Source organism: Chenopodium quinoa, unplaced genomic scaffold (genome assembly GCF_001683475.1).
Source record: "Chenopodium quinoa cultivar QQ74 unplaced genomic scaffold, ASM168347v1, whole genome shotgun sequence".
NCBI classification, from domain to species: domain Eukaryota; kingdom Viridiplantae; phylum Streptophyta; class Magnoliopsida; order Caryophyllales; family Amaranthaceae; genus Chenopodium; species Chenopodium quinoa.
The window spans coordinates 1,072-73,160 of NW_018745026.1; the positions used below are offsets into that span (position 1 = coordinate 1,072).

Here is a 72,089-nt window from a genome sequence, read left to right on the forward strand (position 1 = left end):
CTACCGGAATCCTTTCAAGCATCATAAGACCACCAGTCACGGCTCAGCACTTCGAGCTCAAGCCACATTCATACAGTTCATCTCCAATGATTCATTCGCAGGGCTACCACATGATTGCCCCGTAAGTCATATAGATAATTTTTGGAGAAATGTGACACTATGAAGTTGAATGGTGTTACAGATGATGCAATCAGACTACGCCTTTTCCCCTTCTCACTTCGAGACAGGGCAAAGGAGTGGTTAAGAGATGAAGGCACTGGCTCGTTCGATACATGGGACAAGTTAGTGAAGGCCTTCCTAGTGAAGTTTTTGGGAATGAGAAGACTGCAAGATTGAGGAATGAGCTACAAACTTTTAAGCAGTCAGATGTTGAGTCTCTCTATGAGGCTTGGAGGAGATTTAAAAGATTGCAGAGACAATGTCCTCACCATGGCATTCCAGATTGGATTTTGATGCAGACCTTTTACAATGGCATGACTCATGAGTTCCGTATTTACATAGATGCTGCGTCAGGAGGTTTTCTCTTGACAAAGAACCCCACTGAAGCTAGGGAGCTCATAGAGAAGATGGCGGCCAATGATAACTATCATCCTGGAGGCCGAAACACTGTGAAAAAGGGAGGTAAACTTGATGTTGATGCTTTAACTATGCTAACTAGTTCTGTGCAGGCACTAACAAGCAGGTTTGATAAGTTCCAAGCAGGAACTTCTAACACCCCACAGGAGTTGTGTCAGTTATGTCATGTGCAGGGTCATGTTGCTCCAGATTGCCCACAGATTTCGCAGAATGCGGAAGAGATGTCAATCGAGCAAGCCAATGCTTTATACTCCTCTAACCCAAAGAGGCCTTATGACCCTTATTCCAACACCTACAATGAAGGATGGAAACCATCCCAACTTTTCCTACAAAAACTCCCAAGCGCAACAAAACCCTCCACCACCACCTCAACCCAATACCTACAACCAACCACCACCAGGCTTCCAACAGAAACCACCCAATGCCCAACAACCTATGCAACCAAAACCTCAAAAATCAAGCCTAGAGGTGACCTTAGAGAGCTTCATAACCGCAACAAACAGTGCCATCCAACATCAAAATAGCTCTATCCAACAGTTGCAGCCCAGAGTAAAACTTATGGAGAATCAGATAAGCAATTGGCCAACCAATTTAACCAAGCTCTAAAGACTCCAGGAACCTTCCCAGGCCAGACAGAACAACCTCAAAGAGCCCAAATGAATTTTGTAGCCCTGAGGAGTGGAAGGCAGTTGGACGATCCTCCTACCATGGAGCCATCAAGGGAGGTCAATGAAGAAGCAGGCAAGTGAGAAGGAAGTAGAAGATGCTAGGGTTGAGGAGGCATCAAAGGAAACACCACTAAAGCCACTTGCTCCATATGTGCCCAAGATTCCTTTTCCTCAAAGGTTAGCACAAGCTAAACTTGAGAAAAAGTTCTGTAAGTTCCTCGATATTCTTAAAAAGCTTCATATTAATATTCCATTCCTAGATGCCATATCTGAGATACCTTCTTATGCAAAATTTTTAAAAGATATGTTATCTAACAAGAGGAAATTAGAAGACAATACTACTGTTGCTTTGAATGCAGAGTGTAGTGCTATTTTGCAGAACACTCTCCCTAAGAAATTAGGAGATCCAGGTAGCTATTCAATTCCAGTGAATCTTGGAGATATTTAGATCAATAGGGCACTATGCAATCTAGGTGCAAGTGTGAGTCTTATGCCGTTGTCCATATGCAAGAAGCTACAGCTGGGTGAGCTTAAACCCACACGAATATCTCTACAACTTGCAGACAGGTCAGTGAAGTTTCCTTTGGGTGTACTTGAGGATGTACCCCTCAGATTAGGTAAGTTTTTCATTCCATGTGATTTTGTTGTGATGGAGATGGAAGAAGATGTGAATGTTCCGATCATACTTGGTAGACCTTTCCTAGCTACTGCAGGTGCAATCATAGACATGAAGAAAGGTAAGATCACTTTTTGAAGTAGGTGATGAAAAGTTGGAATACTCACTTTTGAATGTCATGGGTGCTCCCTCTACGGGAGACACTATTTATCAGATAAGCCAACTTTCGCAACAGGTGAACCGCCTATCGACTCTTCAAGATCAAGCGAAGGTTCAGAAAGAACAATGCAATGCTATCTTCCTGAGAAGAGATGAACTATTCCCGAAGCAAATTGTTGAGAAGGTGTGCATCAAGGAGCCTAGAAAGGACGTCAAGAGCAAGGATGTTCAAGGCTCCAAATATGTAGCTCCACCGGCCAATGATGAACCGATGCCTTTCTCGCAACGGTTGTCAAAAGCCGTGCTTGTGGGCATAACTCTACGTTCGATGGTGGTACCTGTTTGAGAATCGATGCTACTAACCCCCCGTTTGATAGGTATGTGTTTGACAGGAATTTCGTGAAAGGAAAGGATAAAGTTCCACCCGATGGCATGTTTGGCTATATGAAGGTGAATTCGATTATAAGGCAAGTGAATAAGCCGATGAAAGAGTCGCTTGGAGGAATTCATGAACCACATCGCGGTCCTCCTCCTCCGTATAATGATCCCGGTTGAGCCAACAAGGGGAGGTCGAGCTAAAGACCTTTTAAACAAGCGCTAAATGGGAGGCAACCCATTCTCGAGTTCTTACTCTTATTTTGTTAATTTTTCTTCTTTAATTTCATTATTTTTCTTGATTTTTTTTGTTTTGATTCTTGTGTCTAGCTTTTGTTTTGTTTGTGGTCTTTTTATATAGGTGAAAAGTAAGCAAAAAGAAGAAGAAACAAGGAGGAAAAGCGCCAGAAGGAAGGAAAAAGGAGAAAAATCAATTTCTGTAGAGGCACGTCCGTGCCCTGAGGCAGAAAGTTTGGGGGTTGAACTTTTAGAGAGGCACGTCCGTGCCTCAGGTTTTCCGTATTATTTATTTATTTATTTAATTTATTTATTTTCAAAAAAAAAAAATCATCCCCAAACCTTCGAAGCTTTCTCTCTCCTAACCCAAAACCTTCGAAGCCATCGGGGGCATGATGCGACAGCACTTCCAGGGCGGTCCTAGCACCGACCCAAGGTATGGATTTCCCCCCACCCATCCTGATCAGTAGTTTGCTTTCCCTTCCCCTTGTTTATATGCTTTGTTTTATGCATACATTGAGGACAATGTATGGTTTAGCTTGGGGGAGGATTTGCTTTTCACTTTGTATATATTAGATTTATTTCAGTTTTTGGGTAGTTTATTTCTTTCTAGTGTCGAATAATATGCCATTGCATGAATATGCTTCTATGATTATAATCACATATGTGTGCTTTTTGAAAAAAAAAAAAAGAGTTTTTGAAAACCCATTCATTGATGTGCTTGGATTTGAGTTGGTTTGTGGCCAGGATGGTCTCCCGCTCTACTTATGTGAATAGTTTGTGTACCCGGTGAGAGTCTTGAGCCTTATTTGACTGATTTCACTCTACCTCAGTCATGTTTCTTCTTGTGTGATTAGATTGCTCTTCATATAATCGAATTCTTGGTCTTGCTTTTTGACTATTTGAGACTTTATGATGCATGTCACGAAAAGATGATTGAAATTTCCTTGTAGAAATTAGAGCCTCCACATTTTAGGCCTTCATGTTTATTTTTTTCTTTTTGTTTTTATTTATTTTTATTTTACATTCACCCGTAGGTTGAACCAATTTGAGTCATATTAACCCCTTCTTGATACCCTACATTAAAAGCTTTAGAGCTATATTACTAGGTTTATTTTGAAGGTTTATACACTTGTTAAGCCCTATGAGTGATGTAAAAAAAAAAGAGAAAGAAGGGAATTTATCTATTAAAAGGAAGGAAGGAAGAAGAGAAAAGAAAGAAAGAAAAAAAAAAAGTTTTAAAAAGTCTTCCTAATCCTTTTTGCTATGAATCCCTTTCTTTCTTCAAAAAAAAAAGAAAAAAGAAACGAAAAAAAGGAAGGAAAGAATAAAGGGCTATGTTTATATTGTATGAAGTTGGAGGAAATAAGGTTGGCTTGAACCCGACATTTGAATGTGTAGTGGGATTAGGATTTGTTATATTTTGAGCACCACATTCCCAAATTACGTCGTCCAACCCTTATTTACCGAGCTTACCCTTTATGGATTTCATGATTTTCGTAATTGCATCAGTCACTAAAAGTGGAGAAAAGTCACATTGCAAGCCTAAAGAGGCCGGTTGTGTGAAGTTGATATGCATGCTATGCTTAGGTTGAGTGGCTTCATATTTCACCCCGAAAACACATGAGCGTTATTGTTTTTATTTTTCACAACTAAAGTGAGAACTATTCATGTTTGTGTGAGAAGGTATGGGGAGATGTGTGGTAAGATTGGTTGTCAAGTCCAAGTATATGAGATGAATGGTGGTTTTTGTGCATGTTGACTCTTGATTTCGTTTTTTATCGTGGTTTTGAACTTGATGGCACATTGTGATTGTTTGAGGAGTTGTCATTCTCCTCCTTTGTGATTCATGGTTAAATGCTTGAGGACAAGCATTAGTTTAGCTTGGGGAGTTTGATATGTCGTGTTTTGTGTATATTATTTGGCTTATTTTTAGTTAGTTTTGTTAGTTTAGTTGAGTATTTGAGTCCGTTTTGGTGTAACTTGGTTTAGCTTCGATGATTCTATGCTTTTATGGGTAGTTTCGTTGTTTTTGATGTATTTCAGGTTAACGGAGCTAATTTGGAGATTTTACGAAGTCACGAAGCTATGCCGAGGCCCACAAATATTAAATCATGTGTTCGAGACGAACTTGAGTGAAAATGAAGCAAAACGTTGATGAAATACTTGAAAAATATGACACCTGTTCACTATTATGCTCATAACTTTTGATATACAAATGATAATGGAGTGTTCAAATTGAATTGGAAAGTAGACTTGAAGACCTTTCAAACGATATATTACACATCTCAAACGAAGCTCCGGATATGAAGTTATGACTGATTTAAGATGACTGATACGCGCAGCAGAGCAGGCACGTCCGTGCCCATCACCAGGCACGTCCGTGCCTGGAAGACAGACTCAGCAGCGTATTTGTTTTTAGAGAGGCACGTCCGTGCCTCACACTAGGCACGTCCGTGCCTCACACTAGCACGTCCGTGCCTCCTGGGATCCTTGTGCGCCAAGCTTTTTGCCGACTTTCTTATCTTTTCTAGGGCTATTTATATACTAAGTGTGTTTTATTATTTCATAAGTTTTATTCTAGCCTTTTATTTTTACGTTATTAAGAACTAGTTCTCCATTATTATTTCTAAGTTTTTGTAATTCAAGATTCAAGATTCAAGCTTTCTACTTTCAATTTTATTCAAGATTTGGTATTTATTTTTCATCCTTTGTTATTCAATTATGTTTTCATTATTTATTATTGTTTTTGTTTCTTTAATCATGTGTGAGTAGATTCTTTAATTCAAGATCTAGTGTAGCCCTATTATTATTGATGCATGAATTAAATCTTTAAATTCTTTAACAACTTTAACAATTGAATTGCTAAATTGATTGTGATTATGCCAATGCTAGGTTAGACGTAACTATAGTATTGCGATTATTCCATTGTTTTTATCACAGCGAGAGTTGGGTATAAACGGATTTGAGTAAATCAATTTAGGGTTTGATTCTCAACACGAGAGTAGTTGTGTTTGATAATTGGGAGTGAGAGTAACGTGTTTAATGTCTTTAATATGCATGATACCATGAGAATAGGATTGATTGTATGTTAGGGAAGCCATTGATACTCGAGAGAGACCCTTGGTAATTATTAGGGTTTACTTTTCCCCGTTCGATTGAAATCGTATGTTAAAGGTAGAATTACAATTGCATCGATAATAATTTTGGTGAAACTAGATCTTGGATGTTTTAAGTACTTGATTTAATCATCTTATTTAGTTTATTTTTGAATTCTTCTCATACTTAGTTCCGTAGATAATTGATTATAATTGATCCTTGCTTAGTAGAAATTCGAGTCTATTTAATTATTTTTGAACCTTAGTCTCTTGGGATCCGACCCTTATTTGCCAGTCTACATTAGTATTGGTCTGTTAGGTTATTTTTGATATGTACGCGACACGCCTACCAGTGCATAAGCGTGCCCGATCGTGTGAGCATCTAGCACGATCGGGCGATGCTGCTGGCAAGGAATTCGAAGAAAAAGGCGCGCCCGATCGGGCGGCCCTTTGCCCGATCAGGCGCGTGTTTCTATAGGACCTGATTAATTAGTTTTAATTTTTGTTTTAGGAAGAGTTTATATACGATTTTGTATGGATTTTTGTGGATCTTCTTTCTTAGATTTTCTCTCTCTAATTAGGATTTTTCCTCTCTCTTAACTTTTCTCTAAAACCTTGTTCTTGATTATTTCCATTAATACAGATTAGTTTGGTAACGATTTCTCTTCTCTTAATCTTAGTTGTTTATTTTATTCCTTTCATCATGACTTGTTTTATTGCTTGATTAGTTTAGTTTTTACTATGTGTATGTAGTTTTCTTTCTAGGGTTATGGGGATCTATAAATAATATGAAGGGGTAATTTATTGTTGTTGATTATCAATGCTAGATTAATTTCCTATTGATTGATTTAATGCTCTGTGACTAGATTTACGCAGATCTTTTATGCATGAGTTTAACAATATTAATTCGAGATTTGACAGATGAGAATTGATGTTTAGGTCTAGTTTCAATAGGCAAGTTAATTTATAAATGGTTAAGTCGAGATTCGAGAGATGAGATTTAATACCGGTAAATTAATTGTGTGATTGTAATACGTAGCGAAAGCCCTTTATGATCTGATTAATGTATGCATTGATGATTGATTAGTATGTTTTATCTTGGAAAATTATTTATTGGTGAACCTATGCCCTAGATCCTTTCACATATTGTTTTCTCCCTATTCTTAACTTTCGTAGTTTAGTTTCATATTCAACTTATATATTGGTTACCTAATAATCTAGATTATATTAGTTAATTAGGAATAGAAAGACTTGTTTCCCTGTGGATATCGACCCTACTTCCCTATCTACTTTAGTTAGAGGACTTAGGTATTTACTTTTGATTTGAGGATATGACTTTACCCTATCACTAGGCATGATACTAATAAGATTAATAACAAACCCTAGCATGTCACTAAGCAATAAAGATCAAATATATAGCCCTAACATGATACTAACATGCTATTATGAAAGAATATAGGAAGTATCACAGAAATCATAATAAGCATATTTGATGTTATAATCTTTTCCCTAAACATAATACTAGGAATCATTGTTGTCATTCAAGACATCAAGCATCCTAACATGATACTAGGAATCATAATAACAACCTAGACATGATTTCTACAACATAATATCAACATAATCAATTAAATCACTTACTTGGATGCCTCGTACCTCTTTCTTATAACAAAATACACGTGTTAGTAACTTCAAGGAAAATAATAAACAAACAATTAAATAAAATAAGTGAACGAGAGATTTGGGAACAAACCCTCAGAAATTAAAACCTTTCACGTCTAGGGCGAAGGCAACTTCAAACTTGGCTAGGTGTTTCTAGATCTTGTGAATACGGAATTTTGTATGCAAAAAACTTGTTTAGAAAGAGAGAGAGAGAAATCAAGAGAATCTTGAAAACTAGAGAGAATAAGAAAATTAATAGTTGTTGATGATTGAAAAAGGAGATTTTAGGAGTCTATTTATATTGAAAATTCAGCCGGATGGATAGAAAAACGAATCAGAGTTTCGAAGAGAATGAAACGACTTAGCGCTTGACGACATACATTAGCGCCAGGCGCTAAGGCTAGCGCTAGACGCCAAGCATTAGCGTCAGGCGCTAATCCTATCGTCAGGCACTAGAAACAGTTTCCACGATTTTTCTTAATTTTGATTAAATTTAGCAGTATAGGAGGGAAAAATCGTATTTTCCTTAAAAACACTTTTTTATTCTGATTAAAACTCTAAAAAGTCAACTAAAGTCAATTTATCAATGCTAATTAAATTAAGAATGAAAACAACCCTCTAGAAGAATCTAGAAGACTATAATCAATTTTACTTGCATTAGGAATGATAAATCAATATTAGGCTCTCCTCTAGATCATTGGGCCGCCTATAAAGATCAAATCGGGCCCAGAATAGTAATTTGGCCATAACTTCCTCGTTATTCATCGAAATTGGGGCTTATAATATATCGTTGGAAAGCTCTTTTAAAACCCAACCTAACTACTCTATTATTTGACCCTTTACATGGACCAAACCAAACTGGATTGACTGTTTTCTTAAAATAGGGAAAACAGAGAGAAAGAAAAGAAATTAAAAACTATCCGCAACATTAGACTTTCCACACTTTCACTTCATTCGATTATGATTCGACGTGAAAGGTACTCATCACCGGGTTTGGTTTTAGGGAGACACAAATGGGTAACTACAGGTATAAATTTGCAAAACCACATCAACAGTTTTACTTAGTTAGTGTGCCAGTTGCAGAATGCCGATGAGAAAAATTCCGGATCAAGAGCAAGCCCTCTTATTATTAGCTTCACTACCGAAGTCTTACAGGCCGATTGTGCAGACATTGCTTGTAAGAAGGGAGAAGATTACTCTAGATGAAGCAATAACAATTGTGAGGGAAAATGAGCGTATGATGACACAAATTGATGGAGGTGCCCCATGATTAAGTACTAGTTGTGGAGGGTTCTGAGAGAGAGAGGAACAAGTCAAGGAGAATGACCAAAGGAGTAGATTGAAAATCTCTTCCAAGAGATTATATCAATGTTGAGTGCTATTATTATCATGAGAAGGGTCATCAACAATATAATTTCCTAAAGGTGAAGGAAGATTTGGAGACCTTGAGACAGTTGCAAGGGAAAATGGGCTAAATGAAAGTGGATGATGTTTTGGGTATTTTTGTCCCTCGAGAGAATTATGTCCCCGAGACTGGTCCGATGTTGTCTATACCTGCAAAAAAACAGAGACTCTGATTAGTAGGAGTTCCACCTCTGACGATCAAGTTATTATTGGTCATAGGAGAGGAAAAAGTGCGAAAAAGGTAAAAGTGAGATCTTCTCGAATTTCGAGATCCAGGTGTTTTCTCTGATGTGGGAGAATGTAGGGTTGTTGTAATAATTGTAGGTGTCCCAAAATGAGGGAATCTCCCTATTTATAGGTGTAGGAACTATTTCAAGCATCCACACTTGAGCCTCACTGTGATCATACACTTAAGCATGGTGGCGTCCAAACGGAAGGAAGCTAGAGCAAAAGAGTCGCTAACAAGTTTTAGGAACTGTAAACCGTTCATAGGGTGAAAGTTACACCCCCTTAACGATCTAGGAGATCGTTAACTATAATAGGTCTGGAAACCATGATTGGAAGTTCGGGGATGAAGGTACAAATCCAACCTAAAAGAGATTGAACTTGCCCTAAAAATAGACCTCTACTTTATTCTTCTCGTATTCATGTGCGCTTTCTGACTAACATGCAACCAAAAGATTGATCCTAAACCTGTTTATATTTGTTAGTTGAATATTAATGCACAAACAAATCTATTTGGCGATCACTTGAATTATAATCATATTAGCCTAAACAAGATTACTAACTATCTTATTAAGCGTGATTACAAGCACAAATTCCCTTTAAACATGCATAAAAGGTGTGATCAAGCAAATAACAATAATAAATATATAATATCAAGCAACACAATAATAATCATAACAATAATCATCAATCTCAAAGCATAATAATATTAACAAGATCCTAGGCATGATACTAACAAGATTAATAACAAACCCTAGCATGTCACTAAGAAATAAAGATCAATTAGCCCTAACAAGACACTAACATGATATTAGGAAAGAAATAGGAAGCATCATAATAATATACAGAATTATTAGTTAACCCTAAACATGATACTAGAAAGCAAATATAACATCCTAACATGATACTAGGAATCAACAAAATAATATAAGCATGATTTTTATATCAAAAAATCAATAAAACAATTAAAGTACTTACATCGATGCCTCGTACCTCTTTTAAATAACATAATACACACGTTAATAACTACAAGTAAAATAATAAATAGTAAATCTAATCAAGAATTGAAATAAGGTTTGGGACCAAACCCTCATAAATTATCAAACCTTTCACGTCTAGGGCGAAGGCAACTTTGAACTTGGCTAGGTGTCTCTAGAACTAATGAATGTGGAATTTTTTGAGTGGGAAGGTTTAGAAAAAGAATAGAGAAAGAGAAAGCTTCTAGCTTTTGAGAGAGAATAGAGAGAGATGATGGTTGTGAATGATTAAAAACAAGGAGATACAACCCCTATTTATAGAAAAAATAGCATGGGATCAAAGCAAGTCATATTCGGAATAAAATATCTCCTGTCGCCAACGATAGGAGTCAGCGCCAGGCGACAGCTGTTAGCGCTAGGCGACATCTCTGTTGTCTCGCGCTGAATCAAAAGTACAACGCGCTTTTGTACGCGGAATCATCTTCTTAAACCGATCAAGCAGGTAATTCCGCGTTAAGCAAATTAAAAACATATTTGTGACGAATCATATATTTTATTCAAAATAAAACATCTTTAAAAATTTAATTATCAATCCTAATCTCATTAGAAGTAAAAAGAACCTTCTAGATATCCTAGAAAATTAAATTCAATCCTAATTACTTTAGGATTAATAATTAATAGGCTCTCCTCTAGAACATTGGGCCAAATTTAATTTAATCCATAGCTTCCTCATTATTCATCGGAATTGGGATTATAATATATCGTTGGAAAGCTCTTTTCGAGCCCAATCCAACAACACTATTATTGGACCCTTATTATGGACCAAACCAAATTTGACTGGCTATTTTCATAAATAGAGTAAAGAAATATTTTTTGAAAACAGAAAGAGAAATATTTTAATAAAAACATACTCATCACTAGACTTTTCACACTTTCACTTCGTCCGATAATCAAATGACATGAAAGGTATTCATCACTGGGTTTGGTTACACATTTGGATGTCTACAATAGGGATCATTGGTAAATATGCCTCTGATTATGTCACTCTAACCTAATCTTGATAGGTTGCGCCGCATTGTGGCTTTCTCGGGATTTGGGCCCCGAAGGCCGTCTTTTCTCCCGAACTCTGGGAGCGCCACGTGACATCTATGACACGTGTCACTCTACCACAGGTTGAATGAATTTAACAGTGAATTTTAACCATTCACATTCTAGGGAAATTACGGGAATGTCCCTAAATTTACCCCTTTATAAATACATCTTTTACCCCTCTCATTTTGGACGTTTCCAAAAAAAATCTAGAGAGAGAGAAAGTCTGAGACCCGCCTGTGTTATGCACAAACAGTCCCCTTTTTTTCTTGCCCGTCTGCCCAGCCGGTTAACATCCGCTTGTGTTGTATACAAGCAGAACACTTTCAGCCCGCTTGCTGTAGCCGGTCAACGCTTGACCCCTTTTAGAGTCTAATCACAAGGTACCATCTCTACCCCTTTCAGCTCATTTTTTCTTATTATGTTTGTGCATTTACATTCAATAATTAGACTCATCACCAACACACATAGAACATCCTAGGTCAGTAGTTAACTGGTCTCTTGGTACAGCTAAGTCTAGGAATGGAGGTGCCGGCTCTAGGTGTATGGAGAAGCCTTGTACATCCCCAAAATCGACCGTCTCTGTGTCTGTGCAGGACACAATGGCTCGAAAAAAACAAATGACACCAAACGACAAAGAAGAGACGATACATTGGAGGTACCGTCTGATGAAGTCAGGCCAGTTAAGGGGAAGACATGTAAGTTGATTCAGGAGAATACTCCCCTTTTGGGATCCCAAAGACACTAAGTGATAGGATCTTATATGAGTATGAGGGTAGAGACAGTAAGGAGGTCATCTCCAATGTTGGATTTAAAGAAATTGATCCTAAAGATGGAGACAGGGAGGAAGCCGCGTCTTCCTTGGGGTTATACGGTGAAGAGTTCTCCCAATAGAGAAATGGGGGAAGCACCGCCTCTGTGTCTAGCTCTGAGGATAGTAGTGATGCCCCCATTTCCCCACTTAAGGATAACAAGGTTGAAGAGAGGAAAAAAATGGAATGAGGGTGGAGATCCATTCAGAATCCATGTCTCTACTAGAGATAGGGAAAGTATGTCGAAGGGTCTTGAAGCCTTTACCCTTAAACGGCCCCTTGGAGGGGTATATAAGATTCGGGTGCCGCCTGAGTTGGGCACCATTGCATGGAAAGAGATGGCTAGCTTAACTGCAATGAGTATTTAGGCTGCTATGAGGCGGCGTTTTTGGCTGATCTCCGTTTCCCCCTGCATGATGTAGTTAAAGCTATCTTGCAGAGGGTATGACCTTGGTGTCTGGCAGTTGTCCCCAAATTCTTGGGTCAACATTTTAGGGTACATCGCCGCATGTGATATGTAGGGGCAGCACCACGGCTGGGAAGCATTTGCCCACATGCACTATCTCAGTGGTAACCTAGGTGGTTGTAGAGCGAGGTACACCTTGACCACCTACCTTAAGTATCACATGACCTTAGACAAACCGTCTAAGTGGGACAACTGGAAGAACCGGTTTTATTTGGTTTCTGGCCCCACACGGTGTGAGAACCATGAGTTCCGCCAATATAATAAAAAGTCTGGCCTTCTAGGTCAAAAATGTAAGTTTCTCGCTATCCCGGATGAAGACTATGAAAAGATCATAACGGCGGGGTTTTTTTAGTTCAAAATGGACACCTTCTCAACTGGGGAATTAATAAGTGTTCCAAAAAACTAAATTCTGAAGCATGAGTGTTTCAGAGACGAGGCGTTCTTATAGGTTTGTGGCCTTAGCACAATGTTTGACAAGTGTAGGTTTACCATGCATTCGGCAATTAGTCGTCTATATTGGAAATTCCATTATTTTGCACAACTCTTGAACTGACCGTCTTCCCTTTGTTTTGCAGCCAATGCTTTGAGGATGCTTTCTGAAGACAAGACACCCAAGAAGCTTGTCCCTCAAATCCGCAAGGATAATACGAAAGACAAACGGGCCCAAATTTAGGCAAAGGTAAGAACAATTCAAACATTATAATTGTTAATAATGCAAACAGTTTCTTCCGGCTATGGGTCTAATGAGCAATTTCATTTGCAGGGTGGAGATGCTCTTAGGTCCTTCCAAAAACGGATCAAACAGACCAAGGACAACGACATCTCCAGCCCTAACAAGTCTCAAAAGGCATCATCCATGCAGACGGCTCTAGATGCTTCATCCGGAAAATGTCGTCTAAACATCAGGGGGAAAAGCATCAGCCTTAAAGGCTTCGGCCTAGGCATTGATATGGGGATTAAGGCGGGTGCCCATTTGATACCGGAGGGTGGTGATAATCCACCCAAGACTACATCCAATTTTGCAGCCACTATAGGCGTTGATAGTCTACAGGTCCTTGAATGTATGGATAACACTTTCGAAACTCCGCCTAAGCTTGGTTCGCCCCTGCGAGTGAAATCATACTCTCAGCAGACGTCTGACGGATCGTCGAGTAGCCGGCTCCAGATAGGTGCCATCTATACAGTTCACTCACCCAATCTTAATTATAGTGCAGATCGCTCCCCCTTGCCCGGACATTCAGCAGCATGCCAAGTCCATGCTTGGGGCCATCTCTAAGAGGGAAAAGGATGCCATCCCTGGCATTGAGATGTTCAACCTGGAACGCATCATGGACCACCTGTCTGAGGTATAACATAGTTCCTTAGATTCCAAGTGTTTCCCTGCTTGTGTCCCTAACACCATTTGCACATTTTAGGCTATGCTGAGGGTTGATGGGCTCAAGAGGCCATACACCCGAAAGAGAGAAGAGGTAAAACAGGCCAATACAACGACTTTTGCAAATGTTGCCCAATATCAAAATACTATGAATGAACTTGAAACTAAAACCTTCGAAATGATGCAAGTGGAAAACATCACTCGTCTAACGGCTGAGTTGGAGACTGCCAAGAAGAAGGTTAGCGACTTCGAGGCTGCCTTAAAAAATGCTCAGTCGGACCTTTGGAGGGTGCTGATAGCGAGAATACTAGACTGAGAGCAGACGTCGCCCGCCTGAAAAACGAGTTGGCAAAAGCTCAGGCTAACATCAAGGTCACCCTAACGGTAGAACAAAACCGTCTCATCGAGGAGAATGAGACCGATTGCAAGAATCGCATAAATAGCTTGGGAGACGTTACATCCGGGGAAGGAGTACAACATCTGGACTTTGGCTTACCAATATGCTGATGAAGTTCAATTAGCACGAGATGAAAAGAAGCCGGAGCCAGAGCCGTCTAACGTCTGGGCCAACAAAGAGGTTGATGAAGGGGAACCAGCTCAGAGGGCTGTCGGCGGAGAAGAGGAGCAAGGGCCATAGGAAAATCACAAGACTCCCTTGTTCCTGCGCCAGAGACTAACGCTAAGGGCTACCTGTCTGCACCTTAGTAGTTTCAGCTTCTGCTTTTTCCTGCGGCAGTACGCCAATTACTTTTCTCCGGCCTGCGTGCCGTGTTGCTAGTGGAAAAATCGTCATTTTTAACGAGCTATTTGTAACGGGCAAAGCTATGCTCGTTACATTAAATATATTCGTAATGGTCAACATAACAGTCCGTTACAAATATATAACATTTGTAACGGACATTATGTTATCCGTTACAAAAACTTAGTTATTTGTAACATGCAAGGTAGTGCCCGTTACAAATACTTATTTATTCGTAACCGTCACAATGGCTTGATATAAATATTTGAATATGGTCCGGCTGATGGGAGGAGCCCATTACTTATTATTAAGGTTTCACACTTCGTTCTCTCTCCTCAAGTCCTTAGCCATCATGCCCTCCTTTCTCCTTTCTCCTCTCTCTTATCTCCTCTCTCATTTTTCTCATTCTCTCCCTCTTCTTCGCACTTTCACTCAATATCTCTCTCTTCTGCTCACTCAATCAACTCCATTTTTGTTTCCTCTCTATGGATATACGAACAAGCATTATGAATACTAAAGAAAGAGAAAAGTTTGTGCCCTAAATGCTCCGACTGAAGATGCTTCGTCGGTGGTTCCGGGTCCTGTTGGTGAATTGCCCGTGATGATTTTATTGGTGGATGCTAGTTCTACATTAGCTGAGCCTGAAAAGGGGAGAAAGAGCATCATCAACTTCTTCTTTTGGATGAGTTTGGATTCGCTGAAACGGATGAAAATATGAAGGATGATAATTTCTCTCCTCTCACTTCCTTTTTTCTACTTGTCTTTTTGTTTTTGCTTATATTTTAGCTGAATTGCGCCTATTTTTATGATAATATCTTTTTTTCGTGTTCTCCTCAGCTTTTTGTGTATTTTTTTGTCTTATATTTTTGAAATTTATTATTTTTTGAGTGTGAAGGAGATTTTGGGGACTTTTGTTTCTGTTTGGATGTATAGTTGATGGTAAAGATCCTAAGGATTTGCAACAGGAGATTGGTGATGATGAGATTCCAGAGAATTAAGGGGTTTAATTTTTTTTCAAAAATTTGGGTAATTTTGATTTTTGATGGAATCCTTGATTTTGGTTTTTAATGAGGAAATTGTTATGATTAAGGTTTGATGGATGAATTTTGCAGAAAAATCATGTTATATTTTGATAATTTCGAGTATGGGTATGTTTTTCTTCGTCATTTCCTTTTTATAATTGCATATGTCATTATGGATTTTGTTAAGATCATTATTCGTTGCTTTATCTTTGATTAATCAACTGTGGATTTGGTTGATTTTGGTTAATTGCTCTGGAATGTTGTTTTTTGGTATGACTGAATTTGTTCAGCAGATTGGATTAAAGTTTCTCTTTTTCTATTTAATTATTTGTTTTTATGTGTGAAATAATCACATTTCATCATTATTTTTTTGGTCTGAAATCTAGGGGTTTTCATTGTGATCTTACTGTCCTAAGCTTTGTTGTTGGATTGATCCATTTCAAGAACACATTATTATATGGTGACTGTTATAAATTTAAACAAAATTTGTTTGATCTTGTATTTATATGGGTTGAGAATTTGAGATTGAATTTTCAGCCGAAGATATCAAGTAAGTAAAAATGGAAGAAGATGGTTCAAGGTCAATGCCATCTACTCAACAACAGGTTCTCTAAGCCCATTTTTTTTTTCATTTTTATTTTATCTTCAATAAGATCAAGTAAATGGGTTTGATTTTTTGAGTTTTAAAATGTTAAACTACACGTACACTAATTTTTTGAACAACAAGTATTAGTGTTTGATATTTTAAAGGAAAAATACATTTTAATAATCTCAATTATAGGCGATTTACCTACAATAATCCCAACTAACATTTATTTTCTAATAATCCTAACTATTAGGTGAATTTTTCTCTACCAGTCCCAAAAACCGGTTACATACTAAAAGGGTAAACTTTTTTTTTAAAAAGAGCGCTACATGTCAGCACATAATTGACTTAATATAAAAAAAGAAAAAAAATCAAATGTCATTACAGCAACGCAGTCACCCCCTTCAGCCTCCACCATTGCCGACCATTCACCTACCCCCTGTCGAACTACCACCAGCGCCACCCACCTGCATCGCCACTGCTGCCTGCCGCTACTGCTCCCCCTCCTCCTTCCTCCTCCAACCCCAAAAACCACTAGTCACCCCTAAAACACCAATCGACAGACCTCCTAAGCCCCAAAACAACCAGCTACCCCCCAAGACCATCAGTCACCCCTAAATCACTAATCGACAGGTCGACCTCATCTTCAACCTCCAGACCCAATCCACGCCTGTGACGACCTTTAAGGTGGTCGAATTTGAGGTTAGGCTCGCTAGAAATCGTAATATTTAAGGTTGTTTTGGGGGTCGGGGAGGGCTAGTTGGGCGATTTCAGGGGTTGAAGGTGGGTGGTAGAGGTCGGCTGACCAGTTTCGCTGGTTGGTCGGCCGATTGCCGGCGTGATTGAGGGTTGTGGTTAGGGTTCCGGTGAGGTTTGGGGGTGGGGGAGAGGGTGGCTGGGATTTTGGATTTTTTATGGTTTTTATTATTTTTTTTAAAAAATTGACCAATCACATGTTGACACGTGTCATGAAACCTGTTATAACAGGTCATTGACTTTGTGTTGACCGGTTGGGATTGCTGGAGGAAAACTCAGGGCATAGTTAGGATTATTATAAAATAAACGTTAGTTGGGATTAGTGTAGGTAAATCGTCCATAGTTGGGATTATTAAAGTGTATTTTTCCTATTTTAAATGACAAATCTTTCTAACACCTTTAATAATCAAGGTACACTCATTTTTGCATTAATGTTTACTACTATATTGGACTTCAAGCGAATTATTGGAAGCAGTATAATGAAAACCTTTTAAAGAAGTTTACAAGGGTCCTAATATATGTCTTTTGAAGATGCTTATTAATATTATATTTCTCTAAAAATGCAGAGTAAATTTGCTACATGTTTCTATTATTCTATACTAGTCTATATTTATCTATATTAAGTTATACTCCGTATAGTTTCTTAATCTATATAATGCGTCAACTGTCATTATCAGGTTTTGATGGAGTGGAGATCCACCGAGCCCATGGCTACCTCATTGACCAATTCCTAAAAGATGGTTGTACAAAATTTAAGCTTCATCAACAAAGCATAATATTCTATAAGATCTTTCAAGTTCTTAGTCTACTATGGAATAGAAAACTTGTTTAAATTTTCATGTTGTATTACGGATTATTATATATGTAGTAGCTTTTGACTCATTTTAGGTAGTTGTTGTAAAGTCAATTCGGACATTTGTAAAAGTTGTATTAATTAAATTTTAGATTTATTATTATTGAATATGAGCAGTACCAGTCAATTCTCCAGATAAACAAATTTTTGTTTATCTAGGGGTATAATTGTCTTTTCAAGTACTAGTGGAACGGTATATGTGTCTTTTTATGTACTAGTTGAGAGGTACATGTGTCATTTCCTCACCAAACAGTAAAAGCAAAAAGCAAACAGTAATTGGATAGCTTACCAAAAGTACTGAATAAATGACCCTGCCTTTTCAATATATTTACAAAAATGCCATCAGATTAACAAAAATTCGTTTATCTGGTTAATTAACTTGTGTTTACCCATTGAATATTTATAATAGTAATTAAAATATGGCATCATAACAGATTATCAGGTTAGCAAGTATCACCTGCTGCATTTTTTTTTTTAATTTGGGTTCCATTGTATTTTTAACGGACGGTTTAAATGCTCGTTACAAATAACTCATTATTTGTAACGGGCAGTCAAACTGTCTGTTACAAATAACGGGTTATTCGTAACGGGCGGTTATTAATAACGGGCAGCTTGACCGCCCGTTATGAATAAACCGTTATTTGTAACGGACAGCGCCCGTTACAAATAACATATCCTATCCGTAATGGCAGCATAAGTAACGCCTGCTGCCCGTTACGAATAGGCCGTTTTTGCCCGTTACAGATAGCTATTTTTCCACTAGTGTGTATTTGAATATTTAAACAATTTTTATTTCTCCCGGATGGTCATCTGGTTAACACTATTTCTCTCGACCGTTTTGGTCCGTTTTTATTAAATTGTCCAATGAGTCGGTTTTGTTTAATTCGCCTTTTTGAATTTTTTGCATTTTCGATTTTAGCGTATGTATGTGAATTTGCCTAACTTATTAAAAGTATGCGGCAGCCGGCTGTACATGCCCCTAGGCGGCTGTGTGGTTGGTTTCAAAACTTGATTGATTGACTTGGGAACTTTTGATATTTTAAAGAGTATGAAATGTTCCTAAATCAATCAATCACAGTATTGATTGCCCCAAACCAAGTACACAACCGTCCAACAAACGAATCAGCTTGTTTTGTACCGTCTGGGGTACCTGCAATCCAATTGTACTCTATATCTGTTTGCCCCACTGAGAGGACTTGTACAGTTTTGAAAAATAAACTAAGTTAAAAATTTGGTCGATCACCAACTAATGTCTTTGGATATCCAATTTCCGTAGACTTGGTTGTTTTTTAGATTACCCAGGTTAGACAGATATAAGTTGACCAATTAGATCGTTCAATCTTTGTCGTCTGTATGCATTTGTAGAACAATGTGTCACTCAAATGGGAGATGCTCTCTGTAATGATTCCATCCGGATGGGCGTCACCGTACGCCCTACTTATATTGGAGCAGACAGATTTATAAATTCAAATATTATCCGGCCATTGGCCTCACGTCTTTGCCATACGTTTATTTAGCTACTAAGGTTTTGTACTTAGGTTTTTTATTCCTACTTAAGACTACGTCGTCTATACATTATACATGCGGTATTTCAAACATTCTGGATATATATATAAAGCAACAAATAAAGCATTCAGAAATAAAAAGCAGCTTTTTATTGATAGGCTTTTCATTTACAAAAATTTATAACTCAGAAGTAGTACTTTTTGAGGTTATGTACATTCCAAGTTCTAGGCAGCCGCCAACCGTCTAGGGTTTCCAGGCCATAGGTGTCGTTCCTAACTTCTTCATAAATCTGGTAGGGACCTTCCCAATTAGGAGTTAACTACTGCTCATTGGCCCTACCGGATGTCTCCATATTTCGTAACACAAAGTCACCCTCTTTCAGGGGCCGTTTGTGTACTTTTTTTGTTGTAGGCACGGGTTATTCTGAGACGGTAAATCTCATGACGCATGGCGGCATTGCCCCTGCGTTCAGAGATTGAGTCTAATGCTAGCCGCATGGCCTCTCAGTTTTCTTCTTCATCGTAGAACATGACTCGTAGAGTCGGCTCATAATGCTCGATGGGCAAGGTGGCTTCAGCACCCTAAACTATTAGAAATGGGGTTTCACCGGTTGCCCCTTTTTCAGTTATCTGGATGGCCCATAGGACGTGGCTTAATTCTTCTGCCCATAAGCCGTGACAGGGTAAAGTCGTATCCCCAAATCAAATGTAATACCTAAATCCTCTAACTAATGTAGATAGGGAAGTAGGGTCGAATCCAAAGTGAAACGAGTCTTTCTATTCCTAATTAATTAAAATAATCTAGATTATTAGGTAACTAATATGTGAATTTGAATGTGAAACTAAAGTACGAAGATTAAAAATAAGAAGAAAATAATATATAAAAGGATCTAGGGCATAGGTTCACCAATAAATAATATTCCAAGGTAGAATATAATAATCATTCATCAATGCATGTATTAATCAGATTATAAAGGGCTTTTGCTACGTATTATAATCACACAATTAATTTATCGGTATTAAATCTCATCTTTCGAATCTCGACCTAACCATTTATAAATTAACTTATGTAGACACCCATTTGTGTCTCCCCAAAACCAAACCCGGTGATGAGTGCCTTTCACGTCGAATCATAATCGAATGAAACGAAGTGTGGAAAGGTCTAGTGTTGCGGAAAGTTTTATTTCTTTTTCTCTTCTCCCTGTTTTTGAAAACTTTATTTTAAAGAAAACAGCCAATCCAGTTTGGTTGGTCCATGATATGGGTCCAATAGTGGTGTAATTGGATGGGGCTTGCAAAGACCTTTCCAACGATATATTATAAGCCCAATTCCGATGAATATTGAGGAAGTTATGGCCAATTTACTAAACTGGGCCCGGTTTGAGCTTTATGTACGGCCCAATGATCTAGGGGAGGGCCTAATATAATTTATCATTCCTAATGCAATTAGGAATGGTTTTAGTCTTCTAGATCATTCTAGAAGGTCTTTATCATTCCTGATTCAGTTAGCACTCTTCAGAGTTTTAATCAAGATCAAATAGCATTTTCGATGGAATTATATTATTTTATCTTCCAGTACAGGAAATTTATCAGATTTTCGAAAACGCGTGGAAAACCGCTTTGGCGTCCAACCCCAGGCCTTGGTGCCTGGAACCGGGCTTGGCGCCAGACGCTAGCCATTGGCGCCTGGCGCTAGACGCTAGCCATTGGCGCCAGGCGCTAGCCACTGGTGCTGGCGCCAACTAGCCAGGGCTGGCGCCAATGTGTTTCTGCGATCTTCAGACTCTGTTTTGTTAAATTATCTTTTTTGGATGATTTTCTCTATAAATATCGTATTAAAAACTCCGTTTTGATTCACCAATTCTCTTTATTCTTAAGTTTTAATCAACTCTCTTCATTCACCAATTATAAATATTCATTCATCAAATTAGCATTCATCTACAGTCAAATAATCCTTTTCACTCATCTCTTTTAATCAACTTTCATTAACATTCATTATTTCTTTTCTAAACTTTTCTTTTTAATACAAAATTCCGCATTCACAAGATCTTGATACACCTAGCCATATTCGAAGTTGCCTTCGCCCTAGACGTGAAAGGTTTTAATTTCTGAGGGTTTGGTCCTAAATCTCTCTTTCAATTATTTAATTTAATTGTTTTGATTATTATTTTCCTTGAAGTTACTAACGTGTGTATTTTGTTATTAGAAAGAGGTACAAGGCATCCAAGTAAGTACTTTAATGGTTTTATTGATATTATGATGTAGACATCATGCTTAGATTGTTATTTTTAATTCTTAGTATCATGTCTAGGGTAACTTTAATATTAAGTATGATTAAAAGTACGATGCTTCCTATATTCTTCCTAATATTTATTCATGTTAGGGCTAAAGATTTGATTTTTATTGCTTAGTGACATGCTAGGGTTTGTTATTAATCTTGTTAGTATCATGCCTAGGATCTCGCTATGCTTTAACATGATTATTATTTGTTATAATTTGATATTATTATTGTTAATGATGTTGATTATTTATTATGTTGCTTGATATGCATATTATTTTATTGTTATTGCTTGATCGCCTTTTATTGAATGTTTAAAGGGAATTTGCTTGCAATCACGCTTAATAAGATATTTAATAATCTTGCTAGATTAATTGTGATTATAATTCAAGTGATCGCCAATAATAGTTTATTTGTGCATTAAATTCAACCAACATAGATTAAACAGGTTTAGGGTTAACCTATTGATTGTATGTTAATCGGAAAGCGCACATGAATACGAGCAGAATAAAGTAGAGGCCTATTATTAGGGCAGGTTTAATCTCTTTTAGGTTGGATTTGTACCATCATCCCCGAACCCTTATTTGGTTCATGACCTTATGGAGTTGACGATCTCTTGGATCGTTAAGGGGTGTAACCCTCACCTCGTGAACGGTTTACAAGTTCCTTAAAAACTTGTTGGCGACTCTTTTGCTCTATCTTATTCCCTTTTGGACACCACCGTACTTTAGTGTATGATCACAGTGGGGTTCAAGGTAGTGGGATTTTTAAAGGCTTGAAATTATTCCCTACAGTTTTTGGCGACTTCACTGGGGAGGATTTCTATTTTAATTCCTGAATTTGTTTCGGCAATGATTTAGAATGAGTGGATGAGACTCGAAAAGTTCTAAGTATTTCATGTGCGTAATTTTGATTAACATTATTGTCATATGCATAAAAAGATTCTCCTTGGAAAGACCATCCGTAATGAGTCAAAAACATAGGATTTTACACGTAGGAAATTTGAGAAATGTCTTTCACAACTAGGACTGAAATAACACCGCGCGAAACTGGATGATTTTATTGAGCACAGAAAGCTGCTGAGGCATGTGGGAAGTAGCGTCAGGGGCCAGAGCTTGGCGCCAAACTTTTAGTCGTAGCGCCAGACGCCAGTATTGGCGCCAGGCACCTCAGTTAAAAGTTGGCGCCAGTCTCCGTTTGCTGGCGCCAATTTCCCCCAATATCGAGCCAGGAATATGCGTTCTAATTTCGACTGGTTTTTCGTATTGTTTGCTCGATCCTACTTCCTGATTGAATTTTTTCTCACTTTTCTGAAACCCATATGTGTTCTACATATGGACATAACCCTCTGGGAATTCATGCTCTATCTACCCGATTGAACGCTCCTGGAAACAAAGGGTACATCTGAGAGGTTGAATTCACCAAACCATGGAAGCGAGTTTTTTTCTAAAAACTCGCGGTGTTCTATCCACACGCGTTAACCCTTCACGGTTAGGCTTCTACGTGGTGCATCTGGACAATTAACCATGGACCCTATTTAACTAAACCATATCCCAAACTTTAGAGAACTAGAGCCATGGTTAGGTTGCGAACTCATTGCATCATGTTGTGCCTACTTGACTAATTGTGCATTATTTGTTGTGCATATATATTCTATACTCCTCTTAACCGTTTGTTGATTTGTGTTGAGATTATAATTAATGACTTAAAGAAATTTGCCTAACTAATTAATTAATTAATTTGAGTCAATAAAGTTTTTTCTTCTTTTAATCGGAATCGACCTAGTACGACTTTAGGCATACCCCAGTTAACTAATAATACCGAAAACAGTCCCAGACCGAGGCTCCAATATTGGTGCCAAAATCTGAGCTGTAGCGCCACTGTATGGTGTGTAGCGCGAGACATTTACTACAAAGTCTGGCGCCAATCACCATATTGTGACGCCAGTTCTGTTGCTTGGCCGACAGTTCGGATTATTTGTCGAGTCATCACCTAATGTCTATTTAGTCAGTTTTCTGTTTAACTCGATTAATAATGCTTAATTAAATTAATGTTCGAGTTTAGGCACTAAGTCCCATGGTATTACACAAGAGTCCAAATATGTCACTTACACTCAATACACACACCAATACACATGTTTTGACCATGATTAAGAGAGTCTTGTGTACGCGTGTTTTTTTTCGTCATTTTTTTAGGGGGGTAAGTCGGATATTAATATTCCAATAAATAATAATACTTAGTTCCCTAAACACATGTACATTATTGCTCCCTAAAAATATGCATACTCTTTTTTAAAAAAAAATATGCATACCTTTTTTTTAAAAAAAAAATAAAAATAAAAACCATAAAGTCAAATTGATTCGAGTCAAGTAATTAAAACGCAAATTGGCTTAATTTACAGCGCGTGGTCAAGAAAGGAAGGACGATTAATCAAAAATAACCTCTTCGTACAAGTTAAACTTTTCGACAAACCCATAGCCCGCAAGAGGAAAGCAAGAGTCATAATGGCAACTCAAGAAGAAGTCAATGATCTCAAGAACCAACTGACTACTGTAACTGAGACACTGAAGCTTCTCGCACTTAAGATCGAGGATCCCGTGAAACAACAACAAATGGACCTCATGCAAGAGAGCCTAAGCAAGTTGTCCAGCGACTACAAGTTTCAAGAACTCACATCCCAAGGGGTCTCGGTGGATAAAGATCTTCTTCCGCAGAAGTTCAGTGCCAATGACATCCCAAAATTTAGGGCAATCGACAACCCCTATTTCCACCTAAGGGAATTTGAAACAATAATGAGTATCAAGGGTATCAATAAGAAAGTCTTCCCTTCTCTGTTCTCACTATCTCTCGAGACCGTTTGCCAACAATGGTTCTTTTCTCTTGAAAAAGAAAAGACCTCTACCTGGGAATCCATAGCAAACGCTTTCGTTGATAGGTACAAGTGCAACATTCAAGTCGAAACTGACCATAGAGAACTTGAAATCCTCAAACAGAAGGAGAATGAAGGCTTCATTGCTTTCTTTAATAAGTGGAGAGAAACCTCAGCTAAGATGATCGAGGTACCAAGTGAAAAAGAGTCCGTGAGACTGTTCATTAAAAACCTCCAAGAAAAATATTCAAAACATCTTAAATATCAAAATAACCTTCATACCTTTAAGGCTGTTTATGATATTGGGATTAATATTGAAGATGACTTGGCTAAATCTAAAGCTGCCAACAATAACTCCAACAGTGGCTGGAAAGGAAAGAAGAGCGACAATCCTTCTTCTTCCAAAACCGCCCACTCAAATAATGTTAGCACCTTTAATCTAGGAGAAGTCCTCGCCATGAACAACCAAGGACAAAAGAAACCATTTAGGAGAAACTTCACTCCTATTGGCATGAGTTATGACACCACATTTGATCGATTAAATGCAAAAGGTCTTATAACTCCCATTGGACCATTTGGAGATCCACCAGTTGAGAAGAGGTCGCCTAACTGGAACCCCAATGCACATTGCAAATATCATCAAGGTAGGGGCCATTCTACTGAAAGCTGTTGGAAGCTTAAGGAAGCTATCCAAGACTTAATTGACAGTAACAAGTTGCCGTTGCCCCCTGCCAGTAAGAAGCCGAGTATTGACAATGCACCTCTAGCTCATACTTTGGCTATTTCCGATGAAGAAAGCGAAGTTGACCCTTCATCTCTCATTAAGCCTGTCAAAGCAACCAATGTCGAAAAAGAAGAAGAAGAGATCTTTTTCGATGTCAAAGATAACCTTCCAGAACCAGTAAATGAGGCAGACATACGAGTGCTCACACTGTTTATGAGGGAGACATCGCAACTGTTACGTGAAACTCTCAAAATTATGAACAAACTTCACAAGAAATATGATGAAGAATCTAAGAGAGAATTCACACCAGTAAAAACGACTTATGAGGCAAAGTATTTTCCCTTACAAGTCATCGAAAGACCCAAGAAGAGAAATAAAATTTATACTCCAATTGGGATCCCGTATGCACAAATGTTTGAAATGCTCTCCGAGAGTGGCAAGGTCAAACCTCTCGAACCGAGACCATTTGAATAATTAAAAAGGACAGATAGATATTACTGTTAGTACCATCAGTCAGGAGGGCACACCCTAGAAAACTGCTTCAAATTCAAGGATTTGGTGCAGAAAATGATTGATAAAAAGGAATTAGTCCAAGTTCAACACGAAGAGGACATAACTATTAATGGAGTATGGGACAGTGATGAAGAAGATGTCTACCTAAAAGACATAGTAGGACCTTCACCTTCTGTATCATACACCACGGACGACATTTGGGCTGAAGAAGATTCATCAATAGACGTCCTCACAAGATCCGGGAGAATGCAACCTCCCATTTCAACACAACCTATGCCTATTGTACAACAAGTTCCCATACCTATCATCGAAGACAATGACATCGTTAAACAATTCAAGAAGACAAAAGTTGAGATGAACGTATGGAAGCTTCTGGCAACATCTCGAGAACATAGGTTAGCTGTGATGAATGCCTTGGATAAAATCGGGATAGATTCTGACACCACTCCTGAGGGACTAGCTAACTTCCTCACGAGTGACCTCCCTAGTCCGATTAATCTAATCACCTTCTCTGATAAAGATTTACCCCTAGAAGGTGACAAGCACTACAAAGCGTTAAACCTCACGGTAGTCTGCAAAAGGATGAATGTTCCCATGACTCTTGTAGACAATGGATCGACTATTAATGTCTGTCCACTTAGGGCTGCGAGGATGCTCGGCGTAAAGGATGAGGATTTAACTCCGTCCACACAAGGAATAAGAGCTTACAATAATACTCGACGTCAAGCTCTTGGAAAAATAACTCTAAATGTGACGGCAGGAGCAATAGAACATGCTACTACTTTTCAAGTGGTAGACATCAAAACCTCGTTCAATCTGTTGTTAGGACACCCATGGCTCCATGATCTAAAGGTCGTCCCTTCATCTCTCCACCAACAAGTGAAAGCCATAGTTGGAGGAATCCCCGTCACTATTGACGCTTCGTCGATGAGGATCAAATCAATAGAAAACCCAATCATCAACGTGGAGCACGACGAAGATGATGAAGACCTATGGGGCTTTAACGAAGAAGTCTCCTTAATCCAAGAAGATGAAAGGACATCTCTTTGCCACGACCCCCATTCCAACATGATTATCAACACTATGCTGAAGAAACAAGGACACTTCCCTGGGATGACCTTAGGAAAGAAGAAAGGGATAGCAAAATTGATAGAGTCACCTGGCCTCCCTAAACTAGATACTTTCGGACTTGGTTTCAAACCGACTCGGAAAGATCTCAAGCGAGCCCAGGACGAGTTGAAAGCACGTAGGGACGCTCGCATTCAAATGAAAGCAATTCCAATGGATCAGTACCCTCTTACGCATAATGGTCAGTTTATAAAAGAAGGAGAGGATTATCCATGCCACGAATTTCCCGAACCATTTGTTGTAAATGGCATACGACAACCAGGATTCGAGATTTTCTTGGATTGCTATTTCACTGATGAAATCCCAACTCCCATCCATAAGGAGAAAGCACCCCCATGCTTTGACTTTAACGTCATGGGATTGCTGTTTGGCAAGAAAAGAATGAGCCAGTTTATGAGAAAGATAACTCCTCACTCATTCAAACGGTCCTACAAAGCAAAAACTTTGACCCCTCAAAGCTAATTACTCCAGCTGAAGGATCACTGCAAGGGTGGCGCAAGACTATCAAGATGACTACTCCGAGTGGAAGAAAGATATCAATCACGACAGAGCAAGGGCCAATGTTTGAAGAATCGTCAGAGTCAGAGGCTGAGTCTGAGTCAGAGTCTTTCCCTTTAGAATCTTCTAAGTCTTTAGCTATAATGCCTCCCCTTCCTATTTCTTCTCCTAGGATAGTTAGTGATCCAGTCCCTGAGGACATATCACTCTTTGATGTAATGATCTCAGAGTATAATAATATCTCTCATTCTCCTTACTTCTCGTGTTCTTCCCTAACCCAAGATGACGAACATTGCTTAGCTAACGATGAAAAAGATAAAGAAATTATTAAAGCAATGGAAACACTTGAAAAGAAAACACCAGTAATTGAAGAAACTGAAACAGTTGACATCTCAAACGATTCAACTCATAAAAGAGAAGTTAAAATTGGACTAACATTGAATAAACAAGAAAGAACCGATTTAGTTAACTTGCTTAAAGAATTTGTCGATGTATTTGCTTGGTCATATGAAGATATGCCAGGCATTAACAGAGGAATAACTCAACACACTATACCATTAATACCAGGGATGAAACCTGTAAAACAAAAGTTGCGTCGAATGAAACCCGACGTAGCACTTAAAATAAAAGAAGAAGTTCAAAAACAAATAACTGCAGGTTTCATCAAGGTATCCAGATACCCCGAATGGGTCGCCAACGATGCCCAGTTCCAAAGAAAGACGGAAGGGTAAGGATGTGTGTCGACTATCGAGATCTAAATAAGGCAAGTCCAAAGGACGACTTCCCTTTTCCACACATCGATATTCTGGTAGACAACACGGCAAATCACGTGCTTCTCTCATTCATGGACGGATATGCATGGTACAATCAGATTCTCATGGCAGAAGAAGACATGGAAAAAACGACCTTTATTACACCATGGGGCACTTACAGTTACACGGTAATGCCATTTGGGTTGAAAAACGCAGGTGCTACTTACCAACGTGCAGCAACTGCCTTACTCCATGACATGATGCACAAAGAAGTTGAAGTATATGTCGACGACATGATTGTGAAATCAAAGGACCGTCCAGGCCATCAAGTAGCCTTAAGGAAATTTTTCGAAAGGCTAAGAAAATACAATATGAGGTTGAATCCATCAAAATGTGTTTTCGGAGTCACCTCAGGCAAGCTCTTGGGATACGTCATAAGCTCTAGAGGAATAGAGATAGATCCAACCAAGATTAAAGCAATCATGTCGATGCCACCGCCCAAGACCGAGAAACAGATTCGAGGATTCATTGGTCGGTTGCAATACATAAGTAGGTTCATATCAAAACTGACAACGATATGTGAACCAATCTTCAAAAAGCTCAGGAAGAATGTACCAGTAATATGGGATGATGAGTGTCAAAAAGCCTTTGACCGGATCAAAGCCTATCTTGCAAATCCTCCCGTATTAGCGCCAGCACTTCCCGGAATACCTCTTAGGTTATATTTGACGGTTACCAAAGAGACAATGGGAGCCATGCTAGCACAAGAGGTAGAAAACAAAGAGAATGCAATTTATTACCTAAGTAAGAAAATGCTCGAATACGAAACACGCTATACACCACTCGAGAAATTGTGCCTCGCTCTGGTATGGGCCACAACTAAGTTAAGACATTACATGTTGGTGCATACTGTTTTCGTGGTATCTCGATTAGATCCACTCAAATATTTGTTCTAGAAATCAACACTCAATGCACGTATTTCAAGATGGATAGTCAACTTAGCCCAATTTGATGTGCTGTTTATGCCACAAAAAGCTATTGAAGGATCTGTGGTGTCGGACTTTTTGGCAGACTTTCCAATAGAAGACTCGACACCAATACATGACAATGAATTTACAGATAAAGATTTGATGGTCACCGAAGATGATAATTGGACCTTGTATTTCGACGGAGCCTCAAACCAAAAGGGATGTGGTGTCGGAGTGCTACTAGTATCACCTAAAGAAGAACACGTCCCAATCTCAATAAAGCTTGATTTCGACGTTACCAACAATGCTGCTAAATATGAAGAATGTGTGGCAGGCCTTGAAACAGCCCTGGCATTGGGAGTAAAGAAGTTAAGGATATTCGGAGACTCTTCTCTGATTATCAATCAAATATCTAAAAGGTGGAAAGTAAGGAGCGAAAGCCTAGCCCCTTACCAAACTTATCTGGAAACTCTTACCGACCAGTTAGAGAAGGTAGAATACACATATCTACCTAGAGAAGAAAACCAATTCGATGATGCCTTGGCAAGACTAGCCTCAATGGTTAGGATTCCCACAGATATCGAGCAAATGCCTCTAACTATCGAAAAAAGGCACAAAACGGCATATATACAGGCTATAGAAGACGACGATCCAGTCCAAGACGAAGATGAAGAACAAGAAGAAGAACCATGGTACACAGACATTCTCAACTATGTCACCAATGGAGAATACCCTCCTCACGCTGACAAAAGAGCAAAACGATCCTTGAGACTTTTGGCTTCTCAATATGTACTCATAGACAACGAGCTACATAAAAGGGTACCTAAAGGTCGAGCTCTCCTATGCGTAGGGAAGATGGATGCACAAAGAATAATGAAAATGGTCCACGAAGGAATCTGTGGAGCTCATATAAATGGCAAAATGTTAGTCTAGAAAATAATGCGAGAAGGGTATTATTGGACTACCATGAATAGGGACTGTCATCAATACGTGAAAAGATGTCCTAATTGTCAAATTTATGCCAATTTGCAACACGTTCCTCCATCTTTGCTTTACACCTACACATCACCATGGCCATTCTCTACATGGGGAATTGACATAATCGGCAAGATCACTCCCCCAGGGACAGGAGGCCACGAATTTATTCTAGTAGCAATTGATTACTTTACGAAGTGGGTTGAAGCGCAATCATATGCTAAACTTACTGCAAAACATGAAGCACTCTTTATCGAGAGAAATATCATTTGTCGATATGGAGTCCCACATGAAATGATAAGTGACAATGGAACTCACTTTCAAGCCGAATATGAAGAATTGCTACATAAATATGGTATCCAACATCATCATTCGTCCCTTTATAGACCTCAAGCAAACGGAGCAGTTGAGGTAGCTAATAAGAATTTAAAGACTATCATTGAGAAAATGACAGAGAATTATAAGGATTGGCCTGACAAGCTTCACTTTGCATTGTGGGGTTATCGCACGTCAATCCGTACGTCAACAGGAAATACACCATTTTCTTTGGTATATGGAATGGATGTCGTACAACCTGTCGAACTAGAAATACCATCTCTACGCATTGCGCTAGAGAGTAAACTAGATGAAGTCGAATGGACTAGGGCACGATATGAAGAATTGATCCTACTCGACGAAAAAAGACTAGAAGCTCTACATCACACTCAGTGCTATCAAACTCGTATGGCTAGACATTTTAATAAGAAGGTCAAGACAAGAAATATCAAAGTAGGTGATTTGGTATTAAAAGCACTAAGGAAAAATGTTTTAGATCTAAGGGGAAAATTTAGACCTAATTGGTCTGGCCCCTACATTGTCAAAACAATCCTGTCAGGTGGTGCAGCATAATTAGCTGACATGGATGGCAATGAATTCTCAAACATGACCAATCTTGACCAACTTAAAAAATACTACCCATAATTACTTTAGTAGGACACTCAAGAGAGCTACGTTCAGCCTGATTCCTTAAGAAAGGATACGCAGGCAACCCATTACGGGTGCGGCCACTTTATGTTTCGACATCTCCGCGTTCCGGAATCAACAAAAAGTCAACAAAAAGTCGGAAAATTATTGGCGTCATAGAACAGAGTCTTGCGCCAGCCAAAAGCCAATAGCGCCAGACGATGGAATTGGCGCTTGGCGCCAGACCTCAATAGTTGGCGCCAATCTGCAATTACTGACGCCAATTCAGTCATAAAATCTGGGCGAATTTCGGTTTTTTTGGAAAATTTTCGACTTTTGTACCCGAAGAATTTCTAGAAAATTAATTTTTTCAGTTTTTCATTGCTTTAATAAAATAAATTTATAGTGACAATTTAATTGAAAGCTGAAATTTCATTAATAAAAAAAAATTACATTGTTAATGGAATTTAAATAAGGCTGAAATAAATTAACTTTAAATAAAAATTAACAATCTAATAAATCTAAAGCTAAGCAATGTTCTAGTCTTTCTTCTCCTTCTTTGCTCTTTTCCAATTCTTTTCTGTTTCCTCCTCTTCATCCATTACTTTAGCTAGTAGGTATCCTTTAGAGGACCTACATTCAATTTTGGAATAGATTGTTTCTCCTTCAGCTAGCACCCCATGCTTCTTTTCCACCCAAACCTTTTTGTCTGTAGCTTTCCTTTTCCCCTTGTGTTTAGTAGTATTCTTCTTCTTAGGCATTGTAGGTGTTTTGAACTCAATTCTTGCACCTAAGCGTTCTTTGGCCGGTGTCACCCTGTCACCTAGACGATTCTTCACATCGGTTCTACCCTGATCAATTGAAGACTTCTTCAACAACCACTTCTTTACATCATTAGGTAAAGAAGGGGGAACCTTTTGGGTAATCACTTCCCATAAAGGTCTAGCGCTCCAGTAAGTGTCAAATTTATCCACTTCTTGAGATACGGGATACTCATAGGGAGGACGAAGATCCCCGGAAGGAATATTTTGAAGCAAGCCATATTGTCTCTTTACTCTGCAGGGATAATAGTATGTTACACGAGACAAGCTTGGAAGACGGCAGAAAGGTTGCTTGTTAACACCAACCATCCTTTTTATTTTCCACCATGGGATGACCCACTTGATAGCAAAATCACGTGATTCAAAGACTTTCTTCCACCCATGGCGCCCAATTTTAGGGACGCGTTTCTTCCTTCTCACAAAGCAAGTGGGCGTATAATTTTCAATGTCGTCCGGAGGGCTAATTAATCCTAGCCTCTCCATTAGCCACATCTGTAAAAATTCCAATGCAAATAAATTAATATTACAATACAAAAATATATTTTTTGATTTCTGTAATTAAAAATATTATTTTTCTACTTGTAATAAAATTGGAGAACCGCGAAGAGGTGCTTTTGGGTCCCTTTTCAATTCATCTAGACTAATCATAGTCTCTCCAACTATCAATGGCATTGGATTTCTCCCTGATTCAATTTGTTCTAAAACAGTGGTTATAATTGATTGACCCTCGTTAATTTTACCACTACTAAGACAATATTGATTAAGCATGCAGAATAAGAACGCCCTTCTTCTATATATGTGAAAAGATTCAGAAACCGGTTTATCAAAATAATAGCGTGCGAATTCTTTTAAGTTTACTACATTTCCATCTACTATTTTTGATATCCCTTTCCTTCAAGTTAAAGAAGCGCTCAAAATCCTTATAGTAATATGCATCTACTCTAGGGATTACTACCAGGTCTATTGCAGGGAAGCCTAAAATAGCACCAAATTCCTCTGGCAAAGGGCTAATTTCATCATACCCTATTCTAAAACAATGTGTATCAATGTTCCAAAATTCTAAAGCGGTATGTATGAAGTCTATGTCTAAATCTACCCCTTTGATGCTATAAATTCCCCCCAAGTGAAATAAATCCAATTCTTTTCTTTCTCTAGCATTAAGAGATCGACACCATTCATGAGAATATTGGGTGAAGGTTTTAGTGGCTAAAGACATGATTATTATTTTTTATAAAGAGAATAATATTTTTTCGATGAAATTATGAGAAGAATCGGCTGAGTAGGGGGCTATTTATGCACAAATTGCGAGGAATTTCAATCTGAATGAAATACGGAGTCAGCGTCGATTGGCGTCACACACCCGACATTGGCGTCACCCATCAGCTTTTGGAGCCACACGCTAGGTGTAGCGCTTGGCGCCACGCGCCACAGGCTGGCGCCAGCTGGCGCCAAGTCAGCAGGACGGCCGCGCGTGCTCAGTTTGTGTTTTGATATTAAATTGGAGTCGGTTAATGACTTTATGGCCTCGTTTTAAATATTTTTCCATCTTTTTCTTAATTAATTACATATAGAAATTATTTTTAGTTAATTTTTATTTCTTTTTTTTTTATTTTTTTTATTAATTTTCAAAAAATCAGCTTTTTTCTCCGTTTTATTTTTCCTTTTTATTTTTCTTTTTAGGGGAGAGAGTCGGATAATACCCTCCATCAATAATAAAAATGACGGAATTTTTGCGCAAAATTGTTATTACACTTCTTTTGCACACACTAACATACACTAACATAATAATAGATAATAATGAATTTACATAACAAAAAAAATACAAAGTGTTTAAATAACAAGTCAAAGGCAAAGTTCTATAAAAAGTCAAAATAAAATACATATACAAAAATAAACTACGGCGCCGGAGGACGTAGGCCCATCATGCCATAAAACTGCGCCGTCCGAGGAGTCTCCTCTCCGCCAGTTCCGGCCTCAGCACCAGCTCCAGTCTCTGTAGGAGGAGGGAAACTCAAAACAGGACCGCTCCAGCCAAGGTCAACCTGAGGCTGAGACCGCGGAGGCTGCTGCGATGACGAGCCAACCTAGTACATCCCACCACCTCTGAAAGCTGAGGTAGCCTCTCCTACCGGTGCAGCAGGAGCACCCTCAGAAGAAGATCCTGAACCCTCAGCAACATCGGCTCGAGCAGCCTCAGAACGACCACCTCTACCTCCGGACGAAGTACGACGACGTCTCGAGCTAGACCTCGCCGGATCTCTCCGCCCCTCAAGCCTCATACGGGTGTGAGAAGCGATCGGCTGACCCTGCAAAAAAGAATTAAATAAAAAACAAGGTAAAACCGAAGCCATAATAATGAGTGAAGAAAAGTTACCTCTCGGACAACGTCGTCTCGACGACAGGTAGTCGCGTTCCTCATCCGGACGAGTTGGCTCCGAAAGGCATCTATACATCGTGTCATGGCCTAAACCACCTCGCGTGGGAACTGTCAAGAAAATAAGTAAGTGAAAACACATGATAACTGAATACAAGATTCTGAATTAAAACTAGACTTACCCTAGTCTGGTGACGAGGAATCGACCGCTCCACGAAGCGCTCGCCCTCAGAAGCCGGAGAAATCATCTCCTCGATTGGCCCGTACGTCCCCTGGTAGTGAATGGACATACGGGGTGGCACGAACTCAGTGGGACCATCCTGATAAGGCAGAAAGAAATCTGCAAGGTATTACTTGGGGGCTACTTAGAGAAAAATAAAAAGCTAAAGATCTTACCCTCACATCCTCGGCCGGTACAGGGGCTGGAGCTAACAAAGGAAGTAGCTCCTCAACATAACTCCGCCCAAGGATCACATGGGACCGCCAGAGGGAACCTGATTCCTCAGCCATGCTCGACAACTCTCTCTCGTCGAACATGTGACGTGGTGGAGGAGCAGGAATAACGAAAACGTCAGAAGAGTGCTGGATAGCAACTCTCTCCCCTAAATATACAACCGCTCCATAGGTCCCCAGAAAGTAGCGACACTCAGCAGAGTACTGTGCGGCTAATCCAGGGACTTTCCAACCACCCCCATGGTCGGTATACTACCTCAGGTCCCTATAAAAAACACCAATCTGGTAAGAACATGTCCAAAACATCGCAGAAGAGCAAGATAAACACTAAAAGTCGTACCGAGATGATCCGACTCCGGACACGTGCAGTAGACAGGTCCACATGGTGGCCGCCCCAAGAGGCGCTCACCGGATACCCCCTTGGCGATGGTCTCGCCGGCGTAATGGAAGGAAAGTACTCGTAGAACCAGATCTACAAAAAGTTAAAAGCGTGAGTAAATGCTAACTAACATGTAGGGCTAAACTTTATAAGGAATAATGTTTACCTCTACGACCTTCCAGAAAGCAGACAAAGCAACGTTCATCCTAAAGGACCGGTGGCGACACGAGTCCCTCAGCGCGCGAACGAAGTCAGTGTAGGCCAAGCTGGCCCAGTCATAAGTCCCGATCCGCTGGAGATCGCGAACAACAAGGAGGTATTAAAGCAATGCTCTACTACCCCTGTCAGGGGAGAATGTCCCCGACAACAACATCAGCACAAAGATGCGCACCCGCTGCTCTCGGGTGGTCGCATCGTCATCAAGAGCCGCTGCCAGCGTCGAGCGGCGAATCCCTTTAGCATTGAACTGAGTTGTCTCAACCTCAGCTCGGGCCCGAACAGCAATCGGCCCCAACAGCTCCTCGACCTCTGGAGAAAAGACGTCGATACCGCCGTCAAACGGCAGCGACACAGAAATAAACTGCAGTCCTGTGATGAGACAGAAGTCCGTAGGAGTGACCATCATCTCACCCCATAGAAAATGAAAGGTGTTGGTGGTGTCCCAGAAGAACTCCACCAAAGCGCGTACTACGTGGTGACCCCCGCTGAAGGCGACCATAACCTCGGAGGTCTCGAACAAGGCAACTAGTCCGCAGGACTCCCATAGGAGTCTCGTCTCGCGGTCTCTGGCAATGTGCATCCTGTACAAATCGCCTAGACCATCACAGCCAGAGCCGTGATGTCGTGTCCTCCCAGGCTCGGTTCCCTGTCTCACCCTCTCAGAAATGTGGTGGACAGGGGCAAAGAACAAGTTCTGCTCATCCCACTCCGAGAACCGACCAAGTGAAGTGGACGGTGTGGTGTCGTCCTCCATGGGCTCATGCTCCCGTCTAGTGTTTCGGGACCGTGAACCTAAATCTTGTGGTCTAGCCATGCTACATTGTGCAGAATCATCACAAATTAAGGTTCTATAGTATCTAAGGTTCGCCTAGCCGCATGATACTATGTTCGCAAAAAACAGAGTACGTAGTACTAAAATAGAGCACAAATTCAAATTGAGCATGACAACATTTTTTCAAGCAATCAAACAATTTCTTGCAACACTATAGTGATTATTGTGACAAATTGAACAAGAATTGCTAGCAAAAAACATCAAGAACAAACTGCATTGTTCTGCACGACCTTAAGAGGTCCAACAATGGCAGATTGCTCATTTCTTCACCAAATTGAGTCAAACAAGTCTCAAATTACTCCCAAGGAAATATACAAGCATAAACAAGCAATTTCATGGCATAAAATTTGATAAACAAAGCAAATTGAGCATTATAAGTTTCGAATTTTCATGAAATTCGTGAATAAACATGCCAAGAATTCATAAAAACCAGTATGAGTTTGAGGAAAACTTACATAGATAAGGAATATAGATGAAGAGAGCTTTGATTTTCAACAAATTTGAGCAAATTCGGTTGAAAAACGAGTGAGCAACGATCAAATGAAGCTTTCGGTTTCTTCGAGAAGCGTTCGCGACAAACCAGAGCAAGAAAATGAACGAAAACGGGAATTTAAGGAGATTCTCGTGCTGGCGCCAGTCCCTAGGCATTGGCGTCACGTTCTGTGCTTGGCGCCTGACGCCAACGCCAGCGCCTGGCGCTAATGCCTTTAGGCTGGCGCTGATCAATTTTCAGAGACGCCAAAGCAGCCAGCCACCTGTTGGGGTTGTGCTAGCCTTCTGCAACATATTTTGGGTTCCTTGGTATGCCATTTAGCCCCGCTAAGCAATTTGACATGATTAGTAATCGGCTTGATTACGTAAAGTGATCGACCTGGTGAAAAGATCGTCTCAGTTAGCTTAAAGCGCCTAAGCATTGGCTCAAAAGCAAAAGGCACCGACATATAGGTTCAAGAGCAAAAGGCACCGACATATAGGTTCAAGAGCATAGGGCACTGACATACATGTTCAAATCAAAAGAGCGCTAACGTACAAGCATAGCAAGAGCAAAGTTCAGGCGAACTTTTAAAGACCGACAGGCGTGGATCTTCGGTAATTTCCTTTGGGAAATTATCGCATCAAATGAGGATGACTTCAAGAGAAGATGTCTTCGGCATCATTCCCTAGCTTGCGGGAAGTTGTCACAAACAACTGAAGGTGATTTTGGGCGAAGTTGTCTTCGATCATAGTTCCTGAGGCATGGAAGATGATCATAATGCGGATGAGAATTATTTCAAGAGAAATAATTTTCGATGATGTTCCCTTGGACGTGGAATGTTATCATAGCGGGGGGGATAGTTTTGGGCGAAGCAATCTTCTAATTTGGAAGCAGTTACAAGGCGTAGCGGTTTTCAAGCGGGATGTCATTCTCTAGCTTGCAGGAGGTCATCAAAACAACAGCAGTACAGCAACAATCGGTTACTTTCAGAGACGTGTGCTCGACGGTGCAAGATGCGCGTTTCTTAACTCTTCTATCTGTTTAACTAATGCTAGTTTTGCAGGTATTGGCGTTACAAGATTGATTTAGGATCACAGAATGTTCTGAATCATTCTCCGTCCCTATCGATACTTTGGCTTTCGTTTTCGAAACTTATGTTTCTCCAAACTCAGTCAAAGTGGGGGCTTCTGTAGACACCCATTTGTGTCTCCCCAAAACCAAACTCGGTGATGAGTGCCTTTCACGTCGAATCATAATCGAATGAAACGAAGTGTGGAAAGGTCTAGTGTTGCGGAAAGTTTTATTTCTTTTTCTCTTCTCCCTGTTTTTGAAAACTTTATTTTAAAGAAAATAACCAATCCAGTTTGGTTGGTCCATGATATGGTTCCAATAGTGGTGTAGTTGGATGGGGCTTGCAAAGACCTTTCCAACAATATATTATAAGCCCAATTCCGATGAATATTGAGGAAGTTATGACCAATTTACTAAACTGGGCCCGGTTTGAGCTTTATGTACGGCCCAATGATCTAGGCTAGGGCCTAATAATTTATCATTCCTAATGCAATTAGGAATGGTTTTAGTCTTCTAGAACATTCTAGAAGGTCTTTATCATTCCTGATTCAGTTAGGACTCTTTAGAGTTTTAATCAAGATCAAATAGCATTTTCGATGGAATTATATTATTTTATCTTCCAGTACAGGAAATTTATCAGATTTTCGAAAACGCGTGGAAAACCGCTTTGGCGTCTAACCCCAGGCCTTGGCGCCTAGAACCGGGCTTGGCGCCAGACGCTATCCATTGGCGCCTGGCGCTAGCCACTGGTGCTGGCGCCAACTAGCCAGGGCTGGCGCCAATGTGTTTCTGCGATCTTCAGACTCTGTTTTGTTAAATTATCTTTTTTGGATGATTTTCTCTATAAATATCGTATTAAAAAATCCGTTTTGATTCACCAATTCTCTTTATTCTTAAGTTTTAATCAACTCTCTTCATTCACCAATTATAAATATTCATTCATCAAATTAGCATTCATCTACAGTCAAATAATCCTTTTCACTCATCTCTTTTAATCAACTTTCATTAACATTCATTATTTCTTTTCTAAACTTTTCTTTTTAATACAAAATTCCGCATTCACAAGATCTTGATACACCTAGCCATATTCGAAGTTGCCTTCGCCCTAGACGTGAAAGGTTTTAATTTCTGAGGGTTTGGTCCTAAATCTCTCTTTCAATTATTTAATTTAATTGTTTTGATTATTATTTTCCTTGAAGTTACTAACGTGTGTATTTTGTTATTAGAAAGAGGTACAAGGCATCCAAGTAAGTACTTTAATGGTTTTATTGATATTATGATGTAGACATCATGCTTAGATTGTTATTTTAATTCTTAGTATCATGTCTAGGGTAACTTTAATATTAAGTATGATTAAAAGTACGATGCTTCCTATATTCTTCCTAATATTTATTCATGTTAGTATCATGTTAGGGCTAAAGATTTGATTTTTATTGCTTAGTGACATGCTAGGGTTTGTTATTAATCTTGTTAGTATCATGCCTAGGATCTCGCTATGCTTTAACATGATTATTATTTGTTATAATTTGATATTATTATTGTTAATGATGTTGATTATTTATTATGTTGCTTGATATGCATATTATTTTATTGTTATTGCTTGATCGCCTTTTATTGAATGTTTAAAGGGAATTTGTACTTGCAATCACGCTTAATAAGATATTTAATAATCTTGTTAGATTAATTGTGATTATAATTCAAGTGATCGCCAATAATAGTTTATTTGTGCATTAAATTCAACCAACATAGATTAAACAGGTTTAGGGTTAACCTATTGATTGTATGTTAATCGGAAAGCGCACATGAATACGAGCAGAATAAAGTAGAGGCCTATTATTAGGGCAGGTTCAATCTCTTTTAGGTTGGATTTGTACCATCATCCCCGAACCCTTATTTGGTTCATGACCTTATGGAGTTGACGATCTCTTGGATCGTCGTGAACGGTTTACAAGTTCCTTATAAACTTGTTGGCGACTCTTTAGCTCTATCTTCTTCCCTTTTGGACGCCACCGTACTTTAGTGTATGATCATAGTGGGGTTCAAGCTAGTGGGATTTTTAAAGGCTTGAAGTTATTCCCTACAACTTGCCTATTTAAACTATACCTAAACATTGATTCTCATCTGTCGAATCTCGAATCAATATTGCCAAACTCATGCATAAAAGATCTGCGCAAATCTAGTCACAGAGCATTAAATCAATCAATAAGAAATTAATCTAGCATTGATAATTAACAACAATAAATTACCCCTTCATATTATTTATGGATTCCTATAAACCCTAGAAATAAAACTACTCACACATAATAGAAACTAAACTAATCAAAGCAATAAAGCAAGACATGATTAAAGGAATAAAATATACGGCTAAGATTAAGAGAAGAGAAATCGTTACCAAAATAAATCTGGAATTAAGAGTAGATTAAGAACAAAGGTATGAGAGGGTGAAAATATAAGAAAACAATTAAGAGAGTAAAGAAAAAGTAAAGAGAGAGAGATCCTAAAATTGTATTACGGAGAAGTATTTATACTTTGTACAAATCCTAAACTAAAACAAACTAAAACGACGCTAATCGTCTCCTAACAATAACACGCGCCCGATCGGGCGAGGCACCGCCCGATTGGGCGCGCCTTTTTGCTCTTACGGTTGAATCTCGCGCCCAGCAGGGCGCGTCACCGGGCGCCGACCTTTGCTTCTCCCGCCCGGCCGGGCGCGCCTCCGGGCGCCAGCCTCTTTAGCCGGGCGGCTCTCTTGGGCCACTAATTAGACTACGATTGGGCTCCAATTCTTCGGGCCAATCTGGGTTTCCTCTTCGGGTCTTGAATTCTCGGCCCAAATGCCCCGGTATCACCTATACCGAGCCCTTAATCACCGGTTCGATGGCTCTAACCGGCCCTGGGCTATAAAATCCGGTCGTGCTTCTCCACTGCTCGTGATTGCTCCAAAATATCTCGGGAAAATACTCCAAAAGTGTAAATCCCTGCAAAAGTCAACCAAATCTACAAAAACACTAGAAAACACCAATTAGTAATAAAAGTGGCTCTAAATAGCCAAAAACACTACTAATTATGACCAAGGGACGGGGATAAAATACTATATAAAATAGACACATCAAACTCCCCCAAGACAAACCTTTGCTTGTCCCTAAGCAAAGATCTCATCAATGAATCAATAAACATGCTTCACCCCAAAAGTAAAAATCAAGCACAAATGATTCAGGGTAAATCAAATAAACATGCTTCAAAATCAACCAATCAAATCCATCTAACTACCAATCTTCCCTAACAATTGTCAAATAGAGCAAACCACAAGAGTATATAGAATTCAAGAGTAGTGCTTACACACTCAACTCTCATTTATGTTGCGAGTAAAAGATGTACTCGATCGCTCTCCAACCAACCCTTTATGTGAACAATGCCCTCCCAACTCACACTCTCGTGTGTATAAAACAATGAACGCTCAACCTACTTGTCGACTCGAAATATGTCAAATTATAACTTGCATGGATAAGCAACACTTTCACATTCATACAACTCTATGCACAAAGGTCGGAAGGTCTTTAAAGCTTTTAATGTAAGGCTAGGGTAAAGGGTAGGATAAATTTGGGAATAAGTGAAAGAAAAGCTATGCTTAAGGGAGCAAATCCTAATAAAGCCCATGATCAAAGTAAACAATGATCAACAACTCCTACATAACCAACTCTATCATCAACCAAATATACTCCAATCAAAATAAACAATCCCAACACTTACAATTTCACTCATAAGATATAATAATGAAGAAGTGGAGTGAATAAACAAACTTTATTTCCAAACTTGAATTTTTCATAGAAGCACAATTTTTTTTTTCTTTTGATTAACCTCCAACAAGAACAATTGAACCATTGAACACTTTTTTTCTTTTTTTTTTCTATTGAAGTTCACTTATTTTCTTCACTCTCTTTTTTTTTTTTCTTGAACTTCTTTTTTATTTCATAACATCATGCTTTATTTTTTCAAAGAAAATATAACTTTCAAACTCATCAAAAATAAACATGATCAAAGACAAGATAAAGTCTTAAAACCCACCCAAATTGTGCAAATAATAAGCACACTACAAACTCCCTCACCTCACTCACTAATAGCTCCCCCAAGCCAAGCTTGGGACTAGTAACCAATTGGGCAAAATAAGCTTGTAATGTGGCTAATAAACAACAAAAGGTCAAGGCAACAACATGGGTAGCAAGAAGGGAACAAATGTATCTACAATCATCTGGAGGCTACCTAAAAGAATGAACGCCTTCATCCTCCTCAATGTGCATAATAATGAATCATATAAACATTACTTATAGTTGCAAACCAATACTCAAATTCATTGACATACCATGAACTAACACACATTCCTAATCAAATCAACTAGTCAAGCACTATATTCACAAGTAGTTGGCAAAATTGACTCATGTTAAGATTTCAAGGCAATAAAACATCAAATCATGATCAATCCACAATGCTTATCATCATATACCAAGGATCAAAACAATTTTCTCAAGTAAGAGGCACAGGGAAGCATGATTTACAATTCATTGGAACGTATTTTTGGATTTTTTATTTTTCAACTTTTTTGTATTTTTCATGTATAAGAAAGCAATAAAACTAACCTAGAAAGCAATAAATCTAACCTAAGAAAACACACCAAAAATAAAAGAAAAGAGAAAAAGAAATATACCAAATCCAAAATCTCCCCCAAGCCAAAATCAGACAATGTCCTCATTGGCTCGGGAACTAGCCCAGCATAGCTAGTCCTGATCCTCCACTGCCACCTGCACCAGAAGAGCTACCACCAAAATAATCAGCATGAAAACTCCCCCGCGCTGGTACCCCAAAAGGAATGTCCTGGCCATACCCATGGAAGGCAGAATAGTCAGTGTAAATACCATGGGCAATGGGATCCCTATCGTATCCCTGGGGTGGAGGTTGAAACCAGTCAGGGTGAATAGCGTCGTTGGGAATGTTTCCCTGACGAGCATAATCATCGTACATAGGGTAGAGAGCTCTACCTTGGTTCCTCTCTAGGTACCCTAACCTCTGGACTATGGAGCCTACCATCCTCCTAAGGTCAGTATGGGAATGCTCGATACGTCCGAAGGCCTGACCTATACTCTGAAGGTCCCAAACTAGGTCAGAGTCAACATGAGGGACAGAGTGAGACATGCGAGGTGGAGAAAACGCCACCTCGGGCTGAGGCTGAGGCTGGGGTGGTGGAACTGGTGGTGGTGGTGTTTTCCCCCTAGCGTTGGCAACTAAAAGATCATATGTATAGGATGGTTGCCCTAGGGGAAAGGCGGTCAAGTCAGGACTGGGTAGGGAAAAGATGGGCAAAGGTTGCTCGCTCCCAGTCCTAATACACCAAAAGGGTGTCTGCTCGCTATCCGGTCGTACCCACCCCAACTTCTCAAAATACCTAGCAGTCATATAGGTATCTGGTCCACAATTGGTCAGTTGGTGGGGTCCATCCACTACAAAACCGGCCTTTTTCACTGCTATTCGAGTGATAAGGCCTCCTATACAGATGGGGGTGCGAGATGTGGTGCTGGCTGTGGCATGCCTGCTCAGATGATGAATAATATACCTACCTATGTTCAATTTCCCGAACCCATACACATAGTGTCCTATGACAGCTAGTTTGTTAGTTTAGGCATTATGGGGCTCGTTCCTACCTAAAAAACACAAACCCGCAAATCTTTGCCAGATTTTTGGGACAGGGTGATGAATAGGTTTGATACTAGCATGTTGGGGGTCAGGAGTAGGAAAACAAGTCAAAGCATGATATATATCACCCATTTTATAGTCTGCATGCCATTGGTGAGGTAACTGAGAATTTAATTCAAATAATTTACAAAATTCTACATAAGTTAAACTAATATTCCTATTGTTCAACCTAAAAATTAAATTCGGCCCATTTCTACTATTTACAACTTGTAAAGAAGACAAAATTTCACAAGTTAGTTCTCGGAATGTAGGATAGTGCATATCAACAAATTTTCTCATGCCAATGTCATTTAAAAACCGTTTTACAAAATCATACAAACCAAATGATTCTAAAGTAGGGCGGTATAACCACCGAGAAGGAATTACCTCGCGCCCGATTAAGTGTTCTAGCTCCTCCTTTTGCTCTCGGCTAGCAATACGGATTGTCGGCCAATACGGGAGTTGCAGGTCCGGGTCGTATTCCTCCCTCAAACTAGAGCTCCCACCAAAAATAGACCGAGCCCTCTTTGAAGCCATGGTAGAAATGGGTATGAAAATTTATTTGAATAAAATCTGAAAATTTTTATATGGAAATGTAGAGGATGAAGAGGGGATTACAAATATGTAAAATTTTTTGAATTTGGGTAAGAATTGGAGAAGAAATCTTAGAGAGAAGGTAGAGAAAATTCAAGTTTTAGAGAGAGAAGGTTATGGAGGAGATGAGTGAAATGAGAAAGAGACGAAGAAAAAAGAAGAAGAAAGGAGTCGGGTGCGTCGCGCTCGGTCGGGCGATCTAAGTTTTAAAATCAGTTTTGCTCTCACGCCCGGTCGGGCGACATTCGCCCGATCGGGCGATCTAAATGCCCGATTTGCATTAATTCTCGCGCCTGGTCGGGCGATCTAACACCCGAAATTTCCCCCTTCTCGCGCCCAGTCGGGCGAGAGTCGCCCGATCGGGCGGACAAATATGTCCGTATATGACGGGTTTCACGCCCGATCGGGCGCCCATCGCCCGGTCGGGCGAAAACACTCGATTTTGAAGCCTTGCTCTCGCGCCCGTTCGGGCCCGAGGCTAGATTGTCGAATTTTTATTTTCTTCTTTTCTCCAAATTTGGTTAACTCTTTTCCTTGAAACCTTTATAAGCACTCATAAAACTCATTAAATTCCCTCATCTCTCCTCTCATAAGAAAAAGGATAGAAAAACTAGTCTAAAAAGCATTAAAAATACGGGTTACCTCCCGCAAAGCGCTGGTTTATCTAGGTCCCGCACGACCTTCTTACCAAGTACAACAACTAGGATCCTTGGCCTAACGCTTGATCGGGCGGTTTCTCACCCGGTCTAGCGGTGTTTCGGCTGCGACGCGGCTTCCTGACATGCCCTGTGGGACGCCAATTCACTTTGTCTGGTTGATCCTCCTTGACTTGGACTGGGAGGTCTTCAATGCTACGCACTAAAGTTCCTTCTTTGATCGAGGGTTTCTTCAAATTGTTATTGCATTCAACACTTGCAACTCGATCTGGCGGAACACTTACCGTAGGCTCAAATCGCACAACTTGCTTGATTGATTCCACCTTTTCGTCCTCAAAACCAAGACCAACAGTGTAGAGGGCTCTTTCTATTGCATTCACTTCCTTTTGCCATTTGTCTAGCTCATCTGAAAGGGATGCAACAAAAGATACCGCCTCCAAGGGGTCTTTTTCAAGAGCTTGGGGCTTGTTAGAATAATTTTCAACCACATTAACACTAAAGCATTTCTCCTCAGTCATGGAGCTTTTAGGGGTATTATTAAGATTGAAAATAACTTTATCATCCCCTACTGATAGTGTTAACTTACCACTTCTCACATCTATGATTGCTCTTGCAGTGTTAAGGAATGGTCTACCCAAAATAATTGGGGTTTGCATATCCTCAACCATATCAAGAACAAAAAAATCAACAGGTATATAAAATTTACCTACTCTAACGAGGACATCCTCTAAAACACCTAAGGGGTATTTGAAAGAACGGTCGGCCATTTGTAGAGTAATATTGGTAGCTTTTAATTTACCCATATTCAACTTGGAACACACAGATAATGGCATGACACTAACGCTAGCACCCAAATCACACAATGCATTATCAATCATTAGATTGCCTATATGTCAAGGGATAGAAAAACTACCCGGATCTTTTAATTTAGGTGGAGACTTATTTTGAAGTACGGCACTACACTCTGCAGTGAAAGCTACTGTCTCTACCTCACTAATAGACCTTTTCCTTGTCAATATTTCTTTCATAAACTTTGCATATGAAGGAATTTGTGTGATTAATTCAGTGAAGGGGACTGTTACCTTCAAATCTTTTACCATCTCCAGGAACTTACCAAACTGCTTATCCAAGTTTGTCTTCAATTGACGATCGGGAATGGAAGTTTGATAATTGTCTTTGGAGCATTATTGCTCTTGTCTGGAGTAGCCACCTTCTCTAGAGTCGTACCCTGCAATGTAGAATTAGATATGTTAGTATTATGCTTCAGCCCTGCAGGGCTATTAGCTACATCGCTAGGATTGAATCAATTGTCGCATCTCTACTCTCCATGTGCTTTTGCATGTTAACCAACATCGCTCTAATTTCCATCAAAGAAGGGTCGAAAGATGAGAGGGTTGTTGTGGTTGGTTCTTCTGGCCAGCATTGGGATGGTAATATTTCTGCTGATGTTGTTGTGGCGCCTGTGGTTCTTGTGGTGGTGGATTTTGAACATTAGTACTCCGGTAGGAAAGGTACGGATGATTCCGATACCCAGGATTGTAGGTGTTGGAGTATGGGTTAATCTGCCTATAAGCTTGAAAGGCATTAACTTGCTCCACGGGACTCCTGCAATCTTGTTCCCAATGACCTAAAATTCCACAATTTTCACAGAAAGCCTCATTAGAATTATTATTAATCGCAAAAACATTAGCTACATTGGCAGTGCTAAGATTATCTAATTTTTGGCATATAGAGGTCGGTTGAGCTTGCAAAAAGGATACAGAGTCAACACTATGTTTCCCCTTGTTAGCAAATCCTCTAGGATTCCCATATTGGGAATTATGTATCGCCATATCTTCAATAACCTGACCTGCATCATCAACATTAAGATTCATAAATCTCCCACTAGTTGCAGAATCTAAAATTATTCTAGAAGAATTTCCAATGTCATTATAAAAGGCTTGGATTAACTGCCATTGTGCTAAATTATGGTGGGGGCATTCTCTTTATAGGTCCTTGAAACTCTCCCAAGCCTCATATAAATATTCATCGGCTTCTTGGGCAAAGTTCTGAATCGCACTCCATAGTACGGTTGTTCTCTCTGCAGGATAATACTTGTTATAAAAATTCAAAACCACAGTTTCCCAGTTAGTTATACCAAGTGCAGTTCTATTTAAGCCATTAAACCACAATTTAGCTTTTCCAGTTAAAGAGAAGGGAAAGAGAATCTCCCTGATTTGGTCTTGAGTGACCCCGGCTTACCTGATGGTATTGCAATATTGACAATAGTCGGCAATGTGAAGATTTGGGTCTTCACCCTTGGCTCCACTAAATTGCTTCCTCTCTATCATCGTTATAAATTGGGGTTTAATTTCAAATTGTACCTCATCAAGAGCCGGAGTGGGAGTGAGATGTGGAAAATCTGTAAGCTTTGGTTGTGAGTAATCACTAAGCTTCTTTGGAGCCGTTATCTCTGATTCTAGATCTGATGATACCTATGAATCGCTAGAACTAGTAGGAGGGTCTCGGTGATTATTATTATCACCAGAATCCGCCAGGATTTGCTTGTAAAGATTTTTCTGTCTATGGAAGGAACGTTCAATCTCAGGATCGAATGGGATGTACCCTGATCTGGAACACCTGGGCATAAACAAAAAAAACTAAAAGCAAATATGAGATTTGCCTCAAAGAACTAATGTTCTCTGAGACAAAAAGAAATAACCTAGACTGCAAAAATAATCAGAAATATAAAAAAAATCGTTTCCCCTGCAACGGCGCCAAATTTTGACAGGGTAAAGTCGTATCCCCAAATCAAAAGTAATACCTAAATCCTCCAACTAATGTAGATAGGTAAGTAGGGTCGAATCCACATAGAAAGGAGTCTTTCTATTCCTATTAATTAAAATAATCTAGATTATTAGGTAACCAATATGTGAATTTGAATGTGAAACTAAACTACGAAGATTAAGAATAAGGAGAAAATAATATATAAAAGGATCTAGGGCATAGGTTCACCAATAAATAATATTTCAGGGTAGAATATAATAATCATTCATCAATGCATGTATTAATCAGATTATAAAGGGCTTTCGCTACGTATTATAATAACACAATTAATTTACCGGTATTAAATCTCATCTTTCGAATCTCGACCTAACCATTTATAAATTAACCTGCCTATTGAAACTAGACCAAACATTAAATCTCATCCGTCGAATCTCGAATCAATATTGTCAAACTCATGCATAAAAGATTTGCACAAATCTAGTCACAGAGCATTAAATCAATCAATAAGAAATTAATCTAACATTGATAATTAACAACAATAAATTACCCCTTTATTTTATTTATGGATCCCAATAAACCCTAGAAATAAAACTACTCACACATAATAGAAACTAAACTAATCAAATCAATAAAGCAAGACATGATTAAAGGAATAAAATATACGACTAAGATTAAGAGAAGAGAAATCGTTACCAAAATAAATCTGGAATTAAGAATAGATTAAGAACAAAGGTATAAGAGAGAGAAAATATAAGAAAACAATTAAGAGAGTACAGAAAAAGTAAAGATAGAGAGATCCTAAAATCGTATTATGGAGGAGTGTTTATACTCCGTACAATTCCTAAACTAAAACAAACTAAAACGACGCTAATCGTCTCCTAACAATAACACGCGCCCGATCGGGCGCGCCTTTTTTCTCCTCAGGTTGAATCTCGCGCCCGGCCGGGCGCGTCACCGGGCGCCGACCTTTGCTTCTCCCGCCCGGCCGGGCGCGCCTCTGGGCGCTAGCCTCTTTGGCCCGGCGGCTCTCTTGGGCCACTAATTGGACTACGATTGGGCTCAAATTCTTCGGGCCAATCTGGGTTTCCTCTTTGGGTCTTGAATACTCGATCCAAATGCCCCGATATCACCTACACCGAGCCCTTAATCACCGGTTCGATGGCTCTAACTGGTCTGGGCTATAAAATCCGGTCATGCTTCTCCAGTGCTCGTGATTGCTCCAAAATATCTCGGGAAAATACTCCAAAAGTGTAAATCCCTGCAAAAGTCAACCAAATATATGAAAACACTAGAAAACACCAATTAGTAATAAAAGTGGCTCTAAAGAGCCAAAAACACTACTATTTATGACCGAGGGACGGGGATAAAATACTATATAAAATAGACACATCAAGCCGCCGGCTCTTTCAAATTTCTTTTTGATGCCATTTGCATTGAGATAAGTTTGTTGAAGGCTTCAACTTGGCCGTTGGCTTGGGGTCAACCGACTGGTGCAAAATAATGTAAGGGTCCCTTGATCTCCTAACCAAGTTTTGAGCTGACGCGTTTCAAACTGAGGGTCATTGTCAAAAACCATAGACATAGGTACCCTAACCGGGTGATGATTTTCTTCCAAATGAAAGAGATGACATCCTTTGTCTTGATATTTTTTGACCGCCTCTGCCTCAACCCATTTGGTGAAATAATCCATTGCCACTAGAAAGTAACGTTTTCCGCCTGCCTAGCGCAGGCGTATATGGAGCCAAGATGTCCATGCCCAATTTTGCGAACGGGACTGGGATATAGATTGATGTCAAGTGAGTGGCCCACTAACAGATGAGCTTGCCAAACCTTTGGCACTTGTCACATTCTTTTACGATCTCCATGGCGGCTGACTCAAGAGTGGGCCAAAAATAACCCTGCTGCCTAGCCCTGATAGCCAAGGATGTGCACCTGTGTAAGAGGCGTAGTATCCCGCGTGCAATTCTTCGAGGACTTCTTACCCCTTTTCTGGGGTAACACACTTCAATAGAGGTTTTAAGAAACCTACTTTGAAGAGTTCTCCATTTCTTATCTCAAAGTTTGCAGCTCGTTTCTTCATAACAGTCGCTTCCTATGGTGAGACAGGCAGTGTGCCGTCTTGTAAGTATGCTCGGATTCCATCCATCTAGGTAGAGCTTTGATCAAGTCCTCTAATTGGATCTTCTGCAATAATGCTTAGTTTTTCTATAACTTCCTAGAAGACTAACCGAGGCGTATCGCATGAGGCGGAGGATGCCAATTTTGTCAATGCATCTGCCTGATTGTTTTCAGACCTTATGTAAACACCCAAATGTGTCTCCCCAAAACAAAACCCAGTGATGAATACCTTTCATGTCATTTGATTATCGAACAAAGCGAAAGTGTGAAAAGTCTAGCGATGAGGATGTTTTTATTAAAATATCTCTTCTTTCTATTTTTGAAAATATTTCTTTTCTTACCCTATTTATGAAAACATGCATTCGAGTTTATTTTGGTCTATTATATGGATCCAATAATAGTGTAGTTAGATGGGGCTTGAAAATAACTTTCCAACGATATAATATAAGCCCAATTCCGATGAATAATGAGGAAGTTATGGCCAAAATACTAAACTGGGCCCGTTTTGGTTCTTATGTGTGGCCCAATGATCTAGAGGAGGGCCTATTATTAATTATCATTCCTAAATCTATTACGATTTATTATAACCTTTTATAGTTTGAAATTGAATAAAATTACTCCTTTTGAGAATCCTTGTTTTGTACGAAATGCAATATATTCAGATATTATTTTCGTGCCTCATAATCTTTATCCAAATTTTATATGGTTGGATAGATATTGAAATTATCTTTCCAATGATATATTATAATATTGAATCCGAGCTATAATGAAAAAGATATGAATGGAATATGAAACTTTATCCAAAACTGACACCCTTTCACTATTTCGTCCATATATTTTTATCTATAAAAGATTTTTATCTGTTTCCAATTGGATTAGAAATTAGACTTCAATAGATTTCCAACAACATATTATATGACTTATTTGACTTATAGATCAAAAGATATGAAGAAAACAAAATCCGCAAAAACTGTCTTGCAGCGCCAAACGACAGACCTTGTCGCCACGCGACAGACAGGTCCTGTTGTTGGCAACAGAGGCGTGATTTTATACCTTTTAGAAATCTGAATCATATTATAAATTTCAGACTATTTTATTATAAATAGCGTCCTTAGACCTCCGTTTTCAATAAAAAAAATACCCATAATTCTCTAATTTTATTCTCTCTCTCTAAGCTAAAGCTTATTCTCTCTCTCCCTCTTTATAGCCTAGCCTTTTACAAACACAATTCCTCATACATTAGCACTATACACACTTAGCAAAGTTCGAAGTTGCCTTCGCCCTAAACGTGAAAGGTTTGATATTTCTGAGGGTTTGGTCCCAAATCTCTATTTTAATTATTTAATTTAATTGTTTTGATTAATTATTTTCCTTGAAGTTACTAACGTGTGTATTTTTTTATTAGAAAGAGATACGATGCATCGAAGTAAGTACTTTAATTGTTTTATTGATATTTTGATATAGAAATCATGTTTAGGTTGTTATTTTAATTCCTAGTATCATGTTAGGATGTTTTGATTGCTTCCTAGTATCATGTTTAGGGTAATTTCTAATATCAAGTATGATTAAAAGAATACTTCCTATTTTCTTTCCTAATATCATGTTAGTATCATGTTAGGGCTAAAGCTTTGATCTTTGTTCCTTAGTGACATGCTAGGGTTTGTTATTAATCTTGCTAGTATCATGCCTAGGATCTTGCTATTATTATTATTATTATTATTATTATGCTTTAACATGATTGTTATTTTAATTATTATTATTGTTATAATTGATGATTATTATGTTGCTTGATTTTTATTTTTGTTATTGCTTGATCACGCCTTTTATGAATGTTAAAGGGAATTTGTACTTGTAATCACACTTAATAAGATAATTAATAATCTTCTTTAGGTTAATTTGATTATAATTCAAGTGATCGCCAATAATAGATTTATTTGTGCATTAATATTCAACCAACATAGATAAATAGGTTTAGGGTAAACCTATTGATTGCATGTTAGTCAGAAAGCGCGCATGAATACGAGAAGAATAAAGTAGAGGCCTATTATTAGGACAGGTTCTTTCTCTTTTAGATTGGATTTGTACCTTCATCACTGAACTTCCAGTCTTGGTTCTAGACCTATTGGAGTTAACGATCTCTTGGATCGTTAAGGGGTGTAACCTTCACCCTGTGAACGGTTTACAAGTTCCTAAAACTTGTTGGCAACTCTTTTGCTCTAACTTCCTTCCCTTTGGACGCCACCATGCTTAAGTGCATGATCACAGTGGGGTTCATCAAGTTTGGGGTATTGCTTGAAATATTCCCTACACATGGGCAATTGACTTAGATGGAATTCTTCAAGTGTCCAAGCCTCAGCTTTGACTGCCTGAAGGTATTTGATCATAGTCGGATGGGTGGCTTCATAGTCACCATGGTTTTGGCTTACGACCAATTGTGAATCGGAGCAGACATTAATTTTTGTTGTCCCTGTCGCCTTACATATGCAGATACCGGCTAGTAGGGCTTCATATTCTGCCTCGTTGTGTTTAGGCCTGAAACTTGAACGTATTGTAATACCCCATATTTTTAATGTATTTTATAAATTATTTATTTATTTATTTATTTATGAAATATAATTTTGGATCAAATTATTTTTATTATGGGATTTAAATAATACAAGGTTTAATTTTTGTGTTAATTAGTATTTAATCCAAATGTAGCCCATCCTCATAATAAACACAATCATTTTATTTTTATATTTAGGCCAACTATTTTATTATTCAAATCCATATTTTTATAAAGCCCACACCTACCCCAAACAATCCTACACTATAAATACTCATTCAATCTCCAAAATTTTGCCACCCAAAAGGTCAAATGGTCAAGGTAAACAATTTTCCCTTTTCCCTTTTCTTTTTCTCTTTTTCCTTTCCTTTTTCTTTTTCCCTTTCTTTTCTTTTTCTTCTTTATTCCACGCAGGAACAGTGGTTGTGCATGGGCTCACTGCCACCTCAGCACCGCCGCTGCCATCACCCCACTGTTGCCGCAGCTCCACTGCAGCCGTCCACCGGCGCCGTTGCAGGTCGCCAGCCACCCCCTCGGCTTGTTTCCTCTTCCTCTTCCTCTTCCTCTTCTTATTTTTATTTATTAGTTTGGTTTTGTATTTTATTGGTTTCAAAATGATTAATTTAGTATCAAATCATGTTTTAATTGATTTAAAGATATAATTTCAGATTATTAATTTGGTTTTTTATTTTCAGATTTTGATATTATTAAAGTTAGGGCTTCTAATTGAATCAAGACTTGATTTTTAGGGTTCTTGTATAAATTAGTTTGGGGCTTTTATATACTCAATGTTTCTATGAATAATTTAAGTATAAAAATGTATTTTGATGAAGTTTTAATGAGTTTTTGATTGAACATATTGTTGGAATTTTATTTAAAGTAGTAGAATTGTGATTCAAATAAAAGGGTTTAATTACCCATTAAAGAAGAGTTTAATTAAGAGGTTTTTAAATAATTTTCAGATTATTATAAGTTATTTAAAGTAAGATTAAGTTGCTGGAAATTGTGTATACAAGGGTAATTAATATAATATTATTGTCCCTATATGTAGGAGACTTGGTTCGAGAGGTGTTGTAGTGTATTTGGCCACTTTAAGGGTTTAAATGAGGTACGTACACGTACTTAGAAATTTATTAAGTGTGTAGAAACATGCTAGGATTTATTTAATCGATTTCAAATTAGTGTCATGCTAGGAATTGGTTGGAATGGTTGATTTGAAATGAGATTGGTGATTTGATTTGGATTGATTAAATTGAGAAAGGTTTTTGGTGAAATATTTGTGAAGCATGATTGGTTGAAATAAATTATTTATTGGAATTAGTGATATTGAAATATTGTCATTGAACCATATTTTTATTATTGGCATGTTGGAAGGTTCATTTTATTAAACTAAATGTTTAATTTGGTTTGGAATATTGAAAAGGATTTTTATTATGGTGCATATAATTTTTATTGATGCTATAAGCATGAGAAAGGAGCTATTTAAGTGTCTTTGTACACGAGGAATAAAGTATATTTTTGGTCCTATAGTGCACTTAAGGTGTTTCTAACACCGAGGGATAGGAATTTTTACGCATTATGCGTTTAAGGTGTCTTAGACACCGAGGTAGATTAAAAAGGGTTCAACATTAAATATTATGTGGTCACTAATTATTCAAGAATTAATTTGGTATGTTTGATTGCTTGGATAATTACTGTGATTGTATTATTATGGTTTGAGAGTCATCACCAAGCTTAATAATATGTAAATAACGTAAAGTGAAAGAGATTATGCACCAAAACTCTTGGAACGTATATACCCTAAGTATGAAAATATGGGGGAGTTATGCGACTTTATATTTGACCATAACTTCTACTGGAGGTACAGGACGCTGCACTTTCCATTTTATTATGCGCAGGAATTCCGCCACTTACGAGTTGTTCTTTTATACTTGCACGGTTAGCTCCCGTGTTAGTACCCCTTTATTGGGGCAGGTTAGGAGGAAACCCGTTCGATGCGTAATCAAACTAATAAATAAATTAGTTATGTATTAGTTGGTCATTGAGTATGTTGTATGCTTGAAAATAGGTGCAACAAGGTAAGTCGTGTGATGATAGGGTGAAAAGCATGTTAGTGTGTTTTATTTACGCTTATATACTTAGCATTGCTGATTGTGTGTTTGTATGTTTGTTTGGTCTTGTCTTTATCTTGGCCCTACGACGACCCATTTCTATTGACGAGTAGTGGGAACAAGTAGAGAGGAGCTTTTCAGGTGATGAAGCATATTCATGATGGGACATGAGCGAAGAGCGAATCATGCTTAGTTTCTATACGAATATGATGTGTGTTATTCTTTGATATTGTATAGTTATACTTGTGAGACTAACGCAAAGGTTTTGGTATTGCTCGGTTTTAATAAGGGTCTACAATGGTTCCAAGTTGTAGGTTGACTTCATTTTACTTTGGTTTGACTTTACTTTCGTTTGGTTGACTTTTTAAGTTGACTTATTTGAATTTTTTTTTTAAAGATAGTCTTCCGTTGTGTGTCTTTGATAATTGCCTTTGCCATTTTCACGGTGGCGATAATGTTTTAGATTTTCCTATATTGGGTTTTAAAAGAGCAAAACAGATATTTTAAAGAAAAAGAATTTTCTAGGGTGTTACACGTATATAGTGCATACTCATATTTTTCACCCTCAGGAGACTGACAGATTATGCCTGCACCACAACCGTTCATGGTAAAGCTCCTGTCTACATACACTTTCCAAACCTATTCAGCATTGTCCGGTGCAACCAGCCTTGTCATTTCGACAATGAAGTCGGCAAATGCTTGACCCTTCACCGCCTTTCTCGGTTCAAAAGTGATTTCAAGAATATGCATTTCAATAGCCCATTTGAGCATCCTACCAGATGACTCCAAGGTTGTTATTGGCCGCTTGAGAGTTTGGTCTATGTAAACCACAACCGAATGTGCCAAGAAGTAAGGTTTCAACTTCTTGATAGCCATATAAAGAGCAAAGCCAAATTTTTCAATCATGGGGTACCTTAGTTCAGCATTTCTGAATACATGGCTAATGAAATAGACTGAGAGCTCAATGCATTCTCTCTCAACAAGAAGCACGACACTGAGGGCATGATCTAAGGCGGCTAAGTACATGTAAAGTGTCTCTTCGGGCAGAGGGCTAACAAGCCTTGGCAATGAATGTAAATGTTTAATTTCTGAAAGGTCTCCTCAGAATCATCCTCCCATTCAAACCTTGTCTTTTTTCTAATCACGTGGAAGAAATAGAGGCACTTGTCATCTGACCGGCTGAGGAATCTCCAAAAAGCCGCCAGACAAGTGGTAAGCTTCTGAACTTCCCTTACAGTACGGATTGACTTCATATCAATCACCGCCTGTATCTTCTCCGGGTTGGACTCTATCCCCTTTGTTCAATAAAAAATTCGAAAAACTTCCCAGAATCAACACCAAAGACACACTTGTTGGGATTGAGCATGACCTTGTGTCGCTTGCGTGTGGAGAAGGTTTCTTGGAGGTCAACAAGATAATCCGTCTGTTTCTTGGATTTGACTATCATGTCATCAATGTACATCTCTACATTCCTCCCAATCTGATTAATTAAGACGGTATTAATCATTCGTTGGAAAGTAGCAGGCACATTCTTAAAGCCAAACGGCATCACAATATAACAGAATAACCCCTGATCAGTGACGAAAGACGACTTCTCTTGATCTTTTTTCCACATGGTTATCTGGTGGAAACCTAAGTAGGCATCCATAAAACACATCAAGGCATGCCCGGCTTAGAGTCGACCAAGATGTCGATATTTAGAAGCGGGTAACTGTCCTTTGGACATGCTTAGTTCAAGTCAGTGTAATGTACACACATGCGACAGGTACCATTCGGCTTCATTACAAGCACAACGTTTGCAACCCAATCAGGGAAGTTATATGGCCGAATGAACCCAGCGTCTAACAGCTTTTTGACCTCGGCAACTGCCGCCTGACTTTTCTCCTCGCCGTGATTTCTTTTCTTTTGCCGGATGGGCTTCTTTTTAGGATCAACGACGAGTTTGTGGACAGCGAGATCCGGGCTGATGCCTGGCATCTCTTCCACTCCAAAGGAAAAAATGTCTTTGAATTCTTTCAACAGAAGGTGCAGGTCTACACCCAACTTTTCAAAGGCAGTAGTCCCCACCTTAACAGTTTGCTCTAGACGGCTGTCATCCAGAGGAATATCAATGTGATCACCAACCGGCTGGGGACGGAGTTCATCTGACTATTCCCCCGATCAGTGATTGTTATTTCTTCTCCTTCTTCACCTCCATCAGCTGATCAAATTTTCTTTTTTTTTTTCCGGTTGCTGGTGGGGCTGAGTCTGGGTCCTTAACATCGTCAAGGTTTATTGGCTCCTTCACATGACTGGTTGCTGCACCCGTTGGTTTGACGTGTGAGAGATAGCACTCCCTTTCCGTCTTCTGATCCCCGTTCAGGGAGCTAATAGAGCCATCATCCCTTTCATATTTTAGCAACATGAGAGCGGAGATGATGACGGCCTTGCATTGTTTAGAGTCGGATGGCTCAGAATAATGTTGTAGGTGGTCAGCTCCTCAACCACCTAAAATTGGACGATCATATGCCGCCCTTTACCCTTCTCCCCCATCCGGATGGGTAAATCAATTTGTCTAACTGGGTGGATGACCCCTCCCCTAATACCAACAAGACGGTGGGAGACGTCGCGCAAGTTGTCCAGCTTATACTTCAGCTTGGACAGACACTTGTAGCTGATGAGGTCAGATGAGCTACCCGTGTTTATAAGGATCCGACCAACCAGTTAGTTGGCGACCTTACATTCAATGACAACTGGGTCTTCATGCGGCCGGTGGACTTTGCCCTGATCCTTCTCAGTGATGAGGACTTCTAGGAAGGTACCACTGGCAGACGTTTGCCCCTCATCAACAGCATGGATCATCTTTTTCAGATGATCCTTGGTGCCCTCAATGGTCGGGCCACTACTTGCAAATTTTCCTGCTATGGTGTAGACCAGCTCTTTGTTAGTGTCCGAGCTACTAGCAGGCTGGACAACCTTGGACAATTGTCCAGGATTCGTCTTGACAGTCGCTTTAAATTTAAAGATGTAAGATTTCAATACCCCCTTGTCAGCCAGACGGTCTAACATCCGCTTGAGGCTATAGCAGTCGTTGGTATCATGGTCGACTTCCTCATAGAAGTGGCAGTATTTATTTTTGTTCCGTGACTGGACGGAACTCTTCATCGGATTCGGTTTCTCAATGGTTAGCATGTCCTTTATCTCCATGAGGATGGAGTAGCAGTCTTTATTAAACTCATACCTTGGAATGTATGGTTTGAATTCTTCTTTTTCTTTTGGGTCGAGTGATCTGATTCATAAACCGCCCAGACTTATTTTCTCTTTTTGCTCTCTTTAGCTTGCTGAGCAGACTGGCTCTCTTTTTGCTTGTTAGACTTTTTGGAGTCTGACTGATGACTGGACGAGCAAAGGTCGTTGGTGGAATAAAGCTCTCCGCCTCCATCAACACCTCTTGGAGGGTGAAGACCTTCTTCCGGACGAGGTCAAACTTAAAGGTTGACCCGTCCTTCATACCCTTGAAGAAGTCTGTGTAAGCTACCTCATCAGAGAGCCCTTGTTTTTTAATTCTTACCAGATTGAACCGCCTGAAGTAGGAGCGAAGTCCTTCTCTTTCTCCCTGCCGTATGGTGCTCAAGTCGAGACTTGTTTTCTTGGCAGGAATGTTCGTCGAGAAGTTAAAAGCAAATAAGAAGGCAAGATTCCTGAAATTAACAATACATCCGGCTGGGAGGTTGTCAAACCATTATTGGGCTATACCCCTTAAGGTAGCCGAGAAGCATCGGCACCACATGGCGTCTTACAACCTCTGCATGTGCATAAGGTTGGTGTAGGCCATGAGGTGATCCTAGGGTTGGTGGTACCATCATAGGCACCAACCAAGACATTCTTAACCTTAGTCAGCTGTGTCGCCTCGGTTATCTCCCTGGTGAACGCAGAGGTTTGTTCACCAAGTTTGAGCAGACGGAGTTGTCAGTCCAGGGGCTGGACATTATGTGCCACCCGACCTCCAAAGTGGGTCGGCTGCATGAATGGTGGGACATATTTCCCGTATGGCATTTGAGGCACATACGAGACTGACCCAATCATCTGAGGGCCAGTATTGACGGACTTGTCGCATGTATGGATCTCATGCAAGGATTGAGAATTCCTTTGTAGATGTATTTTTTAAGCTGTCTGGAAAGCTCGATGTAGAGGCTGACTCAGACAGCTCCTGGCTCCTGTTATGCTCGATGATGTGTCGAGCATCGAATAAGGTTTTCTTGCTGCCATCCGGCTAAACAGCTCGGATGGCCTTCTTTTTGTGCATCTGAGGCAGAAGGATCTTGGACCAGTCCTTCTCCTTTGAATGTGGAGTAGGCTGCCTTTCTCTGATTGACTTTCTCCTCTCAGCTTGAGGAGTCTTCTTAGCCGACTGACCCTTGCTGAAGCCAGCCATCCTTTTGTTGATCAGGTCCTTGGTTTCACCCTTCAAACTTGTCATGAATTTCATAAGTTTATCTCGGGTGACCGAAGCCTGACCCCTTGCCGTCTAGGTGTTCCCAGGCAGTGGTCCAGTAGACTTGTTAGGACCGGCTTTGTTGTTGCTCCGTTCCAATCTACCCTAGGACAGATGCGCTTAAAGATGGGTGACTCATCAGGGGCCACATAAGTTTCGACTTCACAGTCGTTATCTGTATCATGGTTCGTATGGACCTCCCCATCGATCGTAGGCCGGTTGAGATTAGGTGGCGGTACAAAATCTTGAGAACTATCTTAGAGGTACTCTCCCCACAGACGGCGCTAAATGTTTTGGGTGTTTTTGGTCCCTTAGGAGAGTTACGTCACCAAGACTGGTCTGGCGCTGTGTTTACTTGAAAAATACGGAGACTCCGGTTGGTAGGAGCTCCGCCTCCGACAATCAAGTTAGTATTGGTCGTAGGAGATGAAAAAGTGCGGACAAGGTAAAAGTGAGATCTTCTCGGATTCCGAGATCAGGTGTTTTCTCTGATGTGGGAGAATGTAGGGTTGTTGTAATAATTGTAGGTGTCCCCAAAATGGGAGATTTCTCTATTTATAGGGTCATTTGTAAATGTGCCCCTAATTAGGTCACTCTGACCTAATCTTGATGGGCTGCGCCGCATTGCGGCTTTCTCGGGATTTGGGCCCCGACGGCTATCTTTTCTCTTGAACTCTAGGAGCGCCACGTGATCAAATGAGGATAGGTCTACTTTGGCCTTATCTGGGGTTGACACGTATCATCTACTGGCTAGTCCACGCGGCATGGGTAATTTTTACCCAAAACAGATGATGAAGGTGGTTTCTCTAATATTGTGTGTGGTGATTATGATAAGGAATTCTTGTTGACTCACAATAATAAGGAGAGTGTGGGTCAAGATAAGTGGGTACTAGATTCGGCCGCTTTGATACATGTATGTTGAGACAAGGCGATGTTTGACACCTTACAACAAGAAGATGAGTTTGGGAACATCAAAATGGGACGTAACCTCAAAGTTGAAGGCATGGGTAGTGTGCGGTTGAGGTTCCATGATGATGTAGTTTGTACCATTTAAAATGTGAGGTTTGTACCTAGTGCACGTGCTAACTTAATATTGTTGAGAGAGATGACAAAGCACAGACATAGGTACGTTGGTAGTGAAAAGTGGTGTAAGGTGTACAGAGGCAACCGCTTGGTGTTGCAAGGTAAGAAGGTCAATAACAATATTTATTATTTGGAGGGTCGAGTAGTTCAGGACCACAAAAACAAGACCGTGACAAATTTCAAAAAGAGGGTCTGTTTTTGTGATGAAGTAGAAGTGTTTAGTGATTTGGGTTGAGGGAGGAATTTCTTGGATTAATCTCCCAAGTCACAATTCTGTAAGTATTATTATTAGTAGTAATAATGATAATGGTGTAAGAAAAATGAAAGAAAGAGGTGAATGCATATTGGACGGTTGGGTGAATGGAGTTAAAAGTCCAAGTTGGTTGAATGGAAGAGTAAATGTTGGTAAGACATTTACTTGTATTTGACTTTTGGGGTATTGAGTGTGTGGACTAAAAGTCCAATAGATGGCAGAAGGTTTGATGTGGAATAGCAGTCCACATTATATAATGGTTGGCAATGTAAGTATAAATTGATGTTCTTGCATTTGTGTAGCCGGTGTGTGTGAGAAGATAGACCACGTGCAGACACCAAATTTTGATCCCCTATTTTTCATACTTTTCTTTTTACTTTCAATTAACTAATAAATTTTGCATAATTTCATAATTATAATAACAGGTTTAATTTTACTAAACAATAACCGCAATAATTGGACATAAGAGACAAATCCAAGAAATGTTTATTTATAATTTCGGAGTATACAAAACCCTTACAATTTGTACTTCTAATTTACGAATAAAACACAATATTAATTTGAAGCACAACTCGAACCTTGTACACTCCGTGCCGGAAGTTTCAAGTCGTTATTTATTCATGATTATGAAGATCATTAACGCCATTAGTAGCAGCACTAACACCATAATCAAAGCTAAGTATAAATTTATCACTCGAAAATGCTCGTCGAACGGAGATGGAGATTGACGGTTTTGGTTTCCAGGAGCCATGGAAACCCAAGATGAAAAGGTAAGAGGTGTATTTTTTGGTAGATAAGGGGGGTGATTGGTGATTTCGGATAAAGGAAATCTCCCTTTTATAGGAAGTAAATCTTATCCGTATTTTTATCATATCCCAATCGTGTAATCGTTTGGTCTAAAAATAGTAATAATGTTATCTTTTAAAAAATAAAATAAAAAACAATGTTGTTACTACTCATATGTAAAAATTATTTCGTTTGGCATATCATGATCAGAAGTATTAAATATTGACCCTTTAATCTGTACAATTTTAAAACCATGACCGTTTCAATAGTATCACTTTCTAACTCCGGATAAAAGTTTAGTACTACTGATTTTATGTATCCTATTGTTAGTATTATTATTCTAATATTTTTAATCATTTTTTTTTTTAAAAAAAAAGGAAAACATAGATCATAAAAGACAAATTAGCATACTTTGATAATGCAAAAGCATGCATGTAATGCATGCATACAAAATCAATTACCAATGCACTAAAGTCACGGCTCCCCCCAACTTGTATTATTTTTATTTTTTATTTTTGTTTTGTTTTGTTTTGTTTTTGTTTAACTTATTTCATTGTAACATGTTTTAATCCCATCATTTTGCTTTGTTAATAACGTACTACTATTCCATTTTTCATCTTCTTCCTTCCTCACCAAAACACCATTACAGCTATATCTTTATGACTTACTTCTTTTCTCTGTTTCATACACTCAGAAATAACAAGTGTAAGTATGCATGTTATTTTTCTTCCGGGTTATTGCAATGAAGACAATATTTGACAGTGAAAGAGTGGCTCTAAGCAAATATACCTCTGCTATTATCACTCATTTGATATGTCAAATCCAGCCATGATTGTAATTTAGCAACGAGAATTATAAAATGGTGTGATATGACAATACGTTGTATCACTGAGCTGTGTTTCTTCCCAAACGGTAAGATGATATGACTATCCACAATCAATGGCAAACAACATTTTTCTCCTTGTTATTTTTTGATAAGTGGGTTTTGTAATAGTCTTATTTTTCTATGGTAAGTTTTATATACGAAGAGTAAGTGCTCTCTTCAAAGGAAAGTAGTACCAATTAACAATTGTATTAAAATTATATTAGTACTTTTAATTATTTTTAGTCATTAAAAATACTGTCATTTATTCAATCAAATTAGTAATTAAGTTTTGCATGAAGTAGTAGGCTAATTCTATTTGTCCTCTACCTCATTAAGACGAATTTTGGTTATAATTTCTACCTAAATCTTGTATTCGTATGTATTTATTTCGTACAACAATGTATTCTTTGTATTTTGTATTTTAGCTCCCATTTGCTCCGATATATATACCACCCACTCTTCACGAGAAGGGGCGCGAAAAAAAAGAGATCGAAGGGAACAGCTAAAAAAAGAACTCAGAAAAGAAGTCCAAATTATTTCGGCACTATAATTAGATATATATATTTAAAAAAATAATAAAAAAATTTTATTTTCAGTAAAAATAAGAGAATATATATATATATATATATATATATATATATATATATATATATATGTATAAATATAAAAATATATATATTTATGTATATATATATATATATATATAAATATATATATATATATATATATATATATTGTAGAAAGACTTGGCCTCAAATTAACTCAAGATAGCTACTCAAAGTCAAAGGTAATACCTTATTTCTTTTTATTTGTGATTTCATATTATTTTTTACATAGCTTTACTAAATTTTCTACTTTTGTGTTTTCCATAACCCCCTAGGGCACTATACGTGCCGGTTTCCTAATCTGAAAACCAAATAGAATTTGACCGTCTGCGAGCGAGTTTGAGCGTGAGTACACGTGGTTTGTTTGATTTTTTTTTTCTTGTATGTATCATCATTACGTAGAGTATGAAATGGAAGTAATGATAATTGTACAAAATGCATAAGGAAACTCTAAAGAATGAATGATGGAATTCTAGCAAAATACCATAATCGACCACTTTTTTTATGTAAAAAATCGTTTACATAATAAAATTAAGAAATAAAATTTTCACAGTAATCTTTTGTATTTAGGAGTGTATGAGACTTGGAATTTTATAAAAATAAATTTTAACCTATCCATAAAAAATCAGACATTAAGGCTTAGTAACACCACAAATTTCTTACTACAGGTCTGTCCATTTTCCAATTTTGACCAACATTTTTTTTAATAATAAAATTTGAATTGACTATCTAGAAAGTAGATTCCTTAAGCTTTGTAAATTGGGGTCACACGTTCTCATAGGATGAATACTCTATTTTTTTTATGATTTTTACAAAACAAGGTATTAAAATGTTAAACTGATTTGAGGTAATTTTTCCCAACCAAAAGTACTTTTTTATTTGGCATATCAAATACTTCTGAAAACGGAGAATTTTCTAGAGAGCATCTACATGTCTGTCCTTAACATACCATTAAAAGGATCATGCCAATTTAGAAGTATTTTGACCATTATCACCCAATTCCCCATGAACGTTCTAAACTAGAGTGATTTTAAAGAAAATTCATTATCTTTTAATTCTACCGTTGGATGAATCCCAATTTTTGATATGTTATAGAAGACTTGTATACCTTTTCAAAGACCTATCATATACCGTTATAACATAAGATATGGTATCCGAAAGATTAGGGAAATTTTAAACCCTTAAGAACTTTAAGGAAGAAGAGAATGAACATTATTATATAATTTGTGTCACCCTATTATATATACCTTTGGTAATTTTTTTTTAAATTTTTTTTTTTAAATTAAGACATTAAAGAAAGTTGTGAATTACTCATGCCTCAAATTAATATTAATCTCATATAATAAAGAGACACATATGTATCACTTCAAGACTGACACTCTTTTTTTTAAAAGTCTTCTTCATATCCTATGGCTATATGAAAGGAGCATTGTAAATAATTTATTTATGAACAAAATGCCTTACTTTTTAAAGAACTTTTGTTTAAGTTTTAATTCCATCATCGTTCGGAAGAGCAAAATTTCCTTATGCATTTCTTAATAAAGAGACAACTAACTTTTAATTAAGTAAAATATGGCTTTACATGCTTGTATCATTTTATTAATAAAATAAATCTTTCGAGTTATGGTTTATGGCTTACATTTAAATAAGAGGGTAAAATTGAATATTCAATCATGACAGGTTACAAGATGATTTATTTGCCACAGAGAATGATACTTTTAAAGTTTCATTATCTCTGATAGATCGCTTACGTAATCTAACATGATTAAGGTTTCCAATTCACTACCTATCATTTAGATATAAGCCATATGGAATATCCATTTTGCATAAGTCAATTTCATACAATCCAAATACATTTCCTTCGTATTCTTCTCGATTCATACCAAATAAGCCCATACAATCTCTTTTTGGAAGTTGGTCAACCCTAAATAAAGTTGTTAACTGAAACGCATTTTACAAACAAATCATTGTCCTCAAAGAAACTCCTATGGTGTCGCTGATTCTAGTGACTTCCTCTACCTTGATAAATTGACCTCCATCTTGAAAGCAAGATTGCTCAACCTCATTCAAATGACCCTATATGGATCGACCACCCCTCCCAAAAAAAAAAAAAAAAAAAAAAAAAAAAAAAAAAAAAAAATCTTGAAACCTCGTATGAAATTTTTGACCACGTATAAATGGATGTTCGTATGAACTACGTAGGGTTTTTGATTCGGGAGTGGATTCAAATCCCACAATGAACGGTACGTAGGACAACTTTAATGTTCAAACCCACCATATATCGTAAGATTTGTTTTACTTTTATTTTAAATTTGACTGTGATTGACAATGTGGAAACTTTCGTGTTTTTATGCATTAGTTTAAGGAAAAGTATATGAATAACCATAACCAATTAACAACGTACTAGTAAGAGCCTGTTCGTTAGAACAGAGGAAGAGACGAGTTCCAAACGTTCGATCTTCCTAACTTATACCTCGTACCTAGATCTCTAATTTTCCTAAGACCATACTTATATAGTGCCTCATCCAATGGAGTTGATGTCGTTTTCTATTTGAAAACGATCATAAACAAAAAGACCATCTCTATTTGGCAAAAATAGAGTGGCGACTCTATTTTTTTATTAGTCAAATTATCGACTTACGTGGGATTTTGACTTTTAATTTTGGTCAAAAAATGTATACCACACCACCAAAGTGAGATACTAGCAAGAATGCAGTAGTAGCAAAATACCTCTAGTGAAGGAGAGCAAAAGCTGTAGTAGTGAGGGAGGAAGTGACGGAGAAGCAAACACAGTATTAGTGTGAGGGGTATTTTAGGATTAGTATAAGTACCAACGTTAAATGGTACTTAGTGTAGACTATCCTAAAATACATTGTATCTAATATTATAAATTTATAATTGTAGTAGTGTTCATTGTACTCCCTAAATTATTGCTAGGGAAGTTGTTTCGTCTGTGGAGATCCGGACCGTGGTTTTTTCCCTCATTAAGGAGGGGTTTTCCACGTAAAAATCTTGTATGTTGTTTTCTTGTTGTTCTGTATTTTATTATTCTTACCGATTTTGTGTTTATCTGTTGCTCCGTCCCCAACAGACGGATGACGGGTAACCGTAAACAAAGGAATCATAGCGAGCGAGCAAGTAAATTTTTGGCTATGAAAAACTCCTAGGAAATTCGAAATGCCAGGCCGATAACGCCTGATATTTTTAAATTCCCCCGAAGAAGATTAAAAAATTTAGGCTTTTGTTCTAAATGTTTTGGATTTTTGTTCTCAATGCTCAAATTTCTTATAATTGGAAAAGTAACATAGTTGCATATGGGTTTAAGTTTTATCATCAACTCTACAATCTAAATATAAATGTGAATTACTTCACGCCATCAAGGTTGAAGCATATGTGAATTACTTCACGCCATCAAGGTTGAAGCATGTGTAGTATGAGTTGTGCCAAGAATGCCAAATAGTATTGTTTTGGTTGTTAAAGTTCTGTTATTTTTTTTTCTCTGGTTTGTAGATTTATATTACCATTGAAAAAAAAAAAAAAAAAAAAAAAAAAAAAAAAAAAAAAAAAAAAAACCCTGTTTAGTTGGTGGTTTGGAGGATCAGTATTCAATAGGATTTCTACCTATTTCTAAATCAAAAACCATAAAACTAGGAATCATTAATATATACGTAGTATATTCACAAATCACAACTAGCCAATTACAATGTGAGGACCAGGGATCCTTATAAGTTACAATCAGCAAAACATTTTCCATTAATCACCTGTATTTGACAGCAAAAAAATTATTAGTCATGAAGAAGTGACTTCATGATGCCCCTTAAAAAGTGAATTGCAAAGGATACACAACTTGAAGCTCACTCAACTTCCATCACATTATAGGCTGATCCTTGACTTTTTACAATACAATCTTCTGACTGATAATATTGTATTAAGTGTTAAAATTCACTTTCATTACCCAATACTGACAAGACGACAAAACCTCATCTCTGCTCATAACACAATGCCGTGTTGATCAGCTATGCTCATAAGGCCACAAGTATATAAGTACCAATACCAATACTAAGACCAAGCTGTCCTTTCGATTTGTTTTTGCAGGAAAAAACCTACTCCTGTTGATGACCATAGCGACATGTGACTTCCTCCCCTTCTATCAGCTTCTCAACAGCATCTGAAGGAAGACCAATCATCTCTAGACTCTTCTCCCAAACCCTGGTTGAAGTTCCAATGTTGTGTGCTTCTTCTGAAGGATTTGAAGGGCGACAATCCTGGGAAATGAAAGCACAAGTAGGCCATTCATCTGCCTTTAACAGCTCACAGTATTCTGGAATCTGAGGATCAGTTGCAGCAAAAAGGGTACTTCTAGAACCTGCAATTGTAAGAGTACCATTTAATTTCCAGATGGCAGTATTTTTTGTTAAAGAAATATTTTATGAGAAAGAATTAGGTTACTCAGAAATCAGACAAAAAACAAGTTTTTTCAGAAGTCTTCTGGCGTCTTCAGAAGCAAATTTCTTTTCACTTCAAATTTGTCTTCGCATTTACTACTCCGTAGTACATACATACTAATGAAGCTTATAGTCAAAGAACTTGAACTAGATTACAATGGACTACAAATTTAAAATGTGGATACAAAAGATAAGAACAATACTGAGATCAAGAATTTTTTTTTTTTTAAAACACAAGAATTCACTACACTAGTCACTACTATAAAAACTACTCAATTTGTCAAGGTTGATGATACCCTTTATTATTGATTATTCTTAACGATTTGAAGTTCAACCAACCATGGACAAGTGTCACAGTATCTGCAATGACTTGCCAAAAAAGTGAAAATAAGTAGGAGAAAATAGCTGGAAAGGAACCAGAGGCAGTGGGAGGAAGAGGAAATAGAGAGCGAAACAGCAGACAGTAAGCCTAGGCAGCCTACTTCACAAATGACAAAATAGTATTGAATTACAAACTCATAGCCTGAATAACTATGGATTCTGAAGGAGAGAATGAAGGAAGAGCTCCACCGGAGAGAGAGAGAGAAGACATGGAAATACAGGATGAAACAGCAGATAGTAAGCCCATGCAGCCTGCTTCACAACACAGTTTCAAATCACAATATCATAGCAAGAGCCGGGAGACGACAAAGAAATGCCAGCAAGTACAGATTCCGAAGGAAAGAAAGAGATGAGGGAGCAGTGAAGAAGAAAAGGAAATACAGGATGAAACAGCAGATAGTAAGACCAAGCAGCCTGCTTCACAACACAGTTTCAAATCACAATCTCATAGCAAGAGCCAGGAGACGATAAAGAAAAGCCAGCAAGTACAGATTCTGAAGGAAAGAATGCAGGAGCAGAAAATGCCCTTGAGAGAGAAGAGGCGGGTGGGGGGGGGGGGGGTGGGTGGAGCAGAAGCTCTTAAAGTTCTCAGACTTCTCACACGCCATTGACAGCTGGTGCTGGTTGGTGATAAGGAACAGACAAATGACTTAGTGACAGTGATGGCCTGGCAGTGGTGGTCCTGGTGGAGTCCTGAAGGGTGGTAGAGACGGGATTATATTACATAAAACTATTTAAAACCATATCATGTAAGCACTTAACAGTAAAACTAACAGCTTAATTCACTATAGGACAGCTGATTAGGTATTCAAAATTAGAATAATATACTAATATGTTAACTAGAAAAGAAAGACTTAAATATTGTTTCACAAGATAGAATTATCAAGAGCTAAAAGGGTAACATATATAATTTCCCAAAAAACTCCGCATATTCTTGTAGAGCAGCTTGGTGATATTCATACTATTTTAATATCTATCTGGCCCGTTTTATAGCTGGTTATTCTCAACAGTAATTTGAATAAATTTGCGTGCAACTTGACAAGATAGCATCCTAAATTCCATAGTTTTGCAGTCTCATTCCCAACAATTTAGTTATTTGTTTATTTTCCATAAATTTAGTGGTATTGGATGGTGATGAAAATTTGGGAAGAAGAGAAGGGTGAACTAGCATTACCAATTTACCAAGGTCATTGATTTTACTTACAAATCAATATCCAATATTATTCCCAGCACCACCATTTCAGCATGCAAGGTTGGTGACACAACAATGTTACTCGCAAAAGGACAGGCTCAACAGAAAATACAAGTAAAAAGTATGAAAGCCAACCTTCTTCGGGACTAAAAATGAAGTACGGTATCAGATGGTAAGCAGCTTGAACAATTTTGGAAAGATCTCTTGCCTGCAAGAAATCAGCGACTTACACTCCCTTTCTTTGTTTGAAGAGTGACAAAAATAAACAAACACATGGTCAAGCTGAGCTAAGAGTTGAGTTCATGTACTTACAACATTGGTATGAACAATGCCTGGCGAGACACAAACAACATTAATGCCAGATTCTGCTGGTAACCGTTTCTGAAAGATACTGCTAAACATGATCTGAAAGACACAAAACTGAGTCCTTGAGTAGCAATTAATTGTAATACAAATGCATGAAATATTATTTCAACATGCTCCATATAGAAATCCAATAACCTTAGTGTAGACACCCATTTGTGTCTCCCCAAAACCAAACCCGGTGATGAGTACCTTTCGCGTCGAATCATAATCGAATGAAGCGAAAGTGTGGAAAGTTTAGTGTTGCAGATAGTTTTAATTTCTTTTCTCTTCTCTCTGTTTTTGAAAACTTATTTTAAGAAAACAGCCAATCCAGTTAGGTTGGTCCATGATATGGGTCCAATAGTAGTGTAGTTGGATGGGGCTTGACAAGAGCTTTTCAATGATATATTATAATTTATAAGCCCAATTCCGATGAATATTGAGAAAGCTATGGCCAATTTACTAAACTGGGCCCGGTTTGAGCCTTATAAGCGGCCCAATGATCTAGGGGAGGGCCTAATATGATTTATCATTCCTAATGCAATTAGGAATGGTTTTAGTCTTCTAGAATCTTCTAGAAAGTTCTTTTCATTCCTAATTCAATTAGCATTGATAAATTGACTTTTGTTGACTTTTCAAAGTTTTAATTAAAATCAAATAGCATTTTCGAGGAAATTATATGATTTTATCCTCCAGTACGGCAAACTTATCTGATTTTCGAAAACGCGTTAAAAACAGGCTTGGCGCCTGACTCTAGGCATTGGCGCCTGGAACCTGGCGGTAGTGTTGGTGCCTGGCGCCAGTTAGCCAGGGTTTGCGCCAGCTCTGTTTTTTTTGTGCGTCAGACTCTGTTTTGTTTATTTTATCTTTTTGGCTGATTTTCTCTATAAATAACATTCTAAAAACTCCTTTTTCATTCACCAATTCTCACGAATATTCATCTACAATCAGTTTTCATTCGCTAATTCTCATCAAGATTTCCTTAATCAATTCTCTTATTCATCCATCTTTCTCCTTCATTCATCTCTTTCTCTTTTCTAAATTTGTTTTCACATACAAAATTCTGCATTCGCATGATGTAGAAACACCTAGCCATATTCGAAGTTGCCTTCGCCCTAGACGTGAAAGGTTTAATTTCTGAGGGTTTGGTCCCAAATCTCTATTTCAATTATTTAATTTAATTGTTTTGATTATTATTTTCCTTACAGTTACTAACGTATGTATTTTGTTATTAGAAAGTGATACGAGGCATCAAAGTAAGTGTTTTAATGGTTTTTATTGATATTATGATGTAGACATCATGCTTATATTGTTATTATGATATTCCTAGTATCATGTCTAGGGTAATTTTAATATTAAGTATGATTAAAAATATGATGCCTCCTATGTTCTTCCTAATGTTTATGATGGTTAGTATCATTTTAGGGCTAAAGATTTGATTTTTATTGCTTAGTGACATGCTATGGTTTGTTATTAATCTTGTTAGTATCATGCCTAGGATCTTGCTATATTATTATGCTTTAATATTAACATGAACATGATTATGATTATAATTGTTATAATTTATGATGATTATGAATATTATTATTATTATTTTGATGATTATTGCTTTATTTATGACGATTATTATTATGATTATTATTTTTATAATTATTATCTTGATGATGATTATAATTTTATTGTCATGATATTTATTTTATTATTATGTTGCTTGATTATTGATTGTTATTGCTTGATCACGCCTTTTATGCATGTTTAAAGGGAATTTGTACTTGTAATCACGCTTAATAAGATAATTAATAATCTTGTTAGGTTAATTTGATTATAATTCAAGTGATCGCCAATAATAGATTTATTTGTGCATTAAATTCAACCAACATAAATAAACAGGTTTAGAGTTAATCCTATTGATTACATGTTAATTAAAAAGCGCACATGAATACGATCAGAATAAAGTAGAGGCCTATTATTAGGGCAGATTCAATCTCATTTAGCTTGGATTTGTACCTTCATCTCCGAACCCTTATTTGGTTCTAGACCTTATAGAGTTGACGATCTCTTGGATCGTTAAGGGGTGTAACCTTCACCTCGTGAACGGTTTACAAGTTCTTAAAACTTGTTGGCGACTCTTTTGCTCTATCTTCTTCCCTTTTGGACGCCACCGTACTTTAGTGTATGATCACAGTGGGGTTAAAGCTAGGGGTTAACGCTTGAAATCTATTCCCTACACTTAGCTTACATGCTTTTCCTATAAGCCTCAGACCAACTAATTGAACCTTGAATTAAATCCCCACCAGAGTGCAAATAAAAGAAACAGGTGCAACAAAGAGCAATAATATCACAAACCCAACATATAAGGATTACATAAGGGTTTTAGAGTCTAAGCTCTCAATTTTCTTCATCCTGCTAAAAAATTATTGACCAAAACACATAATCTTCTATCAACATATCTTGTAAAAGTTTTATAATTTTGTTAGACATAATTTGAGGAATAAGATGAGAAGTTGTTAGAAATTAATAAGGGAAAAGAAAATCATAATTGTCTAAGATATAGGAAAATACAGTAGGCAAAACTGATCCATACACGACTACTTGAACCAAAATACCCGACCCTATGGTCTGCCCAGTATCATTATTTCTCCCTGGCCCATACCCGACCTGACCCAATAATAAATGTACCCAATAATGATTAATTTATTAATATAAGCTTATTATAATAGAGCAAAAAATGATCTGAACTGACCTAAACTTAAACCCGAACCCAAAATCTGCCCAACGTGTCTAACCTTATAATGAGCCGACCTATATTGTTCCGAACCAAACCCGAATTGAATAACTTGATAGCCACCTCTATAGGAGTAGTGAGAAAGAAGGGTAAGATGAATATTAATGAGAGTTTATTTTAGTAGTTTTGCTTTTTAGGGGAGACCAATCCTCTCAAAAGCTTGTATTTTATCAGTAGTATCAGTTGTTATACTAAGGCAAAGCCATTGTTAATTTTATGACTAACATTTTTCAGAATAATGTCTACTATCAACTTTGTGTCTACAACGATGAAAATGAATAAATAAGCAACAAGACCGATACTTCACTGACGTCTGAACATGAAATTGTCTCCAACATTGTCAACAATAAGACACAAAAGGTGAATATCAACAGCAAATATGATAACTGCCGACTCACGAATTTATATATATATATATATATATATATATATATATATATATATATATATATATATATATAAAGTAAATGCAAATAAGAGTTTAAGTAAACCTGAGCAAGTTTGCTGCTTGAGTATCCCACCAAACTTGTAAATTTTCTCTTTCCGGTAACAACATTCAAATCTTCAGGGTCAACAAAACCAACAGAATGCATCTACAAGAACAAATTGCAAAACATAAGTCAGGGAAAGCACTCGTACACCTCTCCAGCAAAACTTATGAGGATAGCAGCTCCAACAGGTGAAACACAGGTCCATGGGTCATAAAATCCTCAATGAGACTATTCAATCAATATGGTTACAGATGGCGAAGAAAAGATTCAGAGTGTGTTTATTCACCTAATTTTTCATTATCCAAATTTATCTTATCTTAATTAAACTTATTTTAACTCCGGAACTTATTAGACCTTATCAGAACTTATTTAAGTTGGGATTTGAACTTGGGTAACCCT

General features: G+C 38.2%; 2 protein-coding genes and 1 long non-coding RNA gene across 4 annotated transcripts in view; 2 read left to right on the forward strand and 1 right to left on the reverse strand.

Annotated features, from left to right (window-relative positions):
• The first annotated feature begins 1,305 nt into the window (after positions 1-1,305).
• LOC110709041 lies at positions 1,306-1,998 on the forward strand. The gene is made up of 2 exons (XM_021887251.1): positions 1,306-1,654; positions 1,718-1,998. Exons 1-2 carry the CDS (start codon positions 1,306-1,308, stop codon positions 1,996-1,998), a joined length of 630 nt encoding a protein of 209 aa, XP_021742943.1.
• A 12,746-nt stretch (positions 1,999-14,744) lies between these two features.
• Positions 14,745-17,800, forward strand: LOC110709054. The gene is made up of 2 exons (XR_002508824.1): positions 14,745-16,105; positions 17,520-17,800. It is a non-coding gene; the product is annotated as an uncharacterized LOC110709054 (long non-coding RNA).
• A 47,879-nt stretch (positions 17,801-65,679) lies between these two features.
• LOC110709055 (retinol dehydrogenase 11-like) overlaps positions 65,680-72,089 on the reverse strand; it is a 13,626-nt gene continuing 7,216 nt past the window's right edge. Inside the window, exons 6-9 of one of the 2 annotated variants that reach the window (XM_021887264.1) lie at positions 71,691-71,792; positions 68,382-68,474; positions 68,205-68,277; positions 65,680-66,417 (exon numbers count right to left, since the gene is read on the reverse strand). In XM_021887264.1, coding sequence (XP_021742956.1) covers positions 66,155-66,417; positions 68,205-68,277; positions 68,382-68,474; positions 71,691-71,792 — 531 coding nt within the window. In that variant the 3' untranslated portion in view covers positions 65,680-66,154. The remainder of the gene's footprint in view (positions 66,418-68,204; positions 68,278-68,381; positions 68,475-71,690; positions 71,793-72,089) is intronic. The other variant, XM_021887265.1, reaches the window with a different exon arrangement.

Coding starts and splice junctions, on each gene's coding strand:
- LOC110709041 (XM_021887251.1), top strand. CDS start 1,306: ATGAAGAAGCAGGCAAGTGAGAAGGAAGTAGAAGATGCTAGGGTTGAG. Junction 1,655..1,717: donor TAAGAAATTAGGAGATCCAG/GTAGCTATTCAA, acceptor TATGCAATCTAG/GTGCAAGTGTGAGTCTTATG.